Source organism: Prosopis cineraria, unplaced genomic scaffold, assembly GCF_029017545.1.
Source record: "Prosopis cineraria cultivar Desert tree isolate PC_DT_omini unplaced genomic scaffold, ASM2901754v1 PC4, whole genome shotgun sequence".
NCBI lineage: Eukaryota > Viridiplantae > Streptophyta > Magnoliopsida > Fabales > Fabaceae > Prosopis > Prosopis cineraria.
This window is the reverse complement of record NW_026555335.1, coordinates 10,665,897-10,737,985: the sequence shown is the minus strand read 5'-3', so window position 1 is coordinate 10,737,985 and position 72,089 is coordinate 10,665,897. Positions and strand designations below refer to the sequence as shown.

The 72,089-nt window shown below is 31.9% G+C and overlaps 5 protein-coding genes across 7 annotated transcripts; 3 read left to right on the top strand and 2 right to left on the bottom strand.

The window, feature by feature from the left end:
- Positions 1 to 2,265: 2,265 nt before the first annotated feature.
- On the top strand, positions 2,266 to 6,003 carry LOC129307705 (protein SMAX1-LIKE 4-like). Of its 2 annotated transcripts, XM_054948571.1 has the most exons (4): positions 2,266 to 3,354; positions 3,427 to 3,547; positions 3,989 to 4,157; positions 4,287 to 6,003. In XM_054948571.1, exons 1-4 carry the CDS (start codon positions 2,286 to 2,288, stop codon positions 5,874 to 5,876), a joined length of 2,949 nt encoding a protein of 982 aa, XP_054804546.1. In that variant the 5' UTR covers positions 2,266 to 2,285; the 3' UTR covers positions 5,877 to 6,003. The 2 variants fall into 2 exon arrangements, with proteins under 2 accessions (XP_054804546.1, XP_054804545.1); XM_054948570.1 differs by having other exon boundaries at positions 2,266 to 3,547.
- A 397-nt stretch (positions 6,004 to 6,400) lies between these two features.
- On the bottom strand, positions 6,401 to 9,345 carry LOC129307839 (protein At-4/1). Its single transcript, XM_054948761.1, has 8 exons — positions 9,250 to 9,345; positions 8,790 to 8,895; positions 8,290 to 8,345; positions 8,031 to 8,108; positions 7,780 to 7,853; positions 7,554 to 7,687; positions 7,349 to 7,444; positions 6,401 to 6,849 (listed from the first exon to the last, which is right to left on the bottom strand). Exons 1-8 carry the CDS (start codon positions 9,310 to 9,312, stop codon positions 6,704 to 6,706), a joined length of 753 nt encoding a protein of 250 aa, XP_054804736.1. The 5' UTR covers positions 9,313 to 9,345; the 3' UTR covers positions 6,401 to 6,703.
- A 34,659-nt stretch (positions 9,346 to 44,004) lies between these two features.
- On the top strand, positions 44,005 to 50,026 carry LOC129308076 (transcription factor bHLH35). Of its 2 annotated transcripts, none has more exons than XM_054949067.1 (5): positions 44,005 to 44,169; positions 44,264 to 44,426; positions 44,508 to 44,753; positions 44,886 to 45,056; positions 49,741 to 50,026. In XM_054949067.1, exons 1-5 carry the CDS (start codon positions 44,096 to 44,098, stop codon positions 49,828 to 49,830), a joined length of 744 nt encoding a protein of 247 aa, XP_054805042.1. In that variant the 5' UTR covers positions 44,005 to 44,095; the 3' UTR covers positions 49,831 to 50,026. The 2 variants fall into 2 exon arrangements, with proteins under 2 accessions (XP_054805042.1, XP_054805041.1); XM_054949066.1 differs by having other exon boundaries at positions 49,572 to 50,026.
- Positions 50,027 to 52,596: 2,570 nt separating this feature from the next.
- On the top strand, positions 52,597 to 55,962 carry LOC129309675 (flocculation protein FLO11). The gene is made up of 2 exons (XM_054951339.1): positions 52,597 to 53,895; positions 55,650 to 55,962. The coding sequence occupies exons 1-2, from the start codon at positions 52,699 to 52,701 to the stop codon at positions 55,806 to 55,808; spliced, it is 1,356 nt and encodes a 451-aa protein (XP_054807314.1). The 5' UTR covers positions 52,597 to 52,698; the 3' UTR covers positions 55,809 to 55,962.
- Positions 55,963 to 57,101: 1,139 nt separating this feature from the next.
- On the bottom strand, positions 57,102 to 71,773 carry LOC129308199 (DNA ligase 4). Its single transcript, XM_054949245.1, has 27 exons — positions 71,303 to 71,773; positions 70,522 to 70,613; positions 69,592 to 69,677; positions 69,378 to 69,514; positions 68,384 to 68,458; positions 67,774 to 67,865; positions 67,097 to 67,168; positions 66,347 to 66,426; positions 66,204 to 66,241; positions 66,110 to 66,116; positions 65,788 to 65,943; positions 65,443 to 65,518; positions 64,246 to 64,370; positions 64,123 to 64,157; positions 63,981 to 64,039; positions 63,211 to 63,294; positions 62,274 to 62,369; positions 62,145 to 62,193; positions 61,956 to 62,043; positions 61,568 to 61,771; positions 60,973 to 61,098; positions 60,740 to 60,839; positions 60,551 to 60,656; positions 59,778 to 59,911; positions 59,504 to 59,665; positions 58,308 to 58,463; positions 57,102 to 57,948 (listed from the first exon to the last, which is right to left on the bottom strand). The coding sequence occupies exons 1-27, from the start codon at positions 71,633 to 71,635 to the stop codon at positions 57,249 to 57,251; spliced, it is 3,468 nt and encodes a 1,155-aa protein (XP_054805220.1). The 5' UTR covers positions 71,636 to 71,773; the 3' UTR covers positions 57,102 to 57,248.
- Positions 71,774 to 72,089: the final 316 nt, after the last annotated feature.

The window sequence follows — 72,089 nt, the reverse complement described above, 5'->3', positions numbered from 1 at the left end:
TGATTCCAAGATCAAGAGCTTCGTCTCAGTAGTGCTATATTAATTTTAGTTTTTCTCTTTGGATCGTGATTTTAAAGTAAAGCTAAGCTCATGATGATTAATATTCACCTCGTGCTTCGAATCTTGGAAGGGTCAAATTAATGTGACTCCTTCAGGACCCATATGCTTCCTTCTTCAAACTGTTTGCCATGTAAAGTTATGTTTATTCACAAAATATACTTCACCAAAAACTAAGTTGCAGATGAGTATAAATATACATGACTCTGCCGATAAATGCTTTTTTTTTTTGGGAAAAAAATCATCTATATATCTAACCGCGAATGAATAATGTTATAATTAATTATTCTGTTGGTGAATTTGACTCGTAAATAAGACTAATTAGAGGCATCACTTGAGTAATTAATAATTAATAAATGTTAATCAAAACTGTGCAAAGAAACCAAACTAGCAAAAGTCATGTGTATATAGTATCTGTTATTGCAATACCGACTTACTGAGTTTTCTCAAATAGAAATAGCAGAAGGCAGAACATGAAAGCGATCTGAGAAAGTTACCTAAAGAAGGTTCATAATTAAACTAGTGCAGCAGAACTGGTCTTCACGTTTACATTAAACGACAAAGAAAGCTTAGCTATATATGAATGAGTATCTGCGAAAACAAAAAATAATGTGAACACACATCAAATCCCTGCAGTGTCCATTATAACAGCACATTTCAGGTTTTGCTTCGTTTACCTATTTTCCTTTTCCTTTTGATTAAGTGGGTGGTCGGAAATCATAAGACGAGATTAAGACAAAAGGTGAAGGCAGATTGCAGGAGAGGAATTACAGAGAAGAGAAGAGATCAAGAGACCGATGAGGAAGATGAAAATAAAAAGAAACGCTAATGCAATGTAGGATAGCAGACAGAGGATTGCTTTTTGGGTACTTGGGGAATAATATGCTGTCTCTCTACGAGGATTGGCGTGATGAGAGACTCTGCTCTTCTCTCTCTCTCTCTCTCACAACCTGCCATATATATTATTAATGAAGCTGTACATATTCACATAAATGAGCAAGTAAAGCAGTATCGAAACAATCAGATAAATATACCACTTTCCCTTTTCTTTTATCTTTAATTATCTCTCTCTCTCTCTCTTCCTCTTTACTGCTTTTTTTGAATTTCTGCTCGCCTTGTCTGTCCATTCAAAGCAACAATATTTTACGTACATGTACTCATAAGATTGCATAATCTCTTGCTAAAAACTACATGTGATATTAGACTCGACCACATGCACTGTGTCTGTGCGTGTGTAACTCTATTATTCTGCATGAATAGCGCACAGCCACAAGAGCTTATATAATTACATTTTAGTATGTCCTAAACTAAACAGAATTAACTGCTACGTACCCTCCTGGCCTTTTGTACTATGTCGTGGATCAGCATGCATTCATACTTACTGCTGTGTGTGTGAGTGTAACAGTAGAAGCAGATGATGATATACTGCTATCTTACAGCTTTTTGTCCTCAATTTTTTTTCAAGGTGTGCAACGATGAAGTTTAAATTTATATTCTCAACTACGAGAGAAGATGGTAAAATAATTATTTGAGGAAAAGAAAAGAAGTTGTCACGTATAGGTGACCAGAATACAGTTCATCACAGGAACTGAGGAACATATTGAGAATGGAGATAGAGGGAAATGCGCTGCAGCGTTAACCGTAAACCAGAGAGAGAGAGAGAGAGAGAGAGAGAGAGAGAGAGCAATGAAGTGGAAATAAAAGGTAAGCAAAAGCTGCCTCTTTAAACTAAATCCAAAAGACAAAAAAAAATAGCGAGAAAAAAATATGCAATTCTCAGCCTTGAAAGATGTACCCTCCTGATGAGCTTGCCACTTTTGTCCTCGAATTTTTTCGACGGTCTGTCAAAGTTTGTTATTCTGCTTATATTTATGTCAAATTAATTAGTAGCATGAAAAATAAGCAAACCAGACCTTAAAGAAATGAAAAAGGAAGAAACACAGTGACAAGAAAGAAGTATAAAGAAGGCAGTGCGGTCTAGCATGATATTTCTAAAGCTTCACTTCATGTTCCAAGTTCTCTAAAACTCAAAAACCTCTCTCTCTCTCTCTGAGTTTGTGTTTGCTAACTAGCTTGAGCTTGCAAGGCTAGCTCCTAGCTAATTCTTCAAGTGTGGTTTTTGTGGGGGAACGAGAAAAGAGAAGCAGTACTGTGCAGTTGTACGTGAAGTGTGAAGCAAGAAGAAAGCTGTTAGGGTGGTGTGGGGGGGTGGGGTTTGGGTTCAAGTAATGCGCTCAGGAGGTTGTGGATTGCCGCAGACCCTCACAGCGGAGGCTGCTTCGGTGCTGAAGCACTCTCTGGGGTTGGCTCGCCGGAGAGGCCATGCCCAGGTCACTCCTCTCCATGTCGCCGCCACTCTTCTCACCCTCCGTTCAAGTTCTCTCAGAAGGGCTTGCCTCAAGTCTCAGTCTCACGGCCACCACCACACGATGCCGTCTTCGTCCCATCCTCTCCATTGCAGAGCTCTGGAGCTATGCTTCAATGTCGCCCTCAACAGGCTCCCAACATCAACCCCTCCTTCCTTCCTCCATCCCCACCAACCCTCCCTTTCCAACGCTCTTGTCGCCGCCTTGAAACGAGCTCAGGCTCACCATAGAAGAGGATGCATCGAGCAGCAGCAGCAGCCACTTTTGACCCCCATTAAGGTTGAGCTTGAACAGCTCATAATATCTATACTTGATGACCCTAGTGTTAGTAGGGTCATGAGAGAGGCTGGCTTCTCTAGTACTGCTGTCAAGAACAATCTTGATGACTCTTCACCCTCCTCTGTCTTCCAGTGTTATAATAGCTCTGGTGGTGTTTACTCTTCTCCTTGTTCGCCTTCTCCAACCAGTGAAGTTCCTTACTCTTTTGACTGTAACAACCCTGTGCTGTTTTCTCCTCTCAAGAGAGCCCCACTAGTGTTCTCTTGTAATTATAATGAAGATGTAAAGCTGGTCCTGGATATCATGCTCAGGAAGAAGAGGAAGAACACTGTGATAGTTTGTGACTCTCTGAGTTTCACTGAAGGCCTTGTGGAAGAGCTGATGGGAAGGTTCAAGAGAGGAGAGGTTCCTGATGAGTTGAAGTCAACCCGGTTCATCAAGTTTCAATTCTCATCTTCTTATTTGAGCTTTCTGAAAAGAGAACAAGTTGAGATGAGCCTCTTGGAACTGGAAAGGAAGGTGGATTCTGTTGCATCATTGGGAGGAGGTGTTATTGTATATATTGGAGACCTGAAATGGACAGTTGGGGAAGCAAATCTGAGTGAAAAGGAAAATGGGGTCTCTCCTGTGGAATATCTCATTGCAGAAATAGGTAAGTTATTCAGTGACTACGGAAGCAGCTCAAAGGCTTTTAATAATAATAAGGTTTGCTTAATGGGCACAGCAAGTTATCAGACATACATGAGGTGTCAAACGAGGCAACCATCTCTTGAAACCCAGTGGGCACTGCAAGCTGTTCCTGTTCCATCATCAAATGGACTAGGCCTGAGTCTCCATGCTTCCAGGTAGATTAATCTCTTAATTGCTCAGGCTCTTGCTCTATTCTAATGTCAAATAAAGCAAAAAAGGAAAATGTCTGCATTAGAAAAATTGTCTTGTGATATTGCTCCTTGAAGCTTAATTTGTTTTCCACTTTGCTCCTGATCAGTACATATACTGTCAAAAGCATGGTTGGTTGGTAAAGACACAAGCAAATGCAGTGCCTTTTCTGCTTCACTTTTTTTTTTTTGTCAGGATGTTACTTACATGACACAATATTTTCAGAGAAACTATAGTATACACAGACAAATTATCAGTGGAAGGGTTAATAATTTTGTTTATGTCGGGTGGCAGATTCCGGAATGAATTACTGTGATAACACTGAATCATGAGATTCTGAAGAACATATTCAAAGATGTCTTTTTTTTTTTTGGATGTTTATTGGAGGTTGTGCAATCATTTTGCAGTGTCCTTGATTCGAAGCCCTTCTTCAATGACAAGGAGGAGCAAGATAAGCTTGCTTGCTGTGCAGAATGTTCTTCCAGTTACGAGAAAGAAGCTCAGATGTTCAAACCAGGCCAGAAGAATCTGTTGCCTTCCTGGCTTCAATCTCATAACACCGAAGCTCATCACAAGGTAGCAAATCTCATTTTTAGAAAAACACTGCCTCTAAATGCGGACTACAATATTAAAATATATATGATTCCAGTTAAAATTAACTCCAAGTAGAGGCCGTTAAGCTTATCTATAGCTTCATGTGTCCAGGATGAACTAGCCCAGTTAAGAAGAAAATGGAATAGACTATGCCACTGTCTTCACCAAAGCAAGCATTTTCAGAACCAGTGGGGCAACACTTTGTACAGCAATTACAGTTCAAATGCGAAGATCTACCCTTATAGTTCATCATACCCATGGTGGCCAAACCAAGGAAGTAATAGTATCACGACAGATTCAAGTTCCATATGCTTCGCAGATCCCACTGTGAAACCCAGTTATAGTAGCTCCAACCTTGTACCTCGGTTTCGGAGGCAACAATCTTGCACCATTGAGTTCAATTTCGGCAATGAAAATCAGAAACACAAGGCAACTGAACCGAGCTTGGATTCTCTCAAGGGTATGGAAGGTAAAGAAGTAAAGATTACTCTTGCTCTTGGAAATTCCTCATTCGGTGATTCGGGGCAAACGGTGGAAAATATATCTGATCATACAACACTACTGCGTCAAGCTCATATTTGTAAACTGTTGCAGGAGAATGTGCCTTGGCAATCTGAAACACTAGTTTCTTCAATAGCAGAGGCCTTCTTCCTTGATTCAAAATCAGCAAAGCAAAATAGTTGTTGTTGGTTGTATCTGCAGGGTAATGACTCTACTGGGAAAAGAAGATTGGCACGAGCCATTGCAGAATCACTTTTTGGCTCAGCTCATCTTCTATTCAGCTTGGACATGAAAAAGAAAGAGATTTTATCATCCCCTTGCTCTGAAATGCTGAGCAGAGCATTGAAAACCCATGAACAGGTTGTGGTATTAATAGAAAACGCTGATTTTGCAGATCCCCGGTTCAGAAAATTCCTTGCGGATGGATTTGAAACAGGAAAATTCGGAGATTTCAGCACAAAGGAGAAGCCAGGAGAGACAATATTCATATTGACGAACAATGGCTCCACAGCAGAGCAGAATCAGGATGACTCTGTGATCAGCTTGGTGTTGAGAGTCATCAGTGAAACCCAACCTGGTTTAGACCACAAACGCAAGGCTGAATGGGATTTGCTTACCAAGTTCAAAAGACCCCGAACTGAAGACAAGGAAGAGATGGTCTTGGTGTCAGAACAAAAGAACTGTAAGAAAGACTTTTCAAGACAATCAAGCTTCAACACACTTGATCTGAACATAAGAGCTGAAGAAGACGATGATGATGATGGGGAAGACAAAGCAGGGGGAATCAGTCCCATCTCAAGCAATCTGAGACGAGAAACAAATGTACTGCTTGACTCAATAGAGAATCGCTTTGTGTTCAATCAAAATCTAGGCGCGGACAAGAGGGAAATAGAAGCTCTCTTTTCATCGAAGATCAAAAGGTATTTTGAGGAGGTTTGGGGGAAGCAGTGGCTGGAGAAGTTTAGTGTAGAAGAGAGGGTGATAGAAGAAATGAGAGTTGGTTGTGGTTCTTTTACTAACAGCTTGTTCGAGAAATGGCTGAAAGACATTTTTCAATCAAGCTTAAAAGAGATTAACTTGAGAGGGAAAGAGGAGGGTATACTTTTTAAACTTTGTTGGGGTGGTAAAGGAGATAGGATTTTGAATAGTGGATTCATGAGTTCAAGTCTGCCCAGAAATATCCAGGTTAGTTACTCCTAGGATTGACTGGCCCTGGGTTGTGAGGTTTCCTGTAAAATTAAGCACCACAAGTTGTAAACTGGGAAGTATTATAGCTTAGCTTTCTGTAACTGATAATTTTCATAATAGCATGTGTTTATTTTCCTTCTGCTTTGTGCCTTAACAAGGAAGTAGTAACCATTAATTGTAACTTTATTATGATCCTCATTGACACCAAAACTTTTTATTTGGTTTTTTTAAATATTTGTTTTGAAAAAAATACTTCACATATGGAACCATTATAAATTAAGTTGTTTTCAAAAAAATCTTGTTTCATTCCATAGTAGTTTCTCAGTAATTCAGGCTATTTCATGGTTTCAACATTCAAACTCTGCAGTTTCATTCTCTAATTTTTTTCTCACAAGATATTAAAAAAAAAAAAAGCACAAAAACTTTCAAAACATCTATCATCAAATAATTGTAACTACAGGTTGACACAACAAGTGAACACACACGATCTGCAGTATACTCACGCAAGGGCATGACGAATCATCTTTCTTCTAAGCTACTTGCTTACATAGCCTGGAAAGTGTAAATTGCCAGACTAATTTCTTATACAGTTGGCATATTAAAAGTGGGCTAAAAAGATACATCATTCACAGCATGAAATTGAAGTTGTGCTAATGACTTTGTGGTTTAGTGACATAAAAACTCTCCTGTAAGTGATAGGTAGTGGGCCCAATGTTGCTTGTAATCTTAGATAGTTAGTGTCTACCTCTCTAAATAAACAAAATTGAAGTTGTGGAACTCATTTAAATTTTCCCAGTGATGTGGCTTAAGTCATTATATTTCATTTCAATGCCATTGTCTTAGCCCTCTCCAGAGTGAGAGACCTTCCTTCTAAGGACCTCGTTCTCCTTCCTCAGCTTCATGATCTTCTGTTTAAGAGTTTCCACATGCCAATTTGAGGTCATATCCTGCTGCTGGTCAACCATCTTTGTTTTACAAATCAGCACTGTAGGCGATAAAAAGTTTCCTGCTAAGTGATATAGAATGCGAAAATTCTGCTGTAAAGTAATAAATTTGTGTTGTGTAGAAGTAGGACCATGAAAAGTATAATTACTCTCACTGGTCCTAAATGTAGAAGCTAATTGAGGAATTGTTTTGATCCTAAATGTAATATCTTAATACCTTTTGTCTCCCACATTTATTATTATTTTCAAACTAACCTTGTTGATTGGGATAGTTTCCAATGTAAATGATTAAAACGAGGGATATTTTAAGGAAACCAACACAGATTTGTTATACATAACTAACTTAACTAACTTCCTTAATTTGTGCGAATAAGTTATCTAGTTTCTATATTTAAGACGGAATAAATGTGTTGTTTTGGTTGCTTGAGGAATTGGGGAAGGAAGGTTCAATCTAAGGGTTTCTTAGTCTCAAGATAGAGAAACATGAAATGAACATGCATGGATTAGAAAAAAGAGGACATGGAAGAAATCAGCACTAACATTCCTTTTCCACTTGTTGGACCTTTTTGTTCAACTCGTTTTTCTCTTCCTGCTCAATCAAAAGGCATTCTTTCAAATCTTGAATCTCAACAATATCTGTCAATTATAAGCAAGCGATCTTGGGTCGGCACTTCTCACTGGAACGTAAAAATTACAAAATTGTGGAAAGAAAATACAAATATGCTCTATATGAAAAGAGTCTCACATTTTGATTCCACTTCATGATGAAGTTCATCCAACCTGCTCGATAAAAGTTGTATACTATTTTTGTGTGCTGCTAGGTCCTGGCGGAGTTGGCTAATAGTTGCTTCATATGTTGCTTTCTCATGGAGAGATGCCCTAAAATAGAGCAAAATCAACAGTCAGAACAACAGAATAAGCAAGATCACGTTAAGAGGATACTTCAACTAATTCAACGGATCAAAACTCACTTAACTTCAGCTTCTAAATTTCCAATCTTTTCTTCGTAGTCTTGCTTAAGCAATTCCATAGCATTCCTATGTTCCTGCTCAGAAAACTAAATGTCTGAACTTGCGTTGTAGAACCCAAAGGAGGAACAGAACAGAGCAGTACCTAATTGCATTTAATCTTAAAATTACATGGAAGAAGTGTTTCAAACACAATGCAGTGATACGCACACTGAATGAACTAGACCAGACCAATCATGTGAACTGTAACTTACATCTTCTTTGTAGACTAGGGCATTACTTGCCCTTTCCAGTTCCTCTTTCAAGTTCAGGCATTTGGCACGGAAGTCAAGCTGAATGTCACAAGATTGATACATAGATTCTCAAGATCAGGCAATGATAGGATAATGATTCCAAATCATTCAGTAAGCAAGTTTATCCATTTAGCATTTACTCAATTAGTCAATTGACAAACAACAGGTCAAGGGATTAAGAACTGAGAAAGGGTTATTGGACAAAATATAATGGGGGAACCTGATCAGCCGAGTCTTTTAAAGACTCTGTGTACAGATTTGCTAGCTGCTCATTTTCTGCAAAATTCCAGCCTAATTAGATAGAAAATATGATGCAAGTTTGTGAAGCTGTTAGAGAATCGCTAATGTGTTGGCTTCAGGTTTTAATCAGAGTGTTGACTGTCCAATAAAATTCCATACACATAATGTTAGTCCCCTGCAAGAGCAAAAGCCTTGCACAATAGAACTAATATACAAACAAACTATAAAGTAATTTAACTTAATGTTGTCACCATGACCAAACTAGCCGAACAGCATTCGAAAATTTGAGAGTTCTGAAGTGTAATAATAACTTCGGTCCGTGCTCGTGCTATTTGCATTTTTATTAGCATGGTTACTATTTTAAATCAGTAGCCGCTCTTATAACGTTTTCTGATTTACAATGCAATAAGACGGCGAAGATAGGAGTAAAAGCAATTAGCGACGATCAGAGACATGCGATAATAGTGCATGACAATCAACCTCTTCTCAGACTGTTGCAAGTGATTTCAACAGATTCTCGCTTCTTGAGTTCCGCACTCCAGTTAGATTGCAGCAACTGTATCTCCGCAATGCTGCTCTTAGCATCCTGAGCCAGGCAAAAACATACAATTAATTTCTAAACCTCGCAGTCAACGAAAGGCATTAAAACAAAAAAATTAAAAATTTATTTCTCAATTTCCAATATGGAGAACCAAATTATTAACGATCCAGATGTTACGTGAACCAGCATTTGATACACTATACGGAAATGCAATTGAAAGGGAGAAAGAAAAAGGAACCATTACAAAGACCTTGCTATTCGTGAGTTCGAGTCGCTAATTAACTTTTGCAATTCGATATAAACTGCGGAAATTTTCTTTCCAAGTTTCCCAGAATCCAAACAAAGGTGAATAGTGACGACTGGAGTGCAACGGGAAATGAACCTGAAGTTGGAGAATACCTCGCAAATCTGATCAAAGGTAGTGAGGAGAGAATCCATTTCATCGTCGATGGATGCCGCCATTTTTTGTAATGTTGAGAAATCCAAAATTCTTATGCTATCAAGGGGTATTCAAACTTCAAAAACTGGCAATGTTGATGTTTACATCGATTTTTAAATTTTTTATTTTTTTTTTGTTAAATAAAAAAAGAGTGGAGGACAAAAATGTCACGAAATTATCTTTAAAAGAGCACAAACACCTTTATTTTATGAAAAAATGACAATAAAGTTTTTTGAAATATGTAAATAATATTTTTTTCTTTAAAATATCATAATTTTTTAAAAATTTTTAAATTAATGAATTTATATAAATTATTAAATTATTCCTTGTTCAAAATAAATATTTACAGTTATGTTTAAATATTCATAACTTTTTTTTTATATTCACAACAATACAATGCAAATAAAAAATTTAACATGCAAAGTTGTAATTTGCTATTGTATGTTACTTATATAAAAAAAAGTTATAAATATTTAAATAAAACGTGTAAATTATTTCTTTTTAATAAGATATTTAATAATTTATATAAATTCATTAATAACATAAAGTTTTTAAAAACTTCTGAGAATTTTGACATTTTAAAAAATTAAATTATCATTTATATATTTTAAAATTTTATTATTATTTTATCTTTTTTATAAGTAACAGTATTACTTTAAAAGTATTAAAAGTTTTAAAATGTTGCCATTTTTCAATATTTGACTAATGTTGACAGATGACACAACATCTAGTTTTGCTATGTAGCAAATATGCTTCACTTTTGGTCTTCTTTGTTTATAAGAGAAGTGGAAGAGAATAAAAGATTGACGAGCATAATAAACAATGAGAAAAACAAATGGAAAAAAACTAGCAAAGAACAAGTACTTGATATCAAAAAATTCTCATTCTTAATTCAAAAATTCACATAATTGATATCAAGGGATAGTCAACAATTAGTTGAACAACATATCAAAAGATAAAAGATGGCAAGACCAAAAACCATCGCCGTCAACTTTCTTTGATCTCATAGCCATTATTGTCAACTTTGATTTACTTCCCCTATCGTCCAATCTCAAAGATTTGACCAGACCTAGTCTTGTATAGTTTCCCTTAAGCAAACCATATGTGTAATCATGAATTTGATTACATCATTGGAATATTAGATTATCATCAAAAGAAGTGAGTGGATGAGAAAGCATACCATTAGGGTAGTCATAGAAAGAGCAAGTGATGGGGGAATTATCTTGATTGGAGTAAGAGTATTGCATTATAAGCATTTTTCTTGGTCTAAAATTGAGAGCACAACTTCCAAGCACGAGAGCTAAGAGCGAGACAATAGCCTCTAGCTTCGCTCCTCCGTCCTTTCATGTCATCTCTCAAGAAGCCGAGAAGACCCCATTTTGGCTAGGTTTTTCACTCCCAAAATCATTGATCTTGGCCACAAGCTTCCTCTCCTTGTCTGCTTCCACAATGGAGGCTTTTGTTAATTTTATATATCAATTCATGCATCAAATAAAATTAAGTAGAATAATTTGTGCATGCCTGAAGAATCCATGATCGCTTGAGATACTCAATTACCTCAAGTATAGACAGACACACAACTTACTAGATCCCCGTAGTTTTTCAGTGAGTGCAGAGATAATGGAGAGGATGGAAAAGAGTCATATATTTGTGGTTATCGACTAATATGGCTTATATAGACCAAATCAATAATCGCTATAATAAATAAATTAATTAGTTATATTTTATTATCTTTGACTGAATTAGTTAAGAGATAAAGAATAACTAAGCTATAGGATTATAGATTGGGCCTCTGCCCATTGGGCTCACTTGTGTGGTCCATCTATCACAGTCCACACAAGATCATAAAGATCAATATGTTTAGGCTTATTAATTAATGTAAACCCATAAATAAATATTCCAACAATCTCTCATTGGGATTGCATTAATTAAGTAAGTTGTATAAATAAGTCATAAACAAAATTTAGAAAATGAAACTTCACAAAATCATTAATCCTATAAGAAAACAAGTGATATAATGTCTCATAATTTAAATTGAACAAAATATAAAATTTTTTATTCTAAACACAGTAAGATAACAACATAAGATCATTGACTCATATGAGGAAACAAGTGACATGTATAGCATACCACAATAGAATCATTGAATCCTATAAGGATACAAATGATATAGACACATCTAACTAAACTGAACATATAATAGGTCTTTTGACCATTACTCAGCAAAGAGACGACACAAAGTCACTTAATCATATAGGAAAACAAGTGACACAAGGTGCTCTAACACAAACCATTGAATCTTATGAGGAGACAAATGATACAAAACACCGTAATATCTCTGAACCTAGATTGAAACTCAGTAGAGAAACAATACAAGATCACTGAATCCTAAGAGGAAATAAGTGATAAAAGATGCATAAACACAAATCATTTTTATCCTATAGGGATACAAATGATATAAATGCATCTTATTGAACTGAACATATAATTGGTCTTTTGACCATAACTCGACAAAAGACGGCACAAAGTCACTTAATCGTGTAGGAAAATAAGTGACACAAGGTGCTCTAACATAAATCATTGAATCCTATAGGGAGACAAATGATACAAAGCATCGAACATCTCTGAACCTAGATTGAATCCCAGGAGGAAAAAAGTGATAAAAGATACATAAACATGAATCATTTAATCCTATGGGGATATAAATGATATAAAGCATTTCATTATTTTTGAAACAACAACTGAGTATAATAGCAAAATGGCCTTAAATCATTAAATGTCTTTAAAATGACACAACTCAAACTCCAACTGAACCAAGGCTATCTCAAAATATCAATAAAACCCACATGGTAAACTTTTGATCATACAAATGCATGAACATACATTCACTATAAAAGTGAATTAGATAAGTCTGAGTACTTATAATCTTCTCAAACAAAATCTTTGAGAGAAGCTCAAGGTAGACAAAATATCGCATTCAGAGTTAGAGGAAACAACAAAATACATGTCCAATAAAAATTTTCTCAACTGTATAACCTAATGAAAGGCTTTACAACAAGCAATATATATATATATATATATTCCACATTCTAAAATTGAGGTAGCTATGAGTGTCTATAATACACTCAATTTTACAAGATAGCTCCTCTCTATATTATGGAATAATATGATACACATTCTAAATTCTCATAATCATAAATTTAGAAGAGGATCAATTTTTTAACAACCAACATTAGGTGCCACATATCCTTCAATGTACAAGAATTTTTCAAAAGGATTATTCAATAATTTCTTGCGATGATTTCACAAGTATTCACCAAGGGGAATTCAAAGCAAAATCTAGATCAAAGACCAACACATATTTTAGCATTTTCAGAGTCATTCATTGTGGAAGTACACAAAATTCTTTATATGCAAATGGTTCTCCTTAACATTAATTTTGAGGATGTTGAAAATTAAACAACTTTAGACTCCTTAAATAGGTATCAAACTAAAAGTGTGCACTATATTTCTAAACACTCGATCAAAATAGGTTGCTTGAGACAAATCAAGGTTGTAGTTAGACATATTAAAATTGATATTAATCTTTGAATAAATATGTTAGATAGAAAATTTTATACCAAGATGGCACAACCACAAGTACATTGTCTCATTTACTTGATCACTAGCTAGCGATTGGCTATTAGCATGGAGCATAAGAAGCAAAAGACTGCTTTTCCCAAATAATTAACAAATATACACAAATCTGAAGTATTCTAAGTAAAATTAAAGGGAGCTAATAGTTCATCAAAACTTCAGATATCACTATTTAGAAACTTGCTTATTCCCAAAGATGGTTTTAGATAGTTGCACATTAAATATTCCTACCTAAATTCTAGAAACCATCTTATTAAGGTATTTCAATTCCTTCTTCAAGTCTCTATTTGTTTGAGATAATTCAATGACAAACTATTATGACATCTATGAGCAATATGATAATGTCCTCACCATGTACAACAAGAAAGGTTTATGCCTTGTAACTCTCGCCATTATTCATTTGATTGATCATAAATGATTGCTTTCAACTAGGCATCACAGGTATACCAACTTTGTGAGATCATCTTAATAAAATTAACTCCTCAATATATTTCATGGATTGTTTATTTTAACAAGTGGATTCCTTAACAACCTCATCCTAATCAAATAAAGTTGATGAACAAACGTGCTTAAGTAAAGGTGGTGCTCTTAACAAGTAAACTAATGCTCTAGGCCCCTAACTCTCACTATTTAATTTAAAAATAAAATTCAAATTTGATTAACTTGATTGTGAGTAACAAAATTGTCACCTTCTTAATCCTATGCAATAGTAAACCATGAATCCCTTAATAGATTTTGAGATTAAGTTCTTTTTTTTCAACTGAAAAATCTCAATTATGATTTTTAACCTAATAAAAATGATTTATCTTACATTATTTCAGATATTAGATTATTATGCATCCAATTCAAATATGAATTAAGGCCTTTATCAAAAGTATTCCAACAAATGTGTTTAATGTCACTATACCTATAGGGTATAAGAAACATCAAAACATTAAAACCTTTATTTGCAAACTTGCCAAATAAATGCCCAACTACCAATAATAATAATAATCTTTATTTTACTGACAACATCCTTTATCAATATGGTATTTAGAGATAATTCCAAAATTTTAAACACAATTACATTGACAATGACATGCCTATAGAGCAAAATTCATTGTCAACATAATATCTTAAAATATAATTTTAAGTAATACACTGCCATGACTTGACTCACTATAGGTGAGCACACAATCACCAAGTGTAAATGACTCTTGGCATGTGAATGGAAATAAAAATTTCAAATATCTGTAATTTATCCATCCCTCTAATGAAGCTAGATTATTAACAGTAGAATCATTATATGTAGGGCTTACAATATAATAGATTTTACATGCCTGAATTATTAAGAACTCATCATAAGTTTAGAATTATATAAGCTCATAAAAGGACAATAGTCTAACAACTCCACTTAAATGAGCCTAGCTTTTAAAGTTGTTCCAAACTTAAAACACTTTATCCCTCATATTAGAAGTTAATATAGGCTACTATTAATATTGTATGATCCTTCAATCTCTCCCCTTTCTTACGTGAAGTAAGAAGATATAAGAATTCATATGTAGGTTGTAGTAATTTTATAAACCATAACCCCATACAAGTTCAAGACATACCCCTTTAACACCAAATATCCTATTATAACTAAGCGCTATCAAGCATCACATAACATATCTCACCATAAGTGTGGTTCTAATTCCTTTCCTTAATGGTGAATTCAGCCATTGCCAACGAGATCTGGTTAGACTTATACCAATATTTATTATAGGCCTTATCAGAAGCATTGGACTGTAAAGAGAGATCCTCTGATTTAAGTTCTCTTAGAGCCAATTAATTCTCAAAATGTAAGGTACATACTTAAAGAATCTTACAAATGATCATAATGAGTCCTATAAAGAGCCTTTACAAAAAAAAATAGTTGCTCAAAACAGAAAATGAAATCACAAAACATAATATGGGAAATGATAATTATGCGTGCATAATATAATTATAATGCAGAATTTCCAATAAACAAATTTCAATTATGCAACTATTATCATGCACCAAGTCCCATAAAGGGTCTTAACAAATATAGTTGCTCAAAACACAGAAATTAAAATCACAAAATAGAATATGAAAAATTATAATTATGCGTGCATAACATAATTATAGTACAAAATTTCCAACAAGTGAATTTCAGTTATGCAACTTCATCATGCACCAAGAAGGCTCTCATGCCACATAGATTTGGCTCACATAAAAGTCTACACCCAAAATAATGTATTAAATATTTTCATACTTATGGGGTATAATAAATATCTAATGCATAAAAAAAAATACTATTTGCCTATCTTCAAAGTCAACCAACCAAAATCACATTAATAATGTCACACTTATAGGTATATCCATTACTAATGCTATAAGATTTTAAGCATCACAAAATTACGAGCTTTATGACCTTAGGATAAACCAAAAAATAATTCTAGAATTAGAGAACAATTTAGGATTTCAGTAAAATTTTAAAAGGTGTTTAGGGGTAAATTAGTAATTTTGGAAGATATTTAGGTCAAAAATGCAATTCTAAAAGTTAAGGGACCAAAATATAATTTTTAAAATTTTATTGAGGTCAAATAGTAAATTCTATAAATTATGGGCTCAATAAGGTAATTTTAAATTGGGGTTGAAATGCAACTTACTCTTCTCTTCTTTTTTCAAGCTCAGATGAACTAAAAACTAGATCTCTCATGTTTCCTCACGTCTCTCTGATCCAATTCCTCAGATGAAGCCGCAGACTTTATGATTATTTTCTCACGTCTCTCTAAACCACAGACTAGTCTGGTAACCATGCAACAACGTGAACCTTGCTACTCGACGTGAGGCTGGGGAGATGATGTCAGCAGCTGAGAGAAGAGGTGAACTCCAGAAGCTCCACTACACTATCCAACAATGGTAAACTTGGTACAAAAAGAAAGAACAGGAGAGACACACAGCACAGTAATAGGTAACACACATCGATACTACTATTGAATAACACCAAAATTAATAAAAACTAGATTTTATAATAAGGCGCAATATAGGTTATTTCCCTAACAGTCAATAGAGTAACTATTTAAATTATGATTATAAAAGCTAAAAAGTGAGAGGTTTTTTTTATGATAAAATTGAAAACTAAATTAGAAATAAATAAATAGAGGAAATTCAACTATGAAAATTACCAAGCGCAAACAATGTAATTAATCACAACCCAATCACCTAAACTTAATCTTTCTCATCTACAAATTAAATTAATTTTATTTAACTTTATTATTCTAGTTTTATTATGTATTTCTCAAATTATCATTCAAGAATTAAATAAAAAATTAAGTTATAATTAATTAAAATCTCCCTTAACTCACAATATAACAACTGTTTTATAACCATACCAAAAATAAGCATGAGTAATCACTCAAGTTAAGCCAAATTACTCTTAAGTTACTATATCAATTGATTATAGCAAGTAAAATCTCTGATAAAATTTATAACCCAAAAATTATGCAATAAAGCTACTTTAATTAACAATAGCAGTTAAAACATAAATTTAGAGGTAAAGAGAAGAAGAGAAAATTAGAATAAAGCTAAAATAAAATCTTTTCTAAATATCAAAGACTCTGATTAAAATTTAGGATCATGTTTGTGATTGATCATACTAAAAAAATTAGCTCTCCATAAAAGTAAGTAAAAACTAAACAACACTGCACGTTAAAATAAAAGACATGAAAAAAATGAAGAGCAATCGCCCCTGCGTGAAGAATAAGTCGTGCCTCTGCCGCCCACGTTTTCTCTTCTTTTTCTTGTCCTTTTGTGCGTTGCTTGCTTTATATATATAAAAGTGATGCAATTTCGTACGGTCAGAAAAGCTAGTAAATAAAATAATAAAATTATTTTAAGTAACCCTAATTGAAAACTATATTAAATAACTCAACATAAATTTAAACAAAATTTTAAAGATTTAATTCTTGATTTGATCTCCAAGCATGCCCGTATTCTTCTTATCTAATATAATTTTTATTGATATCTTTCAAATTGAATCTAGAAAATCTGCATAAATAAAATAAAATTAAATAGCAACAGTGGACAAATATTAAAGACATCATTTATATTTTAAAATTATAAATTTAGATAGTTAAAATTGAAAATTGAATATTGGCTAATAAAATCAATTAATATTCAATTAATTTTTATTATTCTCAAATAAATATTTAAAAATCTAAATTAAAAAGATAAAATATATAAAATTATTATTTATCACATATTCAAATTAAACTGAATATCATGGTAATATCCATAAAATATTATGGTGCATATACGAGTATATTCAATTTTCATATTCATACTCATCTTCAATATCAATGATATAAGGAGAATTATTAAGGGAGAATGATGTTAAAGTCCCACACAAGAAAATTAATTACTGCAAGGTCCATTGACAACTGAACTAAACTATATTGACAACACAACTAGTTGTCAATGCAGTTTAGTTCAGTTATTAATGGACCTTATAGTAATTAATTCCTTGTGTGGGACCTAACTATAATTCTCCCAATTATTAACATATGAGCAAATTTCTATCAATATAGCATTATATGCACAAAAAAAAATTGAGATATATATATAAATTAATAGTCATAACCAGACTTTGATGCCATGTGTTAACTTTATATTTCAATTCATGTATCAAATAAAATTGAGTAGAATAATGTGTGCGTGCCTAAAGAATCAATGATCGCTTAAGATATCTTGATTACTTCAAGTATAGACAGATACACAACCTACTGAATCCCCATAGTTTTCAGTGAGTGTAGAGATAATGAAGAGGAGGGAAAAAAGTCATATATTTGTGGTTATTGATTGATCGACTTATATGGATTAGATCAATAACCGCTATAATAAATAAATTAATTAATTATATTTCATTATCTTTGATTCAATCAGTTAAAATGTTGGGAATAACTAATGGCTATAGAGTTGTAGATTGGGCCTGCCCATTGGGTTTACTTGTATGGTCCACCTATTACAGTCCACATAAGATCATAAAGATCAATCTATTTAGACTTATTAATTAATATAAATTTATAAATAAATATTCTAACAGCTTGGTCATCGGAACTCCCTTCACTCAATATACCTCAACTCAATCTCGTCCATGACCAACATCATTGCCATCTTCATTGATTACATAAGAGCCCTAGAACACCTAGTCCCTGCTGCTTTCAATGACTCTTCGGCGTCACTCCAATGGGTCACTTCCCATTCGTTTCGATTTTTGTTCTCTCTCTTTTGATTTGTTTTGATTTTCCTCACAACATCATGGGCATTGTTTGCCACCACATGACTTCCACATCAAAATTTTTAACCCTCTTTTGATCATACATTGGATAGAGGTTAAAAAAAGCACAACATTATCCTACTTTTAACACTTTTAAAGTAATATTGTTCTTTTTAAAAGTAAGTGTACTGAGTGTTCCTTAAAAAAAAAAGATTATTTTTACCCCTTAATTTATAAACAAAAAAGTGAGAATCACTTATAACATGCTTTCAATCTTTGAAAAAAAAAACTAACCATGAATTTGTGAAATAATGAACAATGATTAAGTTTTACAATTCATCTTTCATAATTTACCTCTAGTATTCAAATTTTATATTTAATTTTCTTATATGAAATTTATATATAATTCTCTTAAAAATATTTTTTAGATGCCAAATATAGTCTTCATCACAAAACCAAAGAGTAAAAGATGAGTATTAAATGATAATATAATAGATTTTGTATATCTCCATCTGTGAGTCATGAAATGGAATCAATTCCCCCCCCCCCAATATACAGGAACGAAACTTGAGTAGTTTTGATGTTAATATCTCAAACCATCTTATTGTTTTCTTATTATGTTTATATATATTTCTATTGAAAGAATCATATTTAAGACAAAATTGGTACTAAATATGGATATCTTTTTTATAAAAAAATTGAATTCATCACATTATTAGAACTTAAAATTTTTCACCAAACTCAATTCTTGTCGATACTACCTTGATCGTTTAAAACATTTATAATCACTCATTTTAATAAAAAGATTTTGCGAGTTTGGGGGACCTAAGTATTTTTTTTAAAATAAAATGACAAATAGTTTCAAATACACCTAAAAAGAAAAAGAAAAAGAAAATTAAAAACAATAAAAATGTGGAAACTAAAAGAAGAAACTAAAACAGGGGAGGCACGCATCCACTAGCATAGGCTTTAAGCGCAAACTCCCTGTGAGAATGAAAATGCAAGTGTCGCCGGTACCTTTTAAACATGCTCGGTGCTATATAACTGTCTAATCTCTAATGATCTATTTGGCAGTTCTTTTAAAACATATATTCACAACCATAGATCGCATATTTATATCGGAAAATTTAATAATAAAATACTTAGAAAAAATTCTTATAAGCTCTATTCTTTTTTAAAAAAATTGGGAACTAGTGTGATTCAATTCAAAGCACGATCGGATATTAAATATGAGTATTTTTTTTAGTAAAGACTCAAATATTGTTTCATCATGATGTGAGAGATTAATTATTTTTATTAGACCCAACTCTCAATTTGACAAGGTCTATTCTTGTTCTCGCATAGAAATGGTAAACTTGCACAATCCAAAAGCCTTGAGGGAGGCAATATGATATATATATATATATATATATTTTTTTTTTTTCTTTAAAAAGAATGGAGAATGATGAAACCCAACAACGGCAGCAACGCAATTTTTGTTTTTTAATCTACAAACCCACAATTGCTCAAAGCGTCCTTGGGTCCATGTGAAAGCAACAACTCAATGAGCGTTACAAACACGGTAAGCCCACAAATTGGTTGTAGCAATAATAATATCCACTATCCACCCAAGAGTATTTAATTGATAAATAAGTGTTAAATGAATAAATGAAGATCTTGAGTTCAATTTTTAAGATATACAATCATATTAAATAAAAATATCAAAGATATTTTAAATACCCATAAGAATATCATTGATAATAAGTGACTGCCATAATAGGGGCTTAGATTAGTTTAGGAGGGTGGTAATAATATCTTGAGGTTTTTGAAGATAACGTGGAATTGAATTAAAAAAATTAATAAAGCACAATCATTTCAGTTCACTTGAGGCACTATTTTTTTCCCCTTGAAAAACTTCGGGCACAATTGTTGTTGTCAATAGGGACCACTCCAACTTTAAGCCTTCAATGCTCATATTTAATGCAAAATCCTACTTTGAATTGGATTGTCATTAATAGTAAGATGTGTGCAAGTTTTGCTCCAAAAAAATCGGTATCTACAAGTTCACTAAGATCAATACATATATAAAAATTTAAAAAGTACTTGCAAAGGTAATTACAAATTAATTATCAATGGTATTCTCACAATGGTAGTGAAATTTTTGAAGCCATATCATTTTGGTTGTAAAAAATGATTTGTTGATATTTGATCATTAAAAAAGATTTTAAGATATCCCTCTAGTGTAAAATAGCGATGTTTGAATTCTCGTTGGAAGATATTCTCACATTTGATATCTGACCATGAGTTGAACATATTGGCCTGTCATAAAAAGACACCCATACACAATTGGAAAAAAAAACGACATAAAGGGAATTATAATCCTTAAGAAATAAACGAAAGGCTTGGATAAATGTCTATATTCAGAACACTATAATTGTGTATGGGGTTTCAATCTTTTCAACAAGATTATGAATGTGTCACAAAAATCAAGTACCTTTATCAATTTGGGATGACCAGGTAAACGGTGGATGAATAGTTGATAACCCCACATCAGATGCTTGAATATTTAGTATTAGATATTTAATTAATATTTAATAATTACTTGACATGCACCTCAACATCAGGTAAAAAGAGCATGTCGAGAAAGTGGGGGTAACAAAGCATCCCTCTCCGAGTTGTTATTACTTTCAAAAACTGCTTAAATTAGTAATGTCTTGAAAGTATTCTTCATCAAGATTGGAATGAGTTATCAACACTACATGATTTCTAATTGTTTTTTTTTTTTTGCCAAGAATAAGGTAATGGATTATACTATACTTGGTCTAGTGTTTACAAAATGAATAAACCTACATTATTCCGTCTTCATCAAAAATTTCGTGCATGTTATATTAGTTATATTAAATATTCTTCGGCATCTTTAAGTTTCAAGATCACTGTTGCCAATGATCGGGTTCAGGAAATCGTTCCTCGCATGGATCATCTCTAGGCACTACGGGCTAAGGTGGCGGACTTGAGGCGCCAGCTAACAGCTACTGAAGAGGAGCTGGCATGAGCTAAAGCTGAAAATGGTCCAGTTGAGTCCAAACTGAAGGTCACAACTAAAGCATTGGATGATGTTCATGGTAAACAACAAATACCAGGTGTGTCAGAGACGCTGAGTTTCAATTGATAATAAAAAAATCTCGAGCTCCCTTACCACAGTTCACTTGAATGTAAAAGATACATAAGATTTTAGTAGAACAAGTGTTTGATTTTTATTGAAATACGAGAAATTACAAGTTTAAATTGAAAGTAAAAAAACTGATAAAATCAAAGGCTAAAAAATGTAAAAATGCGAGTCTTTGAACGCACTACTCACAGGATTTCGAAATCCTTCAAAAATAAGAGGTCGTGATGTAGTCATAGAAGGGGATTATCAGTTAGTCATCGAAAAAATATATTCTTATTTGCTGTCTCATATATCTAAATTTGATTTGTTACCAAGTAGTATAGCTAATCTTTTTTAATTCTACTGTTTCAATTATCTGATAAATTTCTTCTGTCTTTTATGAAAAAGAGAGCTTAGATTTTTAAATGCAAATTATAATGGAGCATAGAGGAGGGAGAGAAAGAGACTGCAATAGTAGCAACGGTGGTGGCAGTGGTACGCTAGCCTATAGATACTAATTCACAACGAAAATAACAAAACATCTTTAAGAATAACCAATGTTGTGTTTCAAAATGGATTGTAGTTCTTTTTTGTATTATACCCTACATTGATTATTTGCTTAAATTTTTGCTCATAGTTTGTATTTCTCCATTAAAATTAGTTACAATTATGTCTTCACATTTATCACTCGTTTAATTGGTCACAAATTAATGAATTCCAGCTAAAGACTGCACATAATAAAAGAGCTAAAGAACACATCAATGTTGATTTTAAATATATAGTATACAACAATAATAATGTTTTCTAGTATAGTTTATTCTACAAGAAAATAATTGTGCAAAGGCATGTAAATTAATCTAATTAAATGATATCTCACCCGTGTGTTGCACGGGGCAGGACACTAGTTGGGATAATAAGTGGACACTTGGATCATTTACTTTCCATTCTTGTCGCATTATTTTAGCTTTCAACTTTTAATTGAAAGAAACTAAAGGATACATAAATGAAAACAAAAGCGTCATTTGTGGTGATGAATCATCCCACTTGCGAAAAGATTAGGTACCGTGCACAATAGAGTAAATCAAACAATCTTGATATGCGATCACCAAATCTTTGAAGATATTAATAGATAAATGAGTAAATTATCTACCAAATTTTATGTCCAATAGTATCATAAATTACGAGTTCATTTATTATTTAAATTATTTTCTTAACTTTTAAAAATGATACAATCTATCTCTTGTCATTAATAAAAATTAATTTTGATCATTAATTAACTAAAAAATGACCTCAAAAATCAAAAAAATTATAATAAAAGACCAAAAAAATACAAAAAATTATATACAAGAACCTAAAAAACTATAGAGAAGGTCGAAATTTTTTTGGCTCTTCTCTATAATTTTTTAGGTCTTTTTTTTGTCATTTTCTAGTAAAATAATGATCAAAATTAACATTTGTTACATGGGTTAGACTGCATTGTTCTCAAAAGTTGAAGAAATAATTTACACAATAAATAAGTTCAGGATCTATGATATTGCTTGACATAAAATTCAGTAAGTAATTTATTCATTTATCCTATATTAATTTCAGGAGGGAGTGGAATGGAACGTGATAGTTAAAAGCATTGAGCATTATTTTACAGTTTAATCTTCGTTTAAGGTCCTCAATTGTCCTTGTCCCAATATTTCGGTCGTGCCTTTTTCTTTTTCGGTCAAAGTCACTCGTGCCTATTAAAACATAATATTGTGTCCACTTCATTCAATGTACAATTTCAAATGCAGATCCCACATCGCACAAAAATCAAATGGTTTGCTGAAGGACAAGCACACGATGAGCTAATGAAGTAACTTATGGATAGCTATATATTGATACGATATATAAATTTGAAAACAAAATGTCGTGTAAAAAATTACAAAAATTAGGAAGAGAAATTTGATGGAAAGCAAGGACGTGATTAGAAATTGATGAGGAAGGTTCGAAATTTTATTATACGCATTAAAGAGACCAATAAACCATATTAAAAATCAATGGAAGGGGTGTGTTTGTATAATGTTCTTAAACAAAACATCAAAATACTAACAGTTTGTTTTTTTGAAAAAATTGCTAATAAATCCCTCCTTGTAGTCAAAATTGTGCTGGAAGATCAAAGAACTAGTAGATAAGCTAGGGTGCATGCAAACAGGATTGAGATTTCATGGCCATCTGTTTGCACCCTAAGCTTATCTGCTTGTACGTTGATTTTTTGATTCCCTAGCATAGTTTCAATCTTAAAGAGGGACTCACTAGCAATTTTCTCTTTTTCCTTTTGTTCTAATATCCTCAGTCTTTGATCGAAACTAATACAATCGGCAGCTTGTGGGCACCTTTTTATGGGACATACCTTCCACTGATAATTTAATCGTCGCTGCATACCTAAGACTTATAACAAAATATATGGGGGTCCCTTTTTTTGAAAGCTAAGTATCCTAACATTGCAGAACCTAGGTTTGTCAATCAAATAAAATTATTAATTTTTGTATGAAACTCACAAACAATGAAATAATCTATTGCATTCTACTCCATTTCATTTTTGTTTTTTAATTGCTTCATATATTTGAAAATTAAGGGGCATTACCATTTCCTACTTAGACTAATCCAACCCCATTGTGTGGATTGATTGTTATTCCTAATGGCAGCTTCATAGATACCTCAAGAATGTCTTTGCATATTTATTTAATGTGACTACCTATATAAGGACTCAAACTCAACACTTTAGGGTAAGGTAATTGGACCGGTTGAACTAAGTATCCCTCAATTACTTCATTTCATTTCATCACACATTTCATTCCATTAATAGTTATAGCATTTTATTTTGTTTTATTCCATTTTAAACTCTCAAATAGACTCTCATTATTTACACTAGCACTTTTAGTGTTATATACGCCGATTCTATCTATAAAACATTTAGATGAGATGTTTTGTTTATAGTCCTTTCTATAGGACGTCATGCTGATTATTTATTACAATCTTCTTCTTTTACCTTTATAAAACATTGACGTAGAAAATGATGAGATTTTTTTTTAATGGGAAAATGATAGTTCGATTTTAAAATATTATATTAATGACAATTAAGTCTTTAATTTTTTTTTAAATAAGTTGAAAATATTGATTTAAATAATTACAAATTTGAGAGTTTTGATTGTAAATAAATATTTAAGTATCAAATGTAACTCTTAAATTATGACATAATTTTTTTATAATTATTTGAATTAATATTTATAATTTTTTTTTATAAAATTTTATTAAGATCTAACTGTCTCTAATTTAATCTTTTGAGATCTAAGTATCATTCTCCCTTTTTTAATTTTAAATAAAGTTAATAAATTTTAAATTTTTTCTTAATCTTTGACAAAAAAGTACTAGAAGTAATTTACAAATAAGATTGAAGGGAGAACCATTAGATAAATGAATTTCCTTCCCCCTTGAAAGAACCTCCTCCTAATTATCCATAAATATTGTGCACTTATCAAAATAATGAAGGACAGTATGTACACTCTTCGATCTTAACTCTATGTGATACTTCTAAATATTTTATTAGAATTGAGAAAAAATAGTTAAATCAATAAAATAAATTAAAATAACTTTCCAGATTTACTCTTACTTAAAAAATATGAATTAAAAGAATTTTTTCTTGAGAGTTGTAAATAAGGTGATTTTTGAAAAAAAAAACTAATTAAGGTTCAGTTTTTTTATGCAAAATAACTACTCCATCTATTAAATATTATAAAACATTTTTTTAAAGAAACGTATTAAAAGATATGAGGCATTATTTATATTTCAAGATGTAATTAGTAAAATTTTTCCAAATATACTTTTAATTAAGCATTGTAATTAATTGATAAAATTTTTAAATAACACATCATATTAAATAAAAGTAAATATGAAAAAAATGTACAAGTTTAAAAATAATTAACTACCCCCTCCATTAAAGAATACATGTAAGGCATTTTTAACCAAATTTTACTTCCAATAAAGTAGTTACTTGTTTTTAAACTAACCCAATTTTTTTATATTTATCCATATTTAATATGATATTTCATCATAAAATAAATATAAAGTGACTTATTCACTGAGGGTGTTTTTTTTTTTAAAAAAAGCAATAGCTATACTTTGAAAGACTAAAAAGATCTTATATTTTTTAATAAAGGAAGTAATTCATTGAAACTGTAATTCAATTAAAAAATATTTTATAATATTAAACGGATGAAATAATATACCATAGGACTACTACCAAATTTGTTTTAAAAGGTGATTAATATGCCGGAGGCAACCACAAGAAATGTTTGATTACTTGTTGAAGTCAAGGCAAGGAATGATTAAACGAATGTATATAACCGTGTTAATCTCCATTACTTATTTTTAATGCGAGCGCGATAACATTAGTATTAAAGAAATTAATTCAAGTCTTACTGACGCGACTCCGAGTCTTTTCTTCCAACTAAATGTAATCCTCATGACTGCTCCCAAAGATCTGAAATCTTTAGTTTGGCTCCAAAATCCACCTCGTATTCTTCAAATAAAATAAAATAAACCTTATTCTTCTCCCATTCCTTCACATGTTTTTTGTAAAGTCGATGGGGCCGCGAATGACCCAGTTTAGTCAATTAAGATATTGTATTAAATCCCAGGAAGGTTATGGGGTGTTTCAATGAAGAATGGGGCCCAAAAAAAGAAAAGAAAGAAAAATTCACAGAAGCTCAAACTTGCAATGTGACAAAGTATAAATTTCTTTTCAATATTTTTTTTAGAATGTGAATAAACGTTTTTCTTAAATTATTCTTTTGGTATCTGCTGTAAGGTTTTAATTAGTAGGGGTCTTAATATCTTATATAACAATATATGTATGCTAATTACTCATCCAACTTCTTAACTTAGCAGCCAACAAATCTTGACAAAACGACAGAAAATGGAAAACTAAACGATACTTTAAGACATTAAGTTTTCATAAAATCAGACAAATATCTCAAATTAAGCGAACAATAAAATTATATACATATAAACCAAAAAAAAATGATTTAATGCCTGGCCATCAAAGCTTTAACCATTTGCTCACACATTTCCATCTAAAAGCCATAACAAAGTTAATTAACAAAGGGATAATTACTCCGGAGGTCCTCACAGTTTCATTCAGTTTTTAAGAAGGTTCTTAAACTTTTTTCCTTTTTATAGGATCCTTTAAGTTTGTGCCGTTAAATTAGTTAGTCTCTCATCATATTTAAAGCTATTAAATAGGGGCTAAAAAGCGTTAAGGATTCTGTTAGAAAGCACTGATGTGGAGGATACATGGATTATTTTGTTAACTTGGATTTTTATTCAGATTAAAAGTGCCATGTAGACAAAATTTTAAACAAAAAAAAAGGAAAATTAAAAATTGATTGAAGATGGTGGGTTCAAAGCGATTGAAATCGGATCTTCGATTCATTCTCATGCCAATAGATATGGCTGATGTAGCCGATAAATTGGCATATTTCGAAGCGATCACAAGTCTAGAAGATGTCGACTTTTGCACTGAGAATCTCGTTGCCCATGGCAGGGACCTCAAGCTTGTGATCTACTCATTCACCTGCCCACGCCCTGATACTTTCGCCGCCGCCGCCGCCCATGATGACAATATTGAGGCCTCCTCCCTTATCGGTCAGGTCGATTCTGTTCACCCCACGCCACAATCAGGAAGCGATTGAAATCGAGGAGTAAATTTTTCAGTACCACAAGTGGGAGGATTCCGGTGCTTATACCCAATTGGATTAACTTCAACATATCAACAATGTCCTTCAAAGTTTGGTAGTTGCATTCATTAATGTTTTTAAAATTGCAATCGAACCCATAACCTGCAAAATAAAGCTTAAATGTTCAAGTCCCAACTCTATAGTTTGGTAGGATTAATGAAGGTTTGTTCAAAGTAGTTGACCATGGTTCTTGTTATTAGAGAGTAAGGGTATTCAACTTGTACCCATCCCGATTGGTCCGATTCCGTCCCAATCATATCTAAACAAATCTCGTCTAGGCCCGAAAATAATCAAGAAGGAACTTTACAGGACGGGACAAAAAAGAAGATTTGGGATAGGACGGGACATAGAATTACCCTCAAGGCGTCTCGTCCTATCCCAAATATTATATATATAATTTTTATTTTAAAAATATACATTAAATATATTAATTATATTAATGTAAATTATTCTTATATTAATTATATTAATTATAATTTCACTATGTGCAATTCTTATTTAAAACTAAAAAATTTTTATATTGATAATTTTAATGACATAGAGTGAGCGATACATGATAATATCTTTCTTTATAATATATTAATTATATTAATATAATTTATCTTTATATCTATTTATTTAATAACTTTTATTTATATCATATTTTTTGCTTTATTTTCGAAAGAGTAATTAGCTTAACATATTTCAACTAAAGAAGAAGAGCAATGACTTGATATTGTTCTTAACTTGTCTTTCGTTATTACTCTTATAGCTTAAAAATCACTTATAATTACTATCATAATGTGTTATATACTCATTGTTGTAATTAATGTAATTCAATAATTGGCTTTAAATTATTATAATTTATGTACTCGTATTATTTTGACTTTAAACTTAATAAATTATATGATTTAAGGTTTTAGTAAATGTTATCATCTAGACATTTCTCTCACATTGTTTAATTTATTGGGAGAGTGGGACATCCTGATCTCATCTTGGTTCTGTCCCAATTTCTAATGTGACATGATGACTTTCAGAACAAGACGAGACATATAACAAAAATTTAATCCTGATCTTCTTTCGAGATGGGACATTAGATAGGATTGTCATGATCCCATCTCGTCTTATGAACGCCTTTCTTAGATAAAATAGGTTAGTGGTTCTCTCTTCTTCCTACCTTCCCCCATCTAGGTCATCAATTGAAGTTGGGAGAGTATCTTTTGCCTTTGATTTTCTTGCATTTGAATTGTCGATGAAACTATGGTCTTTGCCAAAATTTTTGCGGAGAACGTGATGGCAATGGGAAGAGATGGGGGTTACGATCTGATAGTGGTAGGGAAGGGGAGGTTCCAGGTGAGGATAGTGGCAGTAGCCGATAGGGTTGCCGGAAGTCCTCGCAATTAGGGGTTCCAATTTTTTTTTTTTTTTGTGATTTTGTTTATGTGGCACTTTTAATCTGATTAAAAATCCAAGTTAACACTGTTAGTTTTTATTTAGGTGTTCACCACACCAGTGCCCTCTAACAATATCTTAACTTTACATCGTTAGTTCTTATTTTACAGTTTTAAAGACGAGGGACTAACGGATTTAACAGTACAAACTTAAAGGTCCCAATAAAAGAGGGGGGGGGGAGTTTAAGGATTTAATTAAAAGTTAAGTGAAACTATAAGGACCTCCAAATTAATTTTCCATTAACAAATATGGGTCAAAAAGAATTTCAATATATATAGTTTTATTTAATTTGAAATTAAGTGTAATTATATACGTATATAGTTGTTGTTTCCTTTTTTTACGTACATGAAATAGACAGCAGAAAATAGAAATTGCGAATGAAACAAGACTAAAACTCCTCAAACTATATGTATAATATCTATAATCAAATAACACCCCGGAAAAACACTTAATCTACGATTCTAAGTATTCTTCATAATGCCTACTAAGCCCAATATAATTTTCATACCAACATCATTATATTTATAGTTCACTTTGACTTTTATTATTTTTTAAAAGTGGGTCACAAACCACTTTGAAAACCTTGATTAAAAAATTAATCAAGATATTATATTAAATTTTGAGAAGTTTGAAGGATCTTTCCTTGAAGAAGATTTAAAAGAAAGTGGCATGGTTATTTTAATATTTTTATGAATTTTACTAATGTTTTGAAATTAATTACTCTTTCAATATCTACACATATAGTTAAACTTTTGCCGGTGCTATTAATCAATATTTCTCGTGTAATATTAAAGTTTTACAATTTAATTAATATACACGGGAGTCAATTTGATTTCATCATAAAGTAATTTGAATAAATATCACATATATTTAAAATTTTAAGACGATATATACTTGGTTAAATCAATAAATATTTGTGTCGGTATGAATTGAACAAGCTAGTACCAAAATCAAAACGAATTATGATCCATAGATTCAATTACCAAGAAATCATTACAAATATCGTTGAAAACTCAGTACCCATTTGGTTGTTTGAAAACAATGAAATAAAATGAGTTGATAGAGAACAAAATAAACTACTAAAATAAAATTATGAATTGATAGAAATATGCAAATGATTGAAAGAAAAGAGTAGTAAAGAGGTAAAAATGAAGATTGACATTAATAAAGTCGTCAATCTTTATTTTCATTACCATTATTTTAAAAACAAAACCGAATCAAATGGTCAAACTGATTGAATCATCAACCAGAGCTGTTAACATCTTGGTTTAGGCCAAAAAACTATCTTTATAATTGAATCAGATTAGAATAGAGTTAAGTCACTATTAAGTCAGAAATTGAAGTTGAATCGAGAACCAGAACAATTTTTCAAAAAATCGGATGGTTTTAATCATAATATTAAAAAATTTTAAAAATTTAAAAAATTAGATTCCTACTAAAAGCCAACTTTATTTTTAGATAATTTATATGTATAAAATATGATTTGAGATATTTTTTGATAAAGATATTGACAATTATATGTGCAAATGTAAAAAATTTTAAGTCTACTCATATCTAATTTAACCAAGAACTACTTATATTTAACAAGTTATAAAATTATGATTTATAATGTTATTAATTTACAGTCATATTATGTCATTTTTTAACATATTATAGATTTGTTTCTTATATTTATTTTATATAAATATTTAATATTATGCTTATTTAATTAGTTTATAAAAATTAAAAACTGTTGATTTATTCGATTCAATGTCCAATTTGACCCTTAAAATATTGCTCATTACTAATTGATGGCTGTTGTATGTTTATCATTCTCACTTTCCTTCCAAACCGGCGACTTTATTTTAATTTATTTTAATTTTCTGTATCTCGATTATCAACATGTTACATATTTTTCTTTTCCAACAACCAACCAAGCGGCTGGGCGAAAACATATAAATTGTGAAAGCAAAAGAAAAGTTGCAAGCGCAAATCAACAGTATGTGAATTCAAAGGACAAAGGAAAGTCGTATAAAGGAAGTTACCTCCAGTGAGGCGATCTTGTCAATGTTTAAATTTGATAATCTTAGATATCGGAATCATCATCACTACGTAATTAGCGAAATCATCAAATCAATGTACATATTGTACTGTGATGATAACAAACATTCAAAAGCATGCAGCTATACCAAACGCAGGTACAACTGTATAAGCAGGTGTGAACTAGAAGAAGTAATAAGAGCTTTTGTGAAAATTAGAGGCAGCTTCGTCCTTGTAGTGAATGATCAGACCCGAATAATTAGACTTGTGTCGTCGTCGTACTGGACATTGCCAGGAAAATTACAATGGAAACAAGTGGTCGTGGTTGTGTGTGTTTGTGTGAGAAGGTCGAAAGCAGCATGCCAAGGGAACAGTAGAAACTAGTCTCTGATTAACGTTGGCCTTTGTTCAGATTGAAATTATGAGATAATGTCCGAAACCCTAGAAGTCAAATACTCGCCTTTCCTCTCCTGGCTTCTCAATGCATGTCTCAGTTGGTGTGTCGGAAAATTAATGATTAATAGATCAAACTCATCGTTAGCTAGCTAAATAGCTTGATGTCGAAGAGTGAGTTGTCCTTGTTTTATAGGCATGGCTAATTGTTTGTGATTATTTGCGATTGAACCTTCAACCAAATTAAAAGAACATGATGACAAGGTCACAAAAATGAAAGTAAAGGGAGGATCGATCTGTACACACACACAAAATAAATTAACTGTGAAAAAGCTATGATTAATAGTTACATTTATCAGGTTAGTTAACTACGAGGAAATCGTGTTTAATTTAACATTTTGAAATAAAGTTAGACTTTAATTTTTAACCAAGCTATGTGGTTTAAGAAGAATCAATATGCATTATACACAACGCCATGTAAGATATTAGCCCATTGCCTTCGGCCTCAAAAAATATTTACTTATATTCTACATAACTGATCATTATTTTTCCCATTTACCATTAATATTAATTATATATTTCATTAAAAATTTATTGGATGCTTATAACATGTATAATCAGTCATTATTTTTTCTATTAAGCATTAATGTTAATTATATCTTTTTATTAAAAATTTATTGCTGCGGTTGAAAATTTTAGAATAGGGCAGCGTATTTTTAGTACTTCTTGTTTTTTTATTAATATTAATTTTTGTTTTTTGTGTTTTTTTTTTTGAAGCGGCTCCTGCTGCTTCTATAACTGAATTTTATATATATATATATATATATATATTTAACTTACTTAATTCAATAAAAAATCAATGAGTTTAGTGAGTTTAATTAAGTTTACATCTACTCTAAATTTATAAGTTAGCTAACACAATTTTATAAATTTAAAACCTAAAACAGTAAACTCAAAAAGTAGTCTCGCAATTTAACTAAATTTTTATTTAATATAAGTTTATGAATTAATTGATATAATTTTATAAATTAAAAATATAAAAACAGTCAATTCAAGAATTTGATAACAATGCATAAATATATACATGCATAGAGTCAAGTGTATAGTAAATTGCATTATTCACATAGCATATATAATACAGCTCATTTATTAGATTTTTCCATATATGTACGTCCAAAACGGAGCTATAGTGTTGGTTCACAAAATGTGAATTAAAGACTTCTATGCTGGACTAAGTCATCCCAAATATCTTGACGTGTTTTAAAGTAACAGGTTTTTTCAGGGTCTATAAACACATTTTAAATTGGGCAACACAATAAAATAATTTTAAAAATAAAAATAAAATAGCAGTCATATTTTGATTTTTTTTAATTGCGCGCAGCTGTTTTCCTATTAGAAGTAGAAAAAATATAGTCAGGCACAATTCAAACACATTTCTTTGTAATATTATGAGAGATTAGCTTTTTTTCGTTAAACTCAAACTCTCATCAATGGCTTGATGTTATTTCTAATAGTTAGGGCGATGGTCTGGGTTGTAAGAAAACCTTTAAGATATTTAAATTCTTTTAATATAATAAAAATAAATAAAATTAATGATTAATGATTAAAAATTGCTCAAATTTAAAAAAAATAGTTATTGGCCAAAATAAACTGGAACATGTGTTTTTAAGCAGCCACATACCACACGCGGTGAGTGGGAATTTTGTTGTCATGGGGATAATGACCAGCATTAACGTAAATGGAAGCAGTTAAAGTGAGGAGACAGAGATATAAAATTAAGTAGTGATGATCCTACCACGATCCTCCACGAAGATCTGTCCAAATCCAAACCTCATTACTCCATTATTACCTTCCACTTTGTTATCCATGTTTTGAACATTTCAAACGGATAAATTAAATTACAATGAATATTATAAAAATGAACAATTCAGTGTTTTAGAAGAGAATTGCATTGATGATCCTTAGAAGAGAATTTATTACATGAAAGGCCCAATGCATTCTACAATTGCATGTAGGGCCCAAAATCCTTAAATGTAATTAAATTCTAGAGATTTCAATTACCTAAATGCCCTTGTTTGCTTCTTCTTCTTCTTCTTCTTTTTCTTTTTTTTAAAAAAAAAAACATCTAGCAGATGGTGCCGAGCTCTAGCGACATGGTCAACACAGCAACGAACTCTGAACGCGTTGCAGATTGATATTAACAACAACATGTCCATAATTAATAATAGTTTATGTAAATGCTTGAAAACAAAACTTATAATGTATATTATTTTGTATTACACATCTTAAAAGATTACTTAGTTCAATAGTCTTTAACATTTTGGAAAACCATGGGGTCCCGGGGCCAAACCTCTCATTAGTCCTCTTTCCAAAAGTCGGCTACTGTTAACCATGATGCTAAAATTACACCCCACACACCAATAATTTTTCCCCCTTTTAACCACGTGAGAGAGTGATCCTGAAATCTCTTTTATCACAAGATAAGAATCATGTCACTTAGAGTTAATTACAAGCTCTTGACGTCACATTAGATTGATTGGAATTTGGAAGGCATACTAATCGCATTTTTTTAACAACGTGAATAGTTAATGCTCCTTTCCATCCTCATTGTGAGAGCATCTTAACAACTTTGACATCAATTAAAAAGTTTAACTAGCAGGAAACGCTAAAAAGACTTAATATTGGCAAATATATTTGATAAAAAAAGACTAAGAATATTTTCCCTTGAAGACCTGTTAATATATATATATATATATATATAAGAAAAAAAATCTAGTACGCATAATTCAAATGCAAAATATGCAAGGTCGGTTACAATTTGTTGACGAAGTATGCAAACCCTGCCCAAAAAAATCTGCAACCGATCCTCCATGTTTCACATTTTAGCATGCATTTTTCCTGCACTTTTTCTTCCATGTCTTTTGCTGATGGTCTTCAAGAAAGAATTCTTAATCATTTTTAATTTATTGACCATATTTGTAATTATTAGGTCCTTTCTAGTAATACCCTCTAAAATAAATTAAGTATAAATTATAAAATTTACAAAAACTTTTATGATTTCTCATGACCGCTCGTTGTGGAGTCTCATCATAGATTGATTTTACTATCTCCTGCCAATAAAAAAGCCTAGGTACGATCCTGTACTGCGCAGTCACCATTTGGGTCTTCAAGATTGATGCATTGATTATTGTCATCAGCATAAGCAATAGGGAGAATTACAGTTAGGAGAAAATTAATTATTGTAAGGTCCATTAATAATTGAATTAAACTGTATTGACAATTATTAATACAATTTAGTTCAGTCAATATAATTTAGTTCAGTTGTCAATAAACCTTACAATAATTAATTTTTTGTGTGGGACTTTAATATCATTCTCCCTAAGTAATAAGATGTTAGTTATTGGGAGACCATAAATTAATTAGTCCAGAACTTTGCCTTGAGACCATTTTGTAATTTCCAGCCCACACATTTGTAAACTTGTCCCATAAGCTGCATAAATTCCGCCATGTATTTAATTTGAAGCTAGCCACCTTCCTTGGCTTAAGGATAGGCATAAGATCATCCCTGCACCTATATTTGGCCCTAAAAAATAAAGTTTCATAAAAAAAAAAAACCCTGGTTTTGTTTCGGCAGGTTTTTGAATTCCATCCATGTCATTCTAAAGAAATTGTCTACACCACTTATCAATTTCACTTTTTGAGTTAGTGATGCAAAGTGAGATCTGGATAATCGTTTATGAAGCAACGAAATACCCAAATATCTACCAAGAGTCCAAGATCACTAGTGAGCCTCACTCTCAACATACGGCTCGCATCAGCAACCCTGTCAAAATGAACATTGGCCGAACAAAACGTCTTTACAGAAGGATTCTATAATTGATTTCATGAGTTGTATCTGATTCGAAGATGCTTCAGTGAATAGGATGAGTTCATACAAAAAGATGAGAGATATGCGGTCAAGCTCGGTCGCCATTTAAAATCGGCTATCAAACTCTGCTTTTTGATCGTAATTGACACTAATCCACCCGCATAACGTCATGTGAACAGGGGTTGGTGGCGTCATTCTGATGAAAAAGTAGGCGGCACCATTATTTGTTTTAAGAGGCAAGCAAGGGATAAATTGTAAAGGAAGGAAGCATACTCATGTTGCCCGATGCCCCTACAGTAAAATACGAGAGCCCACGTTTAAGACAAAACATGTTGCTCCAATAACACCAACTTTCACTTTTTCATTGATCGTTAATTTTAGTTGCAACTTGTGACAGAGAGTAATTTTTATACATGCCGATCAAAGAGAGTGATTTTTTATTATAAGTTAAGGTTTTTTTTGTACCTCTCAATTTTACTTAAAAAATTATTAACATTAAATTTAATTATGAATTAATTTTATTTTTCAATGTTAAAGATTTTCCCACTCATCATCCTATTATTTTTCCATCATCTCTTTACTATTAATAGATCTCACATTATATTTTTTTAATATTTTTATTATAAAATATTTGAGTTGGGTGAGCTCACTGACTCTTCAGATAAAAGTTCAGAGATAAAAATAACTTTTAAATTAATAAAAAATAATAATAATGGTGGATTCACTGATGGCAAACAAAAATTAGGCATTTTTAATGACAGGGTCACAAGTGAGAGAATTTTTAATGTTAAGGGACAAAATTAATTCATAGTAGAGTTTAAGGTGCCCGGTAGTTTTTGAGTAAATTAAGGATAAAAATGACCATTAACTTTTTTAACATGCCAATTGTGCTGAGAAAGGATGATAGTTAAATCTCACAAAAAAAATTAATGATGATTGGATTCTTGATAAAATTTTTAAGATGTATTTTGTATATATATCAATTTAAACGGTTGAAAATTCAAGAGTTTGAATTGTAAATAAGTCATTCATTCTTTTTTGGATAAAATAGTCCATTTTATTCTAAATGTAACTCTTAATTTTTAATTAAAGTTTTTGTTTTTAACTGTCTAAATTAATATTTATAACTCATTTTTCCACAAAATTTGAAAGATACATGGCTGTAATAAATTATCTTTTTTAAAACTTTATTGTCATTCTCCTATGTCTTTCTATCATGGGTTAGCAAAAAAGTTTTAACGCTATATTTTCCAAAACAAAATAATTATTTCCCTAATCATAAATAAAGGGAACGTTAGGCACATTTTAAAATCCCCAGTGTGGGCATTTTAGTTTTCTATCTTTTTAAAACCTTTTTTCATTTTTTAAAATCAACTTTAAAAATTATGTATGTACATATTATCACCTCTTCTTCTTACCTGTTATCTTACATTACGAATTACATTAAATCGTTGGAGTAGGAGAAAATATATTAAATATAAACAAGAGAATATAATGAGGGTATTTTAGTTAATGTAGAAAATTATTTTACATCTATCAATCAAATCAAAGTTTTCTTAATCTATGAGCATTAATCATGAATGTCAATAGTTTTGAAGTTGATGAAAAATAGTACTATTAGGTGAAATTAAATTTATTTTTGAATAAATTGGACAATCACTTTTAAACATATGTGTAAAGAAGTTAACAGATATGTGGATTGATTCTCTTGTCAAGTTTTTAACAATAACCTTGATATTAAGATTTTTTATGATCCACTCCATGGCTGTAGAAATTATATAATGTGTAACATGACCTGAACTTTTCTCTTGTATAGTTTTGCCATAGCCTTTCATTAAAAAATAATATTCTTTTAAAAGTCACAGATTCAATCTCTGTATTCATGCATCTAGTTAGAAATTAAATAAATTAAGACAAACACAAAGTGATACTCCTTCTAGCTAGTTCTCAGAACTTTACTTATTAAAATACCTCTCTCATCATGTGTCACGTGGTAATTGATTAATAGAATCAAATTAGTTTATTTTAAAATTTTAAACTTGAATATTAAGATATGCAGTTGTATTGAATAAAAATGTCAAAGGTATCCAAAAGTATTATTGAGATTGTCATTAATAATAACAGTCAATCCCACACAATGAGGATTCTGATTAGTTTGATGACTTGTGATAATTCCCCTAATTTTTCAAGATACACGCACACACATATAAAGGAACTCTTCAATTTGTTTTAAGCATTTATTATTTTGTTCTCTTAATGTCATTTGTTACTTTGACTTTCTCCTTCCTTATCCTTCTTTGTGCTAATTAAGTAGAGACTAGAGAGAAACGGAGATGGAAAAACAATAATTTAATAAACTTGAAGGATAATATTAAAAATTTGTTAATTTTTTTCTAGTTTAAGAAATACCTAACTTTAACTAAGTTTTTATCATCCACAAATGTGTTAAAATATTATTTAATAAAGACATGGGGGGTTTGTCCGTTGGCCAAAAAAAAAAAAAAGGACGGGGGTAGTATACTAAAAAGGTGGCCAAACGCACAAATTTTAAGTAAATACACGACGGAAATATAAATTCAAATTATAAACTAGGATAATAAATTTGTAAGAACTTATTGCTCTTAATAACTAGTCGTTAAAATTATATGATTAAATAATTTAATTTAAATACATTTTTACAAACAGTTGACATTAAATCCATCCCACACTAACAAGTTATTATACTCAATATAGAAATTTTAAAATAGGGCAATATTTTTTATATTTCCTGTTTTCTTTTCTATTAATATAGTTTTTGCTTTTGAGTTTTATTTTTATTTGATATGAGTTTTATTCATTTTATGAACCAAGTTCTATGCACAATATACCTAACTCGCTCAAATTTGAAAAAATTGATGAATCTAACAAGTTAAGTTTAACGGAGTTTACATATAATTCGAATTTATGAGTAAGTTGATATAATTTTATAAGTTAAAAAACTAAACATGATGGATTTAGAGAGTCAACTAGCGTGTTTAAATGAGTTTATATATAATTTAAATTTATGAGTAAGTTAATATAATTTTTTAAGTTTTAAATTGTGAAAACAATAAACTTAAAAACTCAATTGAATAATAATACATACTTGTATAAACTATTAATGCACATGTAGTCCACAGACGTTCTTAGCTGTGTTTTATCATATTTTATTTTTACTCTTCACAAAAACTCATTCATGTGAGTAGGAAATATTAAGGAAAAATTAATTTTCAAGTGCTTATAGTTTTTCTCAAATTTGAATTAAATATTTGCAATTTTTTTATTGATCAAACCCTTATAATTTAACCAATTAATCATGTTAATTCCTGAAATTTAAAATTCTCAATTTTTTTAAAAAATAAATTAAGAATTTTTACATTTTTATTAAAATATTATTTAAATTTAAAATTAATTTCATAATTTTTATAACTAAAAATTTATACAATTAGATTATGTCTTGTAAATAATTTTAATACATATATAATTTTTATTAAAAAACTAATAAAAATGTAAACATGGTATTGAATCAAATTTTTTAGCCAACATATTCTATCAAATATTCTATTAATCTTAAAATTATTTTTAAAAAATAATAACTAACCATTCATTAACAACTTTAATTTTCAAAAATTAGTTTATTTAATCAATCAAATTATAAGAATTTGATTAAAATAAAATAAATTATAGGAATCAATCTAATTGAAAATTGAAAAATTAAATATTAATTAATATTACAAAATCTAGAAGAGCTCAAATTCAAGAATCATGAAAAATTGGCAATAACTAACGAGTTGGTCCCAACTCCCCACTGGAAGATTTTTTTTATTTTAAAAAAAACTCTAAACAGAAATTCCAAAGGGGACAAAAGTCATTTTCTTTCAGAATAAAAATTCAATCACCACCGTCCATGTATCCCCTTCCCATGTGGCCACGTGGTCCGCTGCGGCTATGCCTCTGTTCATGGGAACATGGTAGCACATTCACACTTCAGTGCTTTTTCCTTTTACCAGTCTAAAATCATTTCCATATTGGATCTTTGCATCCAATGCGCAAAAACACAAATGTAACCTTGAGGAGGCTCTTGAAACCTGCATTCTCCATTTATATATAAATAAAAGTCAATTCTAATTACCTTATCATAGTAATGTTGTTAAGTTATTTATATTATTTTTAAAAAGAAACTATCAATTTACTATCTTTTTTAAATACATCATTTTTAAAAAAAATTGTGAAAGGATAAAATTGAAAGTAAATAATTAATAATATTTTCATGTAAAATGATTTCAAAAAGTTATTTCCTTCATTTAAAAATATAAGAAATTTTTTAAAGGGTTAGATGTTAAAAAATATAAGCATTTTTAATCTTTTAAAGTACAACCATTTTCCTATTAAATAAATTATTTTATATTTATTTCAGGGTGAAATACATTATTAAATAAGAATACATATAAAAAGATAGATAATTTAGAGACAAGTAACTACTTTATTAGAAGCGAGATTCGGTTAAAAATATTTTATATTTTTAAAAGAAGGGAGTGCATCATTTTTTTTAAAAAAAAAACTTATAATAAATATGTCTAAGTTTATTTTTAATTAAATCTCACCTCTCAATAAAGTAGTTACTCACTTTCAAACTAACTCTACTTTTTCATATTTATCCCTATTAAATATCCTATAATAAATATAAAGTAATTTATTAATAGGGGTTCTTTAAAAAAAATGTAATAATTACACCTCAAAAGACTAAAAATTCTTTATATTTTTTAACATCTAACTTTTTAAAAAATACCTTACATTTTTGAATGAAGGGAGTATGTAAGACTAAAGACAATATGTTGGAAATGCCATTTTTTTAGATTTTAGTTTTATATTGGAAATGTGATATATTTTTAAGGGAAATGCCTTGTCACTCCAAACATATCCTAATTTAGATGAACTTGAAGTACTGAAATTCTATTTAGTTAACTTAAACTATAATTTATAAGTTTAAAAGCTAGTTAGAGATAAAAAAAAATGTTTGTGTAAGGGTAATGGTAAATGAGTTTTTTTTATCAAACTATAATTATGTCAAAAATTAATTTTTAAAGATTTTACATTAGTTACATTGAAATTTAACCATTGGCAGCATTTAATGCATTTTAAATTCATTGAACAACTTTTTTATCATTCCACATTTTCTTTTGAAATTTGATATTTTTATTATTTATAAATTTAACATTTTTATTATTTGTAACTTTTATATATATATATATATATATTCTTTAAATAGACCTAGTTAAGTTTTTTAGTATTTAAAAATATTTTTCATATTAATACATTAAATATTTTATTTTTATAATTATAATTATAATTACAATTTTAATATCATTTCTTCCATTTATCAAATTGCATACTTATATGAGTGAGTGAGAGAGAGAGGGATACAACTTGTATAATTTTTATTTTTGTTTACCAACATATGTCTTTTTTAGTTGTTATATATCTAAATTTGGTTTTTAATTATATCATCCAGAGAAAGATTTAGTTTGTGAAATTTACTTTTTACAAAAAAATATCTAAATATAAATTACATTACCATAGCTAACTTTTAACTCAATTTTAGTTTACAAACTATAGTTTATATAAAATATAGTTCTACAAACATTAATCCAAACAAATTTGTAGTATGTCAATCAATATTTAATTTTTCCTAAATATAATAAGTTATTGTTGGCTTGCAAAAGTCTCTAATGAAAATAAATAATCCCTCCTGAGAAAAAAAGGACTGAAAACTGTGTTATCCTAAAAATAAGTTGTGTTGCTTTCGATGCTGTGTTTTTGCTTTAATTTGCCTGCGTAGTGCTGTTGTCGTGTTGTTCCGCTTTAGTTTTATATAAAAGTATCTTTCCATTTCATCTTACATAAAAAAACATATCTTTCAGGTAAAAAATAATAATAATAATTGAAGTCACTAAAATATAATCACCAAGTTAAAAAAGAGAGTCTTGCATTAGAAATGCATCATGCATGCTTAAAGTATCAAAATTGTGTCTTGAACAAAATTATTTAAAAAAAAAATACATGTAGGTGGTGAAAAAGTAATATTTAAAAGCCTGCCGCCAAACATGATTGTGATCAATAGCTAGCAGATGATAAAAGCACAACATGGTTGGTGCAATTTTTTTTAAATAAATATTTGTGTTATAATTAATTTATTTTTTATGAAATCAATGCAAATTATTTTTTTAAAAAAAAAAAAGCTCCCTGCCGAGCGCTGAATGGGCACAGGATGAGTTGCAGCTATAATTTACCTCTAATTAGATGAAAATAAGTAAATTAGTACTGTAATGTCGAATATAGTACAAGATCTGTCATTAATAAGTGCTACTTTTAGTAAAAGTGATTATGATCGTTTAAGCACAAAATCTCAGCTTCAAATATATGTAAATGCAAAAAAGATTTTTGGGAGAGCTATCCTAACTTAGCCTGATCGACAATGCTCAAATGATATGATCTAGTCATGCAATTATGTAACTTTCATGTGTTAATATATTACCATCAATTCAAAAAGTAAAAACGATAACAAATTACTCTAATCACTAATCAGTTTCCGAAATGAGCTATAAGAAAACATATCCAATGATGTAAGATACTGAGCATGCATACAAAAATAGATTAATAACCCGCTATAAATAGATATACAAAAAATGTAAGGGTTTTATATTTTTCTGGTAATATTATGCACAATGTTTAGGTTGCTAATTATAAATAACTCTTTTTGTTGCGGGTAAAGAAGTAGTTGATGTATACCCATTCTTTTAAAACTTAAACGTAATTGTTAATATTGTGTGTTCTTCTTATAAGGATAATGATAAATTATAAAATATTTTTGCATTTTAAATTGTCAATTTAATTGACAATGATGATATTCAGACAGGAAGGGGCTAAGTATCACATTATAGTGGCTTGTACACAATGGCAATGCCAAGACCTTGTATTATTAGGTGCAACATTTTTAAAATTAATAACTTAAAAAAATTTAAAAAAATTGAACCAAAAAACTTTAAACTTGCACTAAGGGGTGCAAAAAATTTGAATTAAAAAAAATATTAAAATATATAAACTTTTTTATAATTTTCTCAAAACTCAAAAGGTGCATTTGCCTCCCTTGGTTATAATGTAGTGCTGCCCATGCCTAGACACACTAGGCAATGATCTTATTTCAATTATAAATAATCTTTTATCCATGTATAAAAACTATAATTACTTTAGTTCTCGAAAATATAGTTATCACACGATTTACTTATTCTTAATAAGATAATGCTATATATACATGCTTTTGCTTTTTTTTTTCACATTTAATAAAAGAAATTATGTGAATTATTAACAAAATCTTTCAAGCATTGTAATAAAAATCTCAATACATCTCGAATGCAACATGTTTGATATTTATTGCAAAATTATTCATTCAAAAGTTAAAAGATTAAGGTTGGAAATGTTTTCTAAAAAAATTTACCTTTTTTTTTGTGTAAAAGTGAAGTTATTGAAATTCCTGACATGAATGCTTGTATTTTGTAATTTCAGCCAATAAATAAAATTTTCTGCCTCTACTCTTGCTAACAGTTGTGATTTCACAATAAAATAGTACAAATACATACGCATTTTTTTAAAATTTGACTACAAGGAGAGACCATGTCAAATTGAAATAAAAATTAGTAATTGGAGACGTGGCAAGGAAGACGGAGCATAAAATTAATTGCGTAAAAAGGCAATGCCAAGTACGCGTTGCTGTGGTCCGAGGAGTAACGAGCTGAGCTGGACCAAGCTCTTAACAAACCGAGTCGTAGACCGTAGACCAATGGCCATGACACGCACAGTTGCGAGAAATTTTTTTTTTTTTTTTTTTCCTCTGGACGAAGTTGCGAGAAATTCTTACAGACCCGGCGCACCACAAATAAATTTCATTATTTAATTGAAATTGACTGTGCTCTCCCCCAGCTAGGCCACCATATATAATTATCATTATTATGATAAAAAATATAATTATTATACCAATGGAGTTGAGTAAGAAATTAATTTTTCACAATATAACAAACTAATATTTAAATTTTTATTAAAAGAAGTACTCATATTTAATGTTGGACTGTATTTCAAATAAAATTGTTCCCAACAAGAGGACACATGTGAGAAATTAAAAAAATTTAATTAAGCAATAGGAATTATTATTACTCCCAAGTTTTATATTTCATACAATAAGAATGAAGTGCTTTAATTTTTAAATTATTTTTAATATTTAACATTTGATGCAACTTTTATAAGAGTTGGAATTGCATATTGTGTGGAGGGAATGGCTGTTAAGTTTTAAAAGAAAAATTAATAATAGTTATTCCTTTCATTTAAAAATATAAAGTATTTTTAACTAAATCTCACCTCCCAATAAAATAGTTACCTACTTTTTAACTAACTTTATTTTTTTATATTTATCTCTATTAAATATCTTACAATAAATATAAAATTATCAATAAATGTACTTTTGAAAAAAATATAACAATTACATCTCAAAAAACTAAAAATATCTTACATTTTTAAACATCTAATTCTTCAAAAAAAATACATTATATTTTCAAAAGGAGGCAGTAAGTTTGTAACTTTTTAAAAATAAATTATAAATATTAATTAAAATAATTGTAAATTTAGTAGTTTTAATTATAAATAAAATATTTAAATTTTAAATATAATTATTAATTTGTAACTGTGTATCGAGATTAAGATTTGCAACTCATTTTTTTTAAAAAATTTATTAAAGACTTATCTATCATCAATTATATATTTTAAGACTTACTGTACCAAAGATTCTTCCTTAATACTAATTTTACAAGAGTTGGAATTTCTTATCGTTTCTTTTTGCCCTATAGACTTGCTTAATGTTTAATAAAAATAATAATAATAGTTTTCGTCTGGAGTGACCAGAGAGTCGAGGCCTCAAACGCGGCGTTAGGACCTAGAGGACAGAGGTTTGAAGGGAATAGATGCTTCTGGGAAGCACCCAATCACCCGGAAGGGCCTATTCCCCACAATAGCAGTAACACAAGTGCCACGTCACAATTCATAAGCTCTCTCTCTTCATATGGCATCCTCCCACGTGCTTAAATAAATCCAACCTTCTTCCTTCACTATATATACCCCCCACTTCCCGACCCCTCACTGAAAACGGAAAAATATTTCACGCGCTAGGTCCCTCCCCTCAAACACGCCACACACACCTCTTCTCTCACCCTGTCTCTGTCTCTGTCTACCTCTCCCCAAAACCATGGAGAACATCGGCGAAGAGTATAGGCATTACTGGGAAACCAACAGGTTCCTTCAAACCGAAGAGCTCGACAGGTAAAATTCAATTCACTCCATTTCATCCTATCTGCGCTTAATTCACCCTCAGATTCAAATATTCCAATTCTGATTCCATTTGCTGAGCTGTCAGCTGGGGATGGGACGAGGCCTTCTCCGGTTACTACGATTCCAGCTCGCCGGACGGCGCCGCCTCTTCCGCCGCCTCCAAGAACATTGTCTCCGAGAGAAACCGCCGGAAGAAGCTCAACGAGAGACTCTTCGCTCTCAGAGCCGTCGTCCCCAACATTAGCAAGGTAACATCAAATCCGAGTAAAACTAAATCTCATACTGCCGACCACAAGGGATTGATCGTTTCCTTGGACATGAATATACAGATGGACAAGGCTTCCATAATTAAGGATGCGATCGATTACATCCAACACTTGCACGAACAGGAGAGGAGTATTGAGGCGGAGATATCGGAGCTTGAATCCGGCAAGCAGATCACGAAGCAGAGCTCGAGCGATATCGATTACGAGCAAGACCTCCCGGTCCTGCTCAGGTCCAAGAAGAAGAAAACAGGGCAGCAGCTTTACGATTCTGCTATCAGTTCAAGAAATTCCCCAGTGGAAGTCCTCGAGGTAATCATTAATCTGTTAATTGAATCGAAATCCCCAACCCCTCTCTCCTCTCTCTCTCTCTCTCTCTCTCTCTTCCTTCCATTATTGAAATTATAAAATTGGCGGGTTTGGATTGGATGTGACCCGGAGCAGCTGAAGGTGACGCACATGGGAGAGAAGACGATCGTGGTGAGTTTGACGTGCAGCAAAAGGACGAACACAATGGTGAAACTGTGCGAAGCGTTCGAATCTCTGAAGCTGAAGATCATTACGGCCAATATAACTTGTTTCTCTGGCAGGCTCGTAAAGACAGTCTTCGTGGAGGTCAGTTTTGCATCCCCTTTATTCTGTCCCAGTTTATTACCACATCACGATGCCACCCTTTTATTCTCTTCATAAATACATAATTAATTAATTAAAAAATACTGAAAACTAGAATAATTATTGAATCAATTAAGATATTAATTTAATGATCTAAAATCATAATTAATTCGTGATCAAGCCTCATAAAAAAATGATTTATTAAACCGGTTAAAATATATTTATTACATTTATGGGTTGATGTTGATTTCCATATAATAGGAAAAATCCCCATAGAATGAGATTTAGGACATTGGATTGGGGCCTACATGAGTGGGAATTGATGGGATGGGAAAGGAAAAGTGGGGAAGGCAGTAGTGGAAACATATTAGTATTTTAGGAATGATAAGGCTGTAAAATCATTTAGGGTGTCCGAATAAAAACGAATCAGTGAGGAAAAGTGAGGGTAAGGGTCCCTCTGCAATATATGAGACCTTTAATTAATTAAAGCCTTTTTAAAAGGTCAATCTTGGGGCCTCTTGTCTCTTGGAGCGATTAGGTGTCCCTCCCATCAGGGATGACTCGCTGCTCTGTTTCCAGGGTCATTTCTCAAGTCCTTTAATGCCAATTAAAAATGTTATCCTCATCCTTCCCTTGTTCCTTTTTTTATATCATATCATATTCACTATTATTAAGTTAGCTTTAAACATTGTGGAACTTAATATTTATATAAATTCAAACTTAAAACTTCATACTTAACCTACCAAAATCACTATCATTGAAATCTTTTACCGAATTTTCCTCTCTCCCCTTTCCGTTCTCGAATTTTAGGTTTGAAAAAGAAATATATATATATATATATATTATAATGATAGTATTTTAAATTTAACTTTTACGATCATATACTATATAACATCAATACGACCCATCCTCGTTTCTGTTTGTTTGTTATTGATTAATACGATATTAATAGAAAAATAAATTATGCATAACCATTAAATCAAAATATTTCCAAGTGATATTTAAAAAAAAAATACATTAAATGTTTAAATCATAAAAACATTATATTTAAAATCTTCTATGGTATATTGGTTATTTTTTAAAAAAATCACAAATGTTATTCGTGTATAGCTCTAAGGTATTGAATATTTTTAGAAACAAGGTGAAAAAATTAATGGTGTAAGTAAGGGATTGGTTTGGTTGGAAAATACTTAAAAATCAAATTAACCGATCATAGTAAAATGATAAAAACAAATTGAACCGAACTATTTTGGTTTAGCTCGGTTTGTTTGGTTGGGTTTGGCCAATTGAAACCCATCTTCTCAGTTTTTTGTAATTAAGTACATGCTAGATGAAGCTAATTCACATGGTAATTCTGAGGTGTAAATAAAAGTTCAGATTCAAACTTTTCTAATGTAACCAAAAAAATCCATGTAATTTTAAACTAAAATATCCATAAATTTTTTTAGCATGCATCCACCAACATATAAACATTTTTATTACAAATGAAATATTCATTAGGTTTTTACCCATGTCACATTTTTTTTTTAGAGAAGTCATATAATAAAATTTTGATTCAAGTAGGTTATTTTAGGTTTTTTTTTTGTTTATATTAAAAGCCGAAATAAACTAAAGAGACCAAAATAGATAAACATGTAAAAGATTGAAAAGTCAGAGTCGCTAGTAGACTGAATTCCATTGATGAATTACATTGGTTTCATTTATGATTTCGGTTTGATTCTACACATTCCTGTCACGTGCTGTGATTTTCAAAATGATCTAAATTAGTGGAAAACAGACACAAGTAGTCAACCTTTTGACTTGAAAATTGGATCGGCCAAGAGGCCACACCTAGAACAAAATATCTCACCCCCATTAGACCACTTGAAACATATTTAGCTCGTGCGAGAAAGGTAAACAAACCAATTCGGAGCAGGAGTCCTCAAACTGAGGCTCTCCTGACCAGAAACTTCCCAAGATTCGCAACGTGGTTTTATTGCGGGGTTGCTGCACCGAAGGGGACAAAATTAAACTTTTAAGAATCATAAAACGAGTATTAAAACGTGTTTGCTATGGTGAAAATGTGGCGTTGGCGTCATCATTGGCAACTGTAATAGGACCATATGGTCCATGTGCGTCTTAAATCGCACGCGGTATCGAGATCACAAGTCAACCACAACAAAACAACACTCTCCCATATTCACACTTTCCAATTTCGTACGTCCTCTAGTCTTTTCATCCATTCGATTCTTCGCGGGAACCTTCCTATTCGGTCCACACATTATTTAGGATTTACTCACTACAACTCTTCAACACGGATCCTTACGGTCGTTATCTTGACTGTTCAAGAAACCATGTACTCTCTAAAACATTGAGAGATTTTTTTAAAATTTTAATTATAAATTATATCATTAAATTTTTATTAAAAATTTTTTATTTTATCTTTCATTAAATGTTGAGAAGAAAAATTATGTTATTAAAATATGTAATACTTAATAGGTTTATGTTGAAAATTTAATAATTTTTTAGACAAAGTTAATAAATTTTAAAACTTTCTTTGATCCTAGAAAAATATGTTAAGTAACTTATAAATATGTTTAGAGGGAGTGTACAAGTTAAACAGTTTATTTTCTTTTCTATTTTTTTAAAAAATGTCTACTATTTTTCATAATAAAAATATTTTTACTTTGTTTTCATTTTCTTTGAATAAAAATATTTAAATTTAATTGTTGGGAAAATATAATTTTGGGTTCATATAATTTACTCGCATTTTGCTGTAAGTTCATGTATTTTTTTAGGTGTTTTAAGCCCTTATACTTTTATTTTTTGATTTTCTAGGTCCCGATATGAACAAAGTTTAGGAGTTTTGAAGGGATCTAAAATATTAAAAAATAAAAATATAAAAATATAAAATATTAAAAAAATATGTAAGAATGTATAACAAAATATAGAGAAAGTATAAGGATTTAAAATTGTGTTTTCCTTACTTATTTAATTGAAATTTGAAAAGCTGAACGGGAGCGGTTTATATATATATATATATATATATATTTCATAAAAAGGATAAAATATCATTTCATTCATGTCCGCCGCACTATGGAGTGTGGCCCGCCGCTCACACGCTAACATTTTTAATAAGATGTTGTTTAAGTGGTCTCGTCTAATCATGTTGTTTTCCGAACCATCAAGGTCAAATTCATAAACTATGGCGTTTTATAAAATTTTGATTTGATTTGATTTTATCTTGAATAGTTTATTTTTTTTTTTTTTCAAATTTTGTTATCATATTGTTTTATTAAATTATACTATACATTACTATCTTTTTTTAAATATTTTTTTCACATGTTGGGCAAGATTAAAATGAAAAAAAAGGACAAAAACATTCTCATCGTGGACCACTAATACAGTAATCCACTGCGTATTTCTTTTCGGCTGGGCTTTGTCGTGGACCAGTAGAGAAGAGTTTTCACAACCTCCATCAAGGGTTCACAATTTTTGGCCCACTAATAAGATTAAATCCAGTGCAAAAAACGTGTCTTAAAAACATTTATTTCAAAGTCAAATAAAATCGGCTGTTTCATTCATTTAACCAAATCAGAAGAGACAAAAAATCAGATCAACATTCAACAAACAGCATAATATCTCTTTCTTGGTTTTATTACATAGATTATCTAAGGGTTCTATACAACATTATTCATAACTTATATATAAGATACTGCACCAATTCTACCAAGAGTAAATTATTTAATGATTTTTCAGATTTAGTATAAAAAATGATTTTTTAAAGTTGATATTAGAAATTATAGATCATTCTTGTCTGAATTTAATCCTCTCTCAATAATAAGATTCCACATGAATATTGATTGATTAGTCCGCACATGCTTTTATGGTGAAATTAAATTTTGACTGCAGTAAATGTTTATATATTAAATTAATAATTATTATTTTCGAGTTTATTCTTAGATGCTTTTGCCCCCGCATTGCAAAACTTACCCCAAATCGGTTATCCCGAAAGAAAAAAAAAAAATAACAACTTACCCCAAGTCTCTTCTATTATTTTCCAGTTTATTATGTTCTGGAGCTACACTTACCCCAAGCCTCTCTTCGAAATTAATTGCCCTGTTTATTTTAAGATACATGAATTCTCTGTTATTTTAATTTTTTTAACCAAATCTTCATTTGATATGCTAATAATTTAAGTTTCCTTGAAAAGCCGGAGATTTTTACCATTATTTTCATTTTTTTGGTTAAAAAAAAAATCTCTGACAATCTAGCTTCCATAAAAAGGAAAGATAAAGAAAGAAAAAACTCCTCAGGTCAAGATTATAAATGCTCATGAATGAACTAATCAGCTCACTCTCAGTCATACATCAAATTAACATTAGCAAGATTTTCTATTAAAACCCAAAGAAAATTTGTTTTAGGAGAGAGTCCTGTCAGTCATACTGATTGGAAAGCGAAGTTGAATAATCCAATAGAATGTGAAAGTAACTGGAAAATCTGATACGCAATTGTATTGTCCTTTGATTGATTTATCAGATTGATAAAAATGGTCGAGAACAAGATTCATGCATATTCATGTTTACACAGAAACCAGATTGGCAAAATACAACTAACAACCACCTCAGACTGAGAGGTATGCGTAGTTGTCACACTACTAACCTATGTTTTGTCGTGTTGCTTTGCCTTTTGCATTTTGTCGTTTCAGGCAGATGAGGAAGAGAAAGATCTCTTGGAGATAAAAATCCAAACGGCCATTGCAGCTCTTAATGATCCTGATAGCCCTATGAGCATCTAATCGACGATGAATTTCAGAGTGAACGAATTGGGGGTTTCCTTCCTTCTTTCTTCTTGTTGTTTCACTCAAAGTTTACATCATGGGAGAGTCTGTGATCTTGTTTTCTTAGAAAGCTTGGGTTTGTCCTATATGCTTTGATTTATGTAAAACCTAAGTTTTAAGTTTGATGTTTGCAATAAAGTTGCATTTCATGTTAGTTCTACAGGCAGTAGAATTTCTAGAAGCACTTATCTAATTCAAACTGTCTAAAATAATGCCAAGTGTTTGAGGAGGAGATTGAGCGAAGTTCAATGAAACTAGAGATATCTTTCATATTAAATCGTAGCATTAAGAATGGCATATTTATATAATCAAATTAAAGCTGATAATCACTTGCAAGAAATCACAAAGTTTTGACTAGGAAAATTCCCTAGTTATTAACGATCACTTGGGTAGATTTTTCTCACAATCTCCTTCTAGATGAAGGATCTTTCTTCCCTAACATTCTGGGATAATAACTCTTCCTCTGACTCTTACCAATCAAGTGTTAATTTGGGGTTTTTAAACGCCCGTTTTTCAATTTCAAAAGCTTGCACACTCAAGTTCGATCGATATGTTAATTGGTAAATGAGAAAAGTGGATCATAGAATTGTTGCGACTTCGAGGATACAAATTTCACAGGAGAAAACTCATATATCTAAGCTAACGAAGCTGCAAAAATGACAAGACATTTCACACTCATACTGGATGTGAGTGTGACTACACAAATCCTAGTTATGTAACATGTTCACACACAAACTTCGTTGACAAAAAATTTACAATTGACAATATTACTCTAACTAAAGCTATAACGATATTATTATACTAGCTCTTTTTTTTTACAACAATTATACTAGCTTATTTTTGTTTTTCTTTTCAAAACATTGTCATTAATGATTTGTCTCATTTGTTGCATCCAGTCCTGTTTAACAGTAATTAAGACACTGCGAAAAATAAAACAGTTGATGGGCTAATTTCTAATCCCGCTTTGTATTATGTGGGCTTAACGTTGCCCAGTTTCTCAGGGAGCCCTCGCCGTTTAGTTTTTGTTACTCTTATCTGATCCTCGAAAGTGGGAGCTGTGATCCAATACTATTCCCTGAACAATTTGTTCTATAAAAAACGGTTTTTGAATTTTTTATTGAAATAAAGAGTAAAATTTAGAGACCTCTCTCCTATTTGGCAAAAATTACAGAAGTTTTCCCTCCATTTTTAAAAGCTATACTTAAACGCCATTCAGAATATTCTATTAAAATTTTAAAATATTTAATTTTTTATTTGTAATTATATTAAAAATTTTAAAAATTACTACTTTATCCTTATGATTTAATTGTCTACCCTCTCTCAATTTAAAAAACTTTAAATAATTAATATTGTCAGCATTTAAATAAATGATATAAAAGTTTAGTGTTAAAATTAATAAAATTAAAAAATAAGCATAAATTATATTGAGTAATTTAATATATTAAAATATTATTTCATAAATTTTTTGATGAAAATATTTGTTAAATTTTTTAACTTCCTCCTTGACTATTATTTTATCCAATTTATATATTTAGTTATTTATTAATTACTAAATAAATACATTTACATAATAAAAATTTAAAATATAAATTTAAAAGTAAAATTTTAATTTACTAATGATTAACTTAATGATTAAGTGAATTTAAAATATATAACTTAATGATTAATTAATGATTAAGTGAATAAAAATAAAATTAAAAAGTCAAACATATAAATTTAAAAGTCAAATATATATAATTTAATGATTAACTAATGATTAAATAAATAAAATTAAAATTTTAAAAATAAAGGAAATGTTCGTGTCTTGTAGCTGTTTATACTAGAAGAGGCTCATACAAGTTCTAAAAATAAAAATGAGATATCTATAATTAAGATAAAAATAGGAGAGGTCAAAGTATCTCATTTTAAAATAAACATAACATTATATGTAAAAAAAATTAAATGCAATGACATTTTTTTGAGCTATTTAAATTAAAATTATTATAAATTTAATCATTAAATATTTTTTATCATTATTATATTATTTATAAATAAAAAATAATAAAAACGGGGAAATATTAATTTATATATAAATATATTATTTATAAATTTAAAAACATGTTCTTCAAAAAAAAATTAAAAACTGTTTAAAATCAATTTTTTCCTATTTCAATCAATTTAGAAATTTAAAAAACTGTTTCAATGGGGAAAATATTAATGTACATATAAGTATATTATTTGTAAATTTTAAGAAACTGTTCTAAAAAATTAAAATAATTTTAGTTTTTATAATTTTATTTTTTAAATATAAAGAATAATATTTTAAATATTTAAAATTATAGGTATTAAGTTATAAGAGTTAAAGTTAAGGAATTAAGTTATAATTGAGTTAAAATTAAAAAAATCAGATTACAACATAACTGTGTCAAAATTATAAGACCCAAATAATTAATTTTTAATAATATTTTTATTCATAAAGAATACAATATTGGGTGTTTTAAATATTTTTATTTATAAATTAATTTTTAATTTAAACAGTTTGAAAAAATGTGAGAGCATTTATTTTTTAACAAATAACGGTGTGTTTATATTGAATTATATTGGGTGTTTTGGAAGGTTAGATAAAAGCCATAGAAATTGAAAGGTCAATAATAAGGAAATGAAGGGGGCAAAAAAAAAAAAAAGGATAGGGAGTGTTAAAGTAAATGTGCTGTAAGCCCAAGAAGGCCCAAGTCTCGATCCGCTCTTGTGTTTTCTCCTTCTTTCGTTCTCGTCCTTCCTTGTCCCTCCCAAAGCCTAATCGCTGGTGGTGTCTCTGGTGAGTTATCCCTATCCTCTTCCTCTCGAATGGAATCCCTGCTAGCAAGCTACGCTTCTTCTGACGAAGAAGAACAAGTGCAACCACGGATACCAATCCCTTCCTCTTCATGTAAGCCTATCTCTGAGCTTGGTGAACCAACGTCTTCAAAGACCCGCTCGCTCTTCTCTTCTCCTCCCCAACCCAAATCTTCCCTCTTTCAATCCCTTCCTCAACCTAAGCAATCCTCCAGTTCCAGGAACGCTCTAATCGATGAAGATGACTCAGAAGCTCGCTCCGGAAGCATCGCTAAATCTTCCTCTATTTTTTCGTCTCTTCCTCAACCCAGCAGCAGCTCAATTAACCCGTCGTCTGCTGCAACCTCAACGTATGGTTATGAAGTGGATTCAATAAACACTTCTCAATTTGGCGGGCATACTTCCCTTTCCTCTTCCCTCCCCAAACCTAAATCCCAAATCGAGCAAGAACCCGCTCCTAGGGTTTCTGCCTCTGGCCCTAGTACCAAAAAGGTTGTTCAATTCAGGCCTCCTATAATTCCTTTGAAGAAATCTAGCGAACTGGATGATGATGATGAAGACGAGGATGATGAACGTAAAGAAAATGAGAGAAAAAAGTTGGAATCTATGCCTCAAACTTCGTCGGTGAAGTCATTCTTGTCCAGTATTCCGGCTCCCAGAAATTCGGCTACATTGGGCGTTCAAGCGACGTCTGGTTCAGGCCGGCGGTCCATAATTGAAGCGGATGTACCAGCATCGAATGTTGATGGTTCTGCCGCGGAGAATAATGTTAGTGCTGATCAGAATGGAGGGAGTTATGAGAGTTATGATAATTACCAATATGGTACAGACGAAAATCCGGTGTACTACATGGATAGTAGTAGTTATGGCAACTATAGGTCGGGTATTAATCATAGTGTGGATGGTCAGCCGGAGGCTGGGACTGCTGATACGGCCACCCCTATTCCATGCTATGCAAATAATGATACATATGCAACTTATAACGCCTATGGTGATTACGGACAATATGGAAATAACTGGGCTGATGCGTACGGGCCAGTACCTCTGATGTCTGGGGTCAGTGACAACGGAGTGAAAGTGTCTGGGAAGCGAGGAAGGAGTGAGATTCCCTCGGAAATTATTGAAGTGAAGCAAGAAGAGTTGGTTAAGAATCGGCCAAGAGAGGACCAGGTCAAGCTAACTGGGATAGCTTTCGGGCCTTCTTATCAGGTATTGTTCGCTTGCGTTTTCAGTGTTTTCTCATACAGTTGCATTTTGTTTTTTTTTTCTTTTTTGAATTTCTTTTAGATTCTGTCAAAATTCAGTTGACCAACAATCAATGGGGCTGTCGGGGTCAGCTTTAGTTTAGTTGGGTAATAGTGAGGCTCTGTTATTAAATTGTTTGCCTTAACAGATCCATTCCTATTTGATGTGAAATTATGTTCGATTAGTGATAGGGTTACCTGTCAAAAGCAAGCTCTGTTGGATTTCTTGTTCTCAATGAAAATTGTGCCACCTGAATTTTGGCACAATCAATTATTTTAAAAATTATTTTGCTTCAAGATGATGCTTGCTCTGATGAGCTTGAGACATAATTCACTTAACCAGGAATGATTGGAGGTACACTTGAGAAACCGATAAAATTTACAGTGGGACTTTCTGAATCTTGTTGCAAGACAATTGGGGTACTTTAAAATTTAATTAGGAGTTATGAACCTAGGGAGATATTATCCTTTATAATATTTCGTTAAGATTATGTTTCTCTATTAGGTATAATGGGGATATATGGTTGAACAAAGTTGTTACAACGGGTGTGCTCGAGTTCATGGAGGATTTAATTTTATGAGATTTTAAAATTTTTTAAGGAAAAAAAATGGCCAAAACTACATGGAAATCTCTAATCCTAAAAGTGTTGTGGTGTGTATGTCTGGAATTCTTTTTTTTTTTTTTTTGTTTTTGAGCTGCTTTGGGAAAGAATAGTTGTAATTGCATTTATCAGGTTTCTCGGCTCAAGGACGTTTTGTGGTGATTTTTATTTTGGAATTGGAGAGTTTGTGTTTCCTTTGGTGCTTTTGGTTTTTATCTTTTTTTGTGGTTAATTCTGGAAAATATGTCTTCTCTTCCTCCTGCGTCATTGTAATTTACCTTTAAAGCTTTTCCTGAATAAATTCCATGTCTCTGAGAAGAAATATACATAGCTCTTCTTTCCATCTTGTCTGATAAATTTCTCTTAGATGCTCATTCAATAGAAATAGATGTTTCAAGGCCTTTTGTTGGTATCAATCTACTATGTACTCTGGTTCTATTTATAAGTCATTTCTACTAACATCATCAATACCAATAAGGAATAAAAGTAAGTGAAATTCTCAATATAACCCTAAAGTAAAAAACAAAAAGTAAACAAGCAATATATTATTATTTTTCCTGTCTCTCTCTCTTACTTTTTAAGGGTAGTTTGGGAATTTTAATTTGAAACAAAAATATCCCATCAATTAATGACTTATAAAATGGATCAGATTATGTTTCTAGAAGGTAACTAATGTACAGGACCTGAGGAGTATATGACTTATTCATCATGGAGCTTCTTCGTCCCAATTGGGGATTTATTGTGTATCAGATTTACTTATTATTTTTATGTCAGGAAAGGAATTGGTGACCATGTCATATTCAAAGGACAATTCCCCCCTTCTTTGGCATATGTATATTAGCTAGCTCTGGTTGAGGGGTGTGTAGCTTGCTAACTCTTATGGTCTAGCTTGGTCTATGACGTGAATCATGCATGACGGGGGAAATTGCTGGAAGAATCTAATCCTTGTAAACAATTTTCATAGAACAGGATCGCCCCATGTTGTTACCAAAACAAAATATCCACACTCCACATAACAGGAGAGCATAGTAAAGAAAGCAACTTGCAATAAATTGAATTTCGTGTTCCATTTAGTGAGTATTAAGCTTATTCTGCTGAACATTTTCTCTCCTTGCAGCCTGTTTCAGCGAAGGGTAAGCCTTCGAAGCTGCATAGAAGGAAGCATCAAATAGGTTCACTGTACTTCGATATGAAACAGAAGGAATCGGAACTTGCTGAGAGGCGTTCGAGGGGCATGCTCACAAAAACTGAGACACAAGCCAAATATGGCTGGTGATCCTATCATTCATCACGTTGTTGTAATTTCATGAACTGCTCTTGAAACAGCGGGCATCCTTACAACGTATATACTGCCGCTTTTTATGGCCAAACTGTAGTTTCCTTTAATGTGCTTTTACTGGATTGTGTAGCGGGGGAGGTTTTTTTTTTTTTTTTTTAAAAAAAATGATTGCCATTGTTATTTAATAGGATTTTCTTAAATTTTTTAAAGTAGGCTTGTTCTATAATTGAGTCTGTTGTTGAGATTGTATATTTTTTAATGCTTTATGAAAGACAAAATGGTACTTTTAATTGTAGAAAAAAAATTAATGACAGGTTAGTCTGAATAAGTTTAAAAAATTTTAAGATTGATTTTGACAGTTAAGATATATTTTTTTTTTTTAGCTTTTGTTAATCTGAAGAAATTTGGGAACTCAAATGTGGTTAGTCAAAATATCTGAATTTTTTATTAATAAAATAATATAAAATTAAGGTAAAAATTTAAAATCTTAATTTTTTAAATAAAAATTGACATTAGATAAAAAATAAAAATGAAATAAAATAGTATTTAATAATTTGAATATTCAAGTTAGTTCAGAAGCTTTATGAGGTAAAAGTAAGGGATAATTTTATGTACTTTTTTATATATGAGAGTATTTTAAATTTTATTCAAATAAATTCAATTCATTTGAATTATTGACTTTGAAAAAAATGCATGTGAAACTTAAAAATTATATTTCAATAGCCAAATCAATATTATGACACTTTAGAAATGAAATTTCATTACCTCAAACAAAACTCAATTGTTTAGATCTAGTGCAAAGCTTGTAAATTTATTTGATTTCTAGGACTGCATGCACTAAAGGAAGTTGATTTTCTCCTTTGCAAAGAAGAGAGGAAAAAATCAGTATAAATCTAAACTGTTAAATTGAATTTGAAAATTTAGATTTAATGATTTTTAAAAATACAAACTTAACTTGAATAGTTCAAATTTGTAATGGAGAGACAGTAGAGTAAAAGGGCAGAGAAGAAAAACCCACCCCACACCTAAGAGAGGGCTTAAATTCAGGCCGAATGATGGCAATCATCATCCCCCAAACTCTTAACAACTTGTTATCGAGCAAGCAAAGTATGAATGTCAGAAGTGCAAAGAAAAATAACGAAAATTGTTAGATTTTATCTTTAATTCCTATAATTTTTCTTAGTATTATCAATCTCTATAATTTCAACAAGATTAAATGACATTTGTTTTTTAAATCTCAAGCAATATTAAATAACATGAATTATAAAAACTAAAAACATTGAAAATAAATTACGTAAAAGCAGATTTCGATAAAATTATAAGGATAAATAATTATGTTTTCTTTTTACAAAATTATTAGAAAGTGAATGATGATTTAGCAAGATAGACTTTGGTACAGAAAAGACACGATACATAGCATTGCAACGAGAAGATATTCTACCAATCCTTGAGCAGCTCACTGGCAACATCCTTATAGCTAACTTTCTTTTTCCTTGTAGGCCCCGCATTGGATTGCTCCGGTGGCTTATCATCAACATTCTCATTCTTTGTTTTATCAACTTCCTTTGTCGCAAGGCTAGGAAACATGTCAAAAAGCATAGCCTGAATTGGATCAGCCATAATTTCAAGTTTTTCAGTCCTACTGTTTTGGTCATTATGCTGCTCCGTCTTTCCAATTTCGGGAACAGAATATTCTTCATGTTCACCGTCCTTCAAAACCTCTTGCCTAACTGCATCGTCTCGTTTTGATGGGTCAGAATTTTGTAACATCACAATCTCAGGGACTTTTGCGCCATTGTGAGAGTCAAGACTGAATTCTCTCGTGTCAATCTCACCAGCACATGGTTTTTCATCATGAGAACCACTTTCATCGGTTCCATATTCACATATTTTTGCAGGCCTTATTCCAATACGTGCTCGTGATCGATGAGTTTGGTTGCCAGCTGTTTTAACCATTTTACTGCCTATGCCTGCAGGTCTTCCTCGTTTCCTTTTGCCACACTTCTCCACAGACACCAAGGTTTCATCAACAGCTTTTGCACTTCTCAGCTGACTTCTGTTTTCAGAGACAAGTGACGAACTTTGCTCTTCTACATTATTTGCACCACAATAACCCTCTGAAGCCAAGTCATACTTGCTGAAACAGTTGGGACACAACCATTATGTCAATTAGCTTTTGCATTTCTATTGCACGGTATCAAATTAACACAGCTAAATTCATTAAAGTAGCATTGGATGCCTAAAATACCAAATGGTCTATCAAATGGACCTTTTTAAGTGAAGTAACATATGAAAATGTTTTTAATCCTATAAAAAAACCCTAAGAATGTCCGCTTACTCATTATTCCCCTGGCATTTCATACTTGCAACTATTAGTATCACTGAAGGTGTTGTCAAATTCATTGTATTCATTTCATTAGCTTCTCAAAAAATTTTCTTTTCTCAAACAACATATCTCGCAAACGTGTGGCTAATCATCCATATATTTTAACTTACCAGTCTTCAGCAGTTAGTTCTTCTATTCCGCTGGGCTTCAATGTATATGTTTGCTCTGGCAATCTTCGGCCTTGTTTTAAACAATCTTCAAGCCACTGAGATCCAACAACATGCAACCTCTTGCTCGACAGAAATTTCCCTTCAACTGAAGTGAAACTATATATGGTTGAGCATTCACCCACCCCCAAGTAAGGAAGAAAAAGAAAAAGAACAAACACATGGTTAGTTTTCCTGCAAAAGGAACACCCAACGCAAACCACAAAAGAAATAAAATTTTAGCACATAATATTACAAGGAATAAAATGATTTCATGTCAGGATGACAGGATAGACTCATGAAAAGCCGAGATGACACAGCCATCACAAATACATGGTTTACAATGTTAACTCAATTGTAACTCATGATTCCAGTGTTGTGATTTCTCATCCATCAATTAAGATGCTTCTATATGCAATAAACAACTCAAAATATTAATAATTTTATTATCCAAAGGTCAATAGAGCATCCTACACTCAATATTGTAAATATCAACGAGTATTGGGGCTTTCCATAAGAAAAAAAGATAATTCAGAAGTATTTGAGAGGTCTTGATGAATAATATAGGGTAATTCAGGTGCATGGGATTAATAATCCAGCAAAGACGTCAGGAACGGAGCAGATGGCTTGGTGGCAAGCAACTCCTCTGGGAAGGAAAATAGTAACCAAAGAGACTACTTACTTCTCAAGGCAACTAGATTCTCCCATGCATAGGCACATTAACAGAAGTTGACCTCCTATGTGAAATGAAACCAGCCCATTTAGCATCACAATAGATCTCAATGGCTGAGTTAAGCAACTTGGAATTTAGTGAGCCTCAGTAGAGTTGCTGATATACTACTAACTAATGACCAACTAGTGTGGTCGTAATTAAATCAATACATTTTAAATATATACTATTTTAAATAAGAGAGAAAAAATAAAACAAAAATACATACAGAAAACTGATTTCAAATAAAGAAATTCCCTTTTCCCAATACTTATGGCGTCAATGGAAGACTCTTCGGGAAGCAACGGATGAGTTCCTTCACGAATAGACATTCCATCATGCTACCCAAACTAAGATTTTTTTTCTCTAGTCTCTAATGTATTTCGCTTTTCTTTTCTTTTGTTTTTTTTTTTTAGGAAAAAAATAACAAGATGACAGACAAGCAGCTAACCTTGCTAACATTTCTTTGAAGTCTACATTATATCCTGGAACCGAGAAGGCCACAAAGTGCGTAGCAGAAGTGGGACTATCGGTAACTCTGCCACCACTCATGAGAATTTCAGACTGCAATCTCCTCAGAGAAAGTCCCAACAGAACTCCCCAATCTCCTTTCCTTCATGAAAAAATAAAATAATCAGTAAGCTGTTTAGTGAGACAGAAAAATAACATGAAAATCCTAAATTGTAAGTATTTAAATGCTAAGGTAAATAATTTGATTATCTTACGAAGGTGGCAAAAAAGTGTGGAGATAAATGGAGCATTCTTGAAAGTGAGACCACTTATCATTTGGGCAGTACTTTTTCCTGTAATAGTTGATAGTGCTGACATCTTTTTTTGATCTGGGAATATTGCTGAAGAGCTAGAGGAGGAAAAAAAAAAAAACAGAATTAAGTTGCAACTACACTGGCACATGATTGAGTTTTTTTTTTTAATCGATATTGAGGTTGGTTTTATTTATTTAAGGAAAAAATAAAGTCATATCAGTCAAGTAATCAATATGTGTACAACCCACCTTATTACAGCAAAAAGGTCCATACAAAAAGGAAATTGAGATGTTACCTCTATCAAAAGGTTCAGAAGGATATCATACATCATTAAAACCAGCACCGAACATGATAAAATCAAAGGGAATTGGATTTAATTGGGAAAAGTATACCCCAGTTTGACCGCAGACAAACTCAACCTTCAACTCCAACTTCCATGTGACTTCTTTCCTAACAGGGCTAATAATTTTTGAAGGGGAATGGCTCTCCATTCTAATAGGGATAATAGACATAATCATAAATATGATGGAAAGTAATATATTAGGGCAAGATACACTCTCTCCCTCTCATTTTGACATGCAAAGCACCAAAGAAGCCAAGATAAAACTATCCAGCCCAGAGTAATTATCAAATATACTTGGGTCCTCCCCTCTACTTGCTCCTTGTGTTTCCATATTTAACATACAGAGTAAAGGATTTTGAACACTAGAGAAGGATAAACAAGCTAACATTACCTGCTTGATGTCCGCACAATCAAGATCCAAGTAGTATGAGTCTGAGAACTCATCAATTTCTTCATATAACTTCTTCTTTGTGAGTTCAGAAAGGAAAAGGAAGTGCCTTTCAAACAAGACCATTGAGAGGAATACATCATCAGAAATGCTTTTAATGAAGCTAAGTCTAGGCTCAACAACACTACTCACTTTGGCTGTAAGTGAATAAGCTTCTTTTGCGTACAGCAATCTAAGATCCAACTATAATGAATGATATCACCACGACGTTTTGCGGCTTCAAATTTAAAACCTGCCAGAAGACACTGTTATGTATTTGGAAAATAAAACTTTGCCCTTTTGCATGCTTGCATTCTCATGAACCTGCACATAAAAAAGGAAGAGGGATGGATAGGGGAGGGGGCAGAGAGAGAGGGAGAGAATACCCTTGCTATCTGCTGCAACACAATGGGTGACTGAATTATTCAAGTTCATGGAGAAAGTTCCCCCATTCTCAGCAATCATCTTGTGCAAGGAATCAAGAGAATGGGATGAAGGCACATTGACAAAATCTGCATCTGTCAAGGATAATTTTATTGTACCCTCAATACTTTTAAATCTCCCTAGCTTCTCCTCCGTGCAGCTGAGGTACTGTACAGATAGAGAAAGAGAGAAGAGGAGGGGCCATGGCTGTGGACCACCCCCCATCTCTCCTCTCTTCTTGCAGCACCACGGCTGCACTGCAAGGAAGAGAAGCCATGCTCTTTTCCAATCCAGTTATAACCTAGGATAACTGATATGCAGGATTACTACTTAAAGCTCTTACGATGTCTTCCACCTTTAGAAAAATTAAAGGGTAAAGCAACATAAAATATTTTCGTAAATGTAAAGATGTCTTCCCTACTATTTTTATCACAACAAAAATGCATTTTATTTTGATAAATTTTAATTTAGAACAAAATATTTTCTAAGACATCGGGAAAAAAATCAGCAATCTGCAGAGAACAGATCATAGGAAAGTTGCTAAGCTCTCCAGGATACAAAACATCATATTTGAGAATATTAACGAGCCACCCTTCACATTGGAAACATCCGTCTGAATTAGATGAGAAGGGACAACAGGCATGCTTTTCTTTACTTCCCTTTTAGAGGATTTAATGCGTTTTGATTTACTATCCTGCATGCTGCCATACTCTGTACTTGCCTTTGTGGTGCCATTGCTAGAATGCACGAGTTCTATAAATGCTGCAACAACACAAAAGGAGAAAAAAAAAAAACCCTGAAGTTTTACAATGTCCATCAGATTTACATCAACACAAGCTATTTAACAAATTTGAAGGAATTGGGAATTTAAATAGAGAAGATTAAACTATTACATTGAACATGATTAGAGCCCGATATTAAGAAGCAGTTGATAAAATTTACTTACATTGCACATCAAGACATTCATACCAGGGTTTGTCATATCTCACCCTGTCAATTCTAGGAAATCTCAGACTGTAAGGTGCAGCAAATACCTGTGAGTGCAACCATTCAAATGAAAACTATGCAATCTAGTAGACAAGGAAATATAACCTGCAACCCTTGCAGTTGCCAAAACACATAACATCTTACACACCTCAGACTCTATAGTTCGAATGTCACTGGTAATAGAGAGAATTATTGATCTGCATGATAGAGGTAAATATTGATCACAATTGAAAGTGAAAGCATTATTTACTAGAGACATCAGAATGAATATATTTACTTGTCAGGGCTCTCAATCCACACATCAGGTCGTTCTTTTGAATGGTTAGTCACTTGATAAAAACTTGGTGGCTTCTTCTTTGGGTATTCATACTTCCTGTCAGGGAAAACAACCCACTATAGCATGAAGAAAATTAACAAACTACACCTTCAATCTTCAACACATGATTTCATTTAATCACAGCATACCAGACAAGCACTATGAACAAGCAAACCTGACCAATTAGTATTTGGAAACATCACATAAATGTCTACTATAGTCCATTTTTAGCTGCACTCTTCTCAAATTTCCAGGAAAAGGATCACGGGAATAGCAATGATGAATTTCATGAGCCTCATTAGAAATTTTGACAGAAACCAAGGTAGTATGGGATGCATGAGTCTTGCATTGATTAGTACAGAATGCTCTATGGGCTAATCAAGTAGGTTGGTTCTCCCACCAAAATAGGTAACTTCTGGGAGAAGGTGATGGGTACCTAAGTGGGATGGAAAACCCTACTCCAAAAGCTAACTATTGAAGTGGGAGAACCAACCCACTTATATACCCCATTGAGCATCCCATATTACTCAATGTGAGACTTGGTATCCCATACTACCAAGTCTCTATCAATTAGCCCCCATGGAAAGCCGACATCTCAACGGCTATACTCCACAGAAATTAACTCGGTCTCCTTCTGGTCAGAACCCTCTGTGGGTAGCCCTCTTTGAAACTGCCAACAACTAGGCTCTAATACCAATTGATGGGTACCTAAGTGAGATGGGAAACCCTACCCCAAAAACTAGCTGTTAAAGTGGGAGAACCAACCCACTTATATACCCCATTGAGCATCCCATACTACTCAATGTGAGACTTGGTATCCCATACTACCAAGTCTCTATCAGAAGGTTCCTCATCTCACTTGGGCATCCATCACACTTAATCAACATATATAAGTTACCTGAAATATGGTTTCAGCTTGGTTACTAGGGCATCAAGTTCATCATCAGAAAGTCCAGTACCAACTCTGCAAAATGAGATAAATCTGCGGTGAAAAGAAACACCTGATTTTAACCATCTATAGATCACTTTGTATAGAACCCAAAAAAGCTATTTCATGGTTCATTAATTCAAGCAGAAGATTATATAAAAAAGCTATTTCGTGGTTCATTAATTCAAGCAGAAGATTGTGATGTGGCTAATCTTTTTGCGGTTCATTTATGCATAGTTAATTAACTTCTAGGTACTGTCTTAGTCAAAATAAGTTAAGATTTAAGTTCTGGCATTTTTATACAAAAAACTAGTTCCACGTCTCCATGGTGAAAACTTGCCCTTTCAGAAGAAAATAGTCAAATAATATTTCCGTAGCAATTTAGGTAGGAAAAAGGCAGACCATATCCATAATTCCATATGTTAAATAAACTACCTTTCTTTCCCATCATCAACTGCAGAAATAAGTTAAAAGTTAGATCTTTAACTAAAACCTTAAAAAGTTCTTTTCATGTTTGCAAAGTAGGATAGTAGATAAACAGGAATCAAATGTCTTCTAACATGCGCCCAGAACCCAGATGGTCCAACAATGTAACAATTGACGAAAACTATTCACATGCAGCAGATCTAATATGTCCTAAACAAATGATACTAAGACAAGAGAAATGGTAACCAGGAAAAACTACTTAAACTGGCGTGGCAGATGTTACATTGAGAAAAAAAAAATTAAATAAATCTCACCGCTTAGGATGAGCACTAGGGGAGGGACGCTCCGCGAGGCCCACCAAAAATTGAGCAACCTGAAATGAGATGCACACCACTATAACTTCATAGGCAGAAAAAGAATTATTAAAGGTAAGTTAATAGGGATGAGTGACCAAACCTCCCCTCCTCTTCGTCCAGAGCCATAATAGCCACCTTCACAAAGTCAAAACAACACTGGCAAATGAGCAATGACAAAAACAGCTCTCTAGAATGCATGGAAGGCTAGCAGGAAATTATATACCTATGATAAGCGCATCCAGATCAGAACCAGCACGTATGTACTCTGGCTTCAATTTCATCCACTTCCCACTTCGGTCACTGGGTTCCCATTTGGAACCAAGGTCTTTCAGAACAATGCCCTCATCTCTAAATGGAGGAGAAAACAAAACCCTTTACAAGAAGCACGTGTAATTGTTGGCGTATGCGTGTTTTTTTAAAGTAAAATGAGAGAATAAATTAAAGCTAACTACATCAGACTATCATTCAGAAGCTAACAAATATATTAAACACCACAAAAAACTACCATTAACTTCAGATCTCTGCAGCTTGAATTAATATTACAAGAACAGGTTACATGTGAAATATGCTTACATAGGGGCATACACAGCAGATATTGATACTATAATTCAAAATTAAAGTAACATAGAAAGCATAGTGTGAGGGCTGAAGATAAACTCTACTAACCAGTTTTGTATATTTTTATTGTTTTATAATAATAATACAACAATAACAACAACAAGCTTTATCCTACTAAATAAGGTCAGCTACATGGGAAAAATTATTACTAGTTTAAGTACAGATAAACTCCCAAAATAAAGATAAATTGCAAGGAACTCTAAAGATATCTATCTTCCTTATCTATACAATGAACAGTAAGAGAAATCTGAAAAGAAGACTCCCAAACTATACAAACTCCTCTCTGTATATTGCACCCCTGAAACTTGAACAATAAGAGAATCATAACACTAATCTCTGAATCCCCACAAATGCAAAAGTAGAACCGTTATCATAATTCTCATGCTCCACAATCCTAATTACACATCTAACCATAAACTAGACCATCCTCTGTGATTCAAAAAGTGATCAACCCATCATTGAACCCAACTTCAGTTCTTCTAAATCTCTAACTACCCTTACTGCCATGCAATATTCGCAGCAACTGCAGTTACATGTTAGATGGTTAGGTCTTTCTAAACTATCCTACTTCTCACTGTCTATGATCAAGTCACGAAAGAAAACTGGGATTTTGAGAAGAAATAACAGAACGTGTTTCAAATATCCTCATAAAAGCTTGGTTGATAATAAAGCATAATGATATCGTGCAATTCATGTAACCGACCCCACCTAGTGGGATAAGGCTTAGTTTTGTTGTTGTTGTTGCTGCTTCAAATATCCTCATGTACTCTAAGATGCAAAAAAGAATGTGGCTTTTTGCTACCTATTCTCAATAGTTTCTTTGAAAAATCTCTCAACTTCATCCACACTACGAGCAATAAATGACCAACAAGCATCCCCTGCATAACATCATGGGTGAGAGGCCTGATCCATGCATAAACACATAGCTAAGTCATAAATTTATGCACTATATGTTAATTCTCATGTCATTACATTATCAATAGAGCATGTGAAAATTTGCAAAATATTAAAACCGAGCAGTTATTTGTTTACGGACTCGATTTATGTATCCAATGAACATTTACTAACATGAAGAGGTGGAAAAACCTTCCCTCAAATTGAAAAATGAAAACAAAAAGATAACAATAATTTCCCAAAAGAACCTTACCAGATGGACAATTAGAGTTGAGACCACCATTAGGTATTAAAATTTCCAAACTACCCTTCAAGGGCCTCACAACTTTACAGAGAAGCTCGTGTCTTTCCTTCAAAGTCTGGTGTATTACACTTGTATCTCCAACATAAAGGATATCAAATGCAACGTCTAGCCATTCTCAAGTCAAGGGATAGAGATACAATCTTGAATGTTGCATAAGCAAATTCCCAAACCATGCACAATTAGTTAACCATTCTTCCATTGAGACTCAACCAACAAAAAAGCCCTTGAAAGCTGAATTGAATGGTTGTAAACCCATCTAGTTCAAGGATACAACATAACTGCATCAGGGAGAAAATTTAAGACTGAGAAAAAGTTAAACTATCGATTTCTACCACAATAAAATGACAAAATTCAAAAGCAAGAACCTGTCTATCACTATCAAGCCCGTCCCTCGCTGCCTTTGCTGCAAAAGACAAAAAAAAAATGTAAGAAAAAATGCTCTGGAAAATAAAATCTATAAGATGAAAGCATGTGAAAAAGTTTGACTAAGCCAGAAAACACTAAATACCAATTTCCTGATTTGAACCAAATTCGGCAAAACGGTTAGAGGATTTATCCCAAACCAACATCTCACCATCAAGAATACACCTATCAAAATCAAGAAGCAAAGATAAATTAAAAACATAACTTAATCAAACAAAGAGTTCATTGTTTTCTAACACTTGAGTGACAAATATAATGATAGTTAAGGATATGGTTCACATATTAGTGTTTGATGTACTCATGCAACAATTTCATAATAAAATTTTTTGTTTTGTTATTTTATTCTCTTTTTCTTTTTAAGGGGGGAAGAATAAAAAAACAGTGGATAAGCTTCCCTGCAATGGAAAAACAAATAGACAAAAAAATTGCAGATTCTACTGAATTGAGATCCAGTATCATGTATCTTCTCTGAATACATCTTTTGGAGAGTTTTTGTTGTCTTATGGCCAAAAGGGGGGGGGGAGAAGTTGTTGTCTTAACAGAAACTGTGTGCACATTCCTGCAATGCCTTGTTGATGTTGAGGTGCAATGGAAACCTAAGAAAGCATGGGGAACCACTCTTAAATACAAACTCATGTGGGGGAAGAAACATGAAACTTGAGTAGCTTAAGAATTATTCACAACTACCCGATGTGGGACTCCAATTATTTACAGAAGGTATGAAAAAGTTTAGGAGTAGAATTAGTATAAATGCATAAAGAAGGAGGAAAAAATTTAGAGAAATGAAACAGATAAAATTTAGGCAAGAAAACAAAAAATTGACAAAAATATCTACCTGTCAACAAGAATATTTCGCAATATGATGTCTGACATCCCATGTTGATATTCTGAATGGTCAAGAAAGTTCCTGCAATAGTGAATTAGTCAACTTAAAAATAATACACAAGCACACGGATCCCTACTAAGAAAACAAGTTAAATAAAATTAAATCACTTAACAATACAAAATTTCCTGAGAAGACCAAAGCAAATGGAAAAATTAGCCACCAAAAAAAAAAAAATCAACAATCATAGCATGATATTCACCAGGTGTCTTTTTCAACATAAAAAAGAATTTAATAGAATCAATCAGCCTCATGACTCAAAAGTGAGAAATATAACAAAAAAAACAGAGAGTGTGATAGATCTTTATAATTCTGACAGGACAGAGAATGGGAGAGAAAGAGAGGAAAAGAGAGAAAGATAGGGAAGAGAGGCAGAGAGAGATAGGAGAAACAGGGAATTACATTTCCATTAACCAAAAGCCAATTTCAATTAGCGCCCAACCCATCTGTAAATAGTTATTAGTTAACGGGTATCTCTCCTAATTACACTAACTCTTAAGTAACTTCTTTATTTATGATAATCTTGTATGAGAGTATGAGGGGGAGAAATCTTTCTGGGGCATAAAGTACAAATTCAGAAAGACAAGAATCAGGCTTAAATTTGTGGGAGCACAAATGCATGAACTTGCCTTGAGAAGAAATGTATATTCGTTCCATTTTTATGAATTTGGATTCGATCACCATCAAACTTGCACTCGACAACAACTTCCTTCCCATGGAGCTAATGACGAGGGGCATTAGACAGATATGAGTGAACATATAAATCAAAGAAGTAGATCTTGCAAATAATCATGCATTTTTTTTTTAATTGAAGGCCACAGGAAAATAATCATGCATTTTGATACAACAAGCCAGTCAACATAGTTATCATATTAGCTCCTCCGTCTGTGTTAAAAGCTGCCTTAGACAGAAGAAGGCATAATGTTAGCAGATAACCTACAGTGAAATGATGGTCATTGTCAATTGTTGTCATAGAGCTAGAAACACAAGTGGGAAAGATGTCTTGCGATAATTGAAAATATAGATTGAGATAATTCATGGGCCAGGTCATGGGCCAGCTCAGTGACCTCTCTTTACCTTTTTCTATGTGCTGTAGGATGGAAGTCTCCATTACTTGCATAGGAGGTGATGATATAACAAGAAAATCATCACATCTTTCCCACTAAGGTGAACCCATATTTTCCTTCACATACCATATGTATTTTAGGAAACGCAATTGAAAGGCCTAATAAAACAAACCTTTTTCCATGCTTCAGTTGCACTAGCAACTCTCCTTGCTAGTTGAGGGCGCACAGCTTTTCCAACTTCAATATCCTGCAGACAAGGAACAAAAAATTTTGGGCTTATTTGGTCCTACTTCAGTTGTTGAGTTCCAATAAATATTTGCATGACAATTTAGGTAAACAGTTTCAAAGAACTACAAAGCCAAAAAAAAAAAATCCCTTTAAATTATTTGTTCTGAGAACGATTCCAAAATCTAAGAAAACAGCAAATTTGTCAGGATAGTTGGTCCCCAAAAACAATTTTTTATAAAAAAAATTATTTAAAAAAAAATCCTCATGGGAGTCATATGATGTAAATGAATATTAAGGGCTGAAAGACATGTGATCCATAATTACAACAATTCCATCAAGGAAACCTTCTAATTGGTAGAATGATATCATAAAAATAAATGTTCTAAAAAACCATTAAAGTTCTGAATAACTTAAAAAGAATCTCCAACATGTTTTATTGATTTTAAAAATATATATAAAAAAGTGTTTTAAAAAATATGCAAACAAGCCCTTAACTTTTTAAAACCATCTATATAAAGAATATATAAGTAGCAGTGTGCATCTGAAAAAACCCCTCTTCCCCGAAAACAACAGGGGAAAAAGCTATGAAAGAACGACAATACAGTCTTCAAAAGATGTATGTTAAAAAATATTTGGCCAAAAAAATTTTACAAAATCAACTAAAATTATAAATTCAGAATGGCAAAATGGCCAAGACTTAGCATACAGATGCGTTCCTAATAGGCTGTCAATTGTTTGATCTCAAATGTACTTTTATTTGAAATATAACAAGAGCACACACAAACAACAATAACAAACCTTATCCCACTAGGTGGGATCAGCTACATGAATTGCAAAACATCACATATAAGTGAGTGAGTGTGTGTGTGAGTGTGTGTGTGTGTGTGTGTGTTAGGAAAGAAAATATGTCCAGAAAACATTTCAAAATCACTACCTACCTGTCGCTTATGACGTTGATTCCGATCCTTTAGCTTTTCACAAACTAATTTCAAGTCACAAGTTACATTAAACAAGTCTTCAGCATCTGGATGGAATTCATGGAAAATGCTCTTTTCACTAATTCCAAGCTTTAGATCTGCATGAGAATTTTAAGTCATGTTAACAACATACACAAGGTATAGAAGATAATTTTCTGGCATAAAATAAGCATACCTTTGAGTATTATCATGATAATCCACTTCATTTCCTGAGCATTTGTCTTTTGAATAAGGGTAGAAAGAACTGAAGTCTTCTCAGACCTGTAACAATGGTCAAGCCATAGAAGAATCACAATGAAAAATCTAACACAGCCTTAGAACCAGAAGAATATTTTAACATCATTTAATAAACTTAAAATAAGAAAACATGTTAGACGCATAAGCAAGTGGGCAAGATCTTCAAGTTAAACATTCTGCAAGATTTTACTTTGTATTATATAACAAAAGTAAAAAGCTTTCTAAAATAGGGAACACAATAAAATATTGTTTTAAAATAGCAACTAGCATCATGGCTAGCAACAATATAGAAACATTGCTCAATCCCATCTGCAGGCTGCAGCTTGCCAAGAAACTACACATTCTGGTTGGGGGGGGAACTGCTTTGGTAGAGTCTTGCAATAAAAGGCTTTACCCCTTCTTTGGGATCACTAAGTAAACTCTTATCATCAAAATCAAACTCAAAGGCAAAAGACATTCCCAACACCAGAGATGCCAACAAACTTGATGGTTTTATTTCATGACTCCTTGCCACTTCAAGATTCAGCGGTGAAAAGATTATGAAAAAAACAAACAGTTTCTTTTTATTCTGCATATTTTTCAAATGATTTTTTTTTTTTTTTGGGGGGGGGGGAAGTAGGGGAGGGAAGGATTTTTCATGGTACGCATATTTTGTTGATGCCTATTAATCCTTCTTTCCCATTAACTGGTCCTTTACCAGCTATTATACAGAATAACACGTTATAAGCATCATTAATCTACTTATGATGAATTATGACACCATTGGCTTCTGAAAACCAATGGACTAACAAGAGATATTTAGCAATGTCTAAAACCCAGTTAGCAGTCACAGACAGTGATAAAGCATAGAAATAATTAAATGGTAAACCTGTTTTCACTTGAAGCTAGTTTATCAAGCAGCTCATTTAACTCCCTTATTGTCAATCTACCAGATGCCAACCCTTGCCTACGTTGCAGCACCTGTTTCTCGAAGAAGAATGTGATATTGGAAACATGTTATTCATGTTATTATTTTCCTTTCATTTATTCACATCAACAAACGATTCTCTCTTGTCTTGTAAAAAACCAAAACTCCTAAATGCAAGTCCAAGAACATGGTGGTGCATGATTCGTAACATAACTTCAACTGTTAACCAACAATATCAATCATCCCAGCAATGCAACATAACAACGCAACATGCTTAGCCTCTAACAATAGACTCCTCAACATTGAAAGAATGTAAGGAATAATTGAAGTATAGATATCGAGTGACCAACAATCAGTAACCATGGAATCCGGTAACTCGAAGGAGGAACATAAATGTCGAGAGTACCACCCGAGAACCTGAGATAAAGCGCAAACTCCAACTAGGAGTAACCATAGGTTCCGATAACAAAACAAGAATTCTGTGAAGGATTTTATCTCGTGAGGTGGATCACTTCACTTTAAGATGCACATTCACAAATTTGTAGTTCAACTAACGGCATATTAATTAAGTTCATAAATCTCGAAGTCCATATTAGATTGAAGAGCTCCAATACATGAACAGAAAGGAAAACCACAAAGAAAGTGAAACAGGTAAACTGCATTTCGTTAACCGAACAAGACGAAACCACCATGATACCACAAAGAAAACGTAAACAATTCACAGGAAAAGGTTAAACAGAACCTCAGCTGCGACAAGAGCAAAATTTCCAGCATGGGCACCGGTGTTTGCACCACCTTTGCGCCAATTGATGAGACGCAGAGCGTCCTCGGACTCCCTGGACATCCCAAGAGCGTCAATGAGAGAGGTAGCGAGAACCGACTCCTTGAGCCCATAGGAGCCTCTCTCTCGGTCGAGATTGGGAAGAATCAACCGAATCGCACTGAAATAATCTTTGTCCCTGCAGAAGGTATCGAGGAATTTGCGGAACTTGGAGCGCTTCTTGGCAGAGGACTTGCTTCTCTGAGTCCATGTGAAGAGGCTGCATAGAACACTGAACTCCGTCTGGTCCGTCATGAGCACAAGACGATCCTGCTCTGTCAAATCAAGTTTAGAGTGAAAATGCTTGAGTTTTATACAGAATCGGTTATGTAGTGAGGTCAGTTTTCAATAGAACGCAACCGCCAAAATTCTCCGCGCATGTATTGCTCAGAGGATCCAACTTGTTCGGTTCCCACCTAATTTTGAGCTTGCTCGATAAACTTGCCAGGCACGATTCATTGTTTTTTTTTTTTTTTTACTTTTAATTTTTCCTTAACAATCTTACGAGTTTTTATTATTAAATACTAAATATTAATATTATGTCAACATAAAAGCAAGTAGTGTTATTTATAATAATTTATAAATAGTATGATTCACCTTAACTTTTATATAATATATATGATATATTTAATTTCTAATCAAAACCAAATAGCAATGCAAAATGTTATTCTAGCTTATATTATTTTTTTATCAAGAGTAATAATGAAAA

Bases quoted from the DNA above. Each gene is read 5' to 3' on its own strand.
- LOC129309675 (XM_054951339.1), top strand. From the start codon at position 52,699: ATGGAATCCCTGCTAGCAAGCTACGCTTCTTCTGACGAAGAAGAACAA. The intron at 53,896-55,649 runs GTATTGTTCGCT...CTCTCCTTGCAG, and splicing joins CTTTCGGGCCTTCTTATCAG to CCTGTTTCAGCGAAGGGTAA.
- LOC129308076 (XM_054949066.1), top strand. From the start codon at position 44,096: ATGGAGAACATCGGCGAAGAGTATAGGCATTACTGGGAAACCAACAGG. The intron at 44,427-44,507 runs GTAACATCAAAT...ATGAATATACAG, and splicing joins TCGTCCCCAACATTAGCAAG to ATGGACAAGGCTTCCATAAT. The intron at 44,754-44,885 runs GTAATCATTAAT...GACCCGGAGCAG, and splicing joins CCCCAGTGGAAGTCCTCGAG to CTGAAGGTGACGCACATGGG.
- LOC129307839 (XM_054948761.1), bottom strand. From the start codon at position 9,312: ATGGCGGCATCCATCGACGATGAAATGGATTCTCTCCTCACTACCTTT. The intron at 7,688-7,779 runs GTGAGTTTTGAT...GCTCTATTTTAG, and splicing joins AATTTAGAAGCTGAAGTTAA to GGCATCTCTCCATGAGAAAG. The intron at 6,850-7,348 runs GTTAGTGCTGAT...TATCGCCTACAG, and splicing joins CCAACAAGTGGAAAAGGAAT to TGCTGATTTGTAAAACAAAG.
- LOC129307705 (XM_054948570.1), top strand. From the start codon at position 2,286: ATGCGCTCAGGAGGTTGTGGATTGCCGCAGACCCTCACAGCGGAGGCT. The intron at 3,548-3,988 runs GTAGATTAATCT...ATCATTTTGCAG, and splicing joins CTGAGTCTCCATGCTTCCAG to TGTCCTTGATTCGAAGCCCT. The intron at 4,158-4,286 runs GTAGCAAATCTC...TCATGTGTCCAG, and splicing joins ACACCGAAGCTCATCACAAG to GATGAACTAGCCCAGTTAAG.
- LOC129308199 (XM_054949245.1), bottom strand. From the start codon at position 71,635: ATGACGGACCAGACGGAGTTCAGTGTTCTATGCAGCCTCTTCACATGG. The intron at 67,169-67,773 runs GCAAGTTCATGC...TCACTATTGCAG, and splicing joins AATATACATTTCTTCTCAAG to GAACTTTCTTGACCATTCAG. The intron at 59,912-60,550 runs GTAATGTTAGCT...TTCCTCCTCTAG, and splicing joins ATTGTGCGGACATCAAGCAG to CTCTTCAGCAATATTCCCAG.